This window comes from Mus musculus, chromosome X (assembly GCF_000001635.26).
Source record: "Mus musculus strain C57BL/6J chromosome X, GRCm38.p6 C57BL/6J".
Taxonomy (NCBI): domain Eukaryota; kingdom Metazoa; phylum Chordata; class Mammalia; order Rodentia; family Muridae; genus Mus; species Mus musculus.
Genome location: NC_000086.7, coordinates 37,023,447 through 37,080,950, shown reverse-complemented (window position 1 = coordinate 37,080,950; position 57,504 = coordinate 37,023,447). Strand labels below are relative to the sequence as shown.

Sequence of the window (57,504 nt, the reverse complement as noted above, 5' to 3'; positions counted from 1 at the left end):
TCTGGCCTCTCAAGGTACCTACAAATCCCGTACGCACAGACACAATTTAAAGATGAGCATTTATAGCCAGCTGTGTGGTAGCACACTCTTACCCCAGCATTCCAGGGGAAGATGTATAGTTCTTTGACTTTAATGATTTCTAGGACAGCTGGGGCTACATAGATTCTGTCTCAAAAAATATATACACATTTTTTTTTTTTTAAAGATTTATTTATTTATTATATGTAAGTACACTGTAGCTGTCTTCAGACACTCCAGAAGAGGGAGTCAGATCTTGTTACGGATGGTTGTTAGCCACCATGTGGTTGCTGGGATTTGAACTCTGGACCTTCGGAAGAGCAGTCGGGTGCTCTAACCCACTGAGCCATCTCACCAGCCCCATATACACATTTTTAAATTGTTTAAAGAGCAAGTTGGGACAGCATCAGAACCTGTTTAAGTGACTGCCAAGATGACAGTAAAGGTATATCAACTTTCTCATGGGACCTTGAGTGGATGACAGAAATGGAAGATATATGATGGTGTGAGATCCTTTGACCTGCTGGAGACGGGTGGTTGAGTAATTGGATTTGAAATGAGCTGGAAGCCTCAGTGGACTGTGCAGACTGGAGCCCCATGGGGGGAGTAACTGGCCTGGAACTCTGTAGACCAGGGTACCTGAAGCTCATAAAAGACCTGCCTCTGTTTTCTGAGCGCTGGAAGAGTGTCACTTGACCCAACCAGCTGTAGACTAGTTAGGGTATAGGCAGAATAAACACTTGGGGGGTTTGGTTCCCTCCCCCAGCAGTACGTAACATGCTGAATACCCAGGATGGTAGGGAGGGGGCTGTGATCGGAGCCACCTCAAGAAACAGGAGATGCTGCATGGATTCCAGCTCCAGCTCTGAAACAGTTGTTGCAATTTGGCGTAGGGACGGAAATGAAAATCCCCTGGGTGTGATGCTTCACACCTGCAACCCTACCGCTCCGAGCCTGAGGTGGACTTGTTAGCGGTTCAAGGCCAGCCTGGGCTACAGAATGAACAAGTTGGTTAAATTTTTTACAAGTCTATATAAAGGAACAATTTTTAAAAAACATTTAAACTTTTTTTTTCCTGTGTACGTGTCTGTGCATGTATGAATACTAAGTGTGATGGCCGAGTGCACTCAGAAGGAGTGTCGGATCCCTGGAACTGGAGTGAAAAGCCGCTGTGAGCTGCCTGGGGTGGGTCCTGGGAACTGAGTCCAGATAGACTCTCTGTAAGAGCACCAAGAACTGTTAACCACGGAGTCACTCCAGCCCCTATATTTATTTTATTTACTTATTTATTTTTGTTTTTTTGAGACAGGGTTTCTCTGTATAGCCCTGGCTGTCCTGGAACTCACTCTGTAGACCAGGCTGGCCTCGAACTTAGAAATTCACCTGCCTTTGCCTCCCAAGTGCTGGGATTAAAGGCGTGCGCCACCACCGCCTGGCCCCTATATTTATTTTTAATTATGTTTATGCATGTGTCTGGATACGTGCATATGCCTGAGGATAGCAGAAGTCTATTGGTGGGTCCTCTTGCTGGAGTCCCAGGTGTTTGTGCGCTGCTGGCCCGTGCTGGGAGCAGAACGTTAGTCCTCTGCAAGAGCAGAGTGTAGTCTTTAACTGCTGAGCCAGTCTTCAACTCCAGTCCCTACACAAGGCCAATGGTAACAGATAATTCTCCTATTTTACAGATGACGACAAAAGTTTCTTCTTGCTCCTGGCAGCTGTTTTATTGAGACAGTTTCATGTGTCCCAGGGTGGCCTAGAACTCACTATATAGCTAAAAGCAGCCTTGAACTCCTGATATTCCTGCCTTCACCTTTCAAGTGCTGGGAATACAGGTGTGTGGCTCCATGACCAGTTCCTAACTACCCACTTTTTAACTGCTTGGATCATGCTACGTAGCTGTTAGCAGGGTTTAAAATAAGAACCCTGTTGACCAGGGAATAATGTTGTAAATTCTTGGAGATACTGGTTGGAGTATTATTCATACTCCTATGACATTCTTTTCAGGAATGGTTCTCTAAAAAACATCAACCCCCTAGCTACACAAAGCTTTAGTGCGTGAGCAGAGAGCCAGCCCCAAAGTGTGATCTGCAAGGGTCCCACAGTCAAGACTGCAGGGCTCCAGCCGGGCGTGGTGGCACATGCCTTTAATGCCAGCACTCCGGGAGGCAGAGGCAGGCAGATTTCTGAGTTCAAGGCCAGCCTGGTCTACAGAGTGAGTTCCAGGACAGCCAGGGCTACACAGTGAAACCCTGTCTCAAAACAAAACAAAACAAAACAAAACAAAACAGAACAAAACAAAAAAGACTGCATGGCTTTGTGTGTTTTGGATAAACGAAGATGAAATGATCAAGAAAACTACTCTTGCTATGGTCTGGCAGTTAGCCCAGGAGGAGGGATCTTGTCCCTGGGGATATTTGACATTGTCTGGGGACCCTTCTGGTTGTAACGAGGAAGGGAGGTGCCATTAACAGTGGATGGCTTTTAAACATACTACAGCTTGCAGGCGTTAGTCCTCAACAGAATTATCCCGCAAACACCAAATCCCAACAATGCCTGTGCCGAGAAAGCCTGGTCCCATAGCACTACCCTGCCTGCCAGTGAGCCAGTGAGCTCTGACAGGCACAACTCAGCACACCATCCCCTGCTTCTTTCACAGATGCCCTGTTTGCTGAGTTGGATTCAGCAGTGTGGGTCTGCCCCTCACAGTACAAGATGCTGTGCCTTCCCTCAACTGGGAATGCTCCTCCTCCTCCTCCTCCTCCTCCTCCTCCTCCTCTTCCTCCTCCTCCTCCTCACTTGCTAAGTCCAGACTGTTCAAGTGGCAGCTTACTTTCTATGTTCACAGAGACCTTCTCCCTGAAGTTCGCATCTCCTCCTCCCAGTCCAGTTAGGCTTACCTCTTCAACCAGCCTCCGGGTTTACATCACAGTTGTGATTATAAACCTGCATGTGTGTTTGATTCATTGATTTCAGCCTTTTTTTTAAACCAGATTATGATCTCTGCAGGATAGACACAAGGGGGTGGCTTGCATACTGCTGTTTGTTCTCACATAGCAGCAACTAGTAGAAGCAGCTATGAGTTATCCTCCCCAGTAACACAATGCAAGACCACCGTGCCTGGTTGGAGTGTTCATGAATAGTGTAGCTGTGAACATAATTAAACGTATCTTTTGTTCAACAAGTACACATATTTCATTATATGTGACCTCGTCTTTATTTTTATATTTCCTAGTCTATATATAGACATGATGTCATTGTGTTTTTTGTTGTTGTTTGGTTTTTTTGTTTTTTTTTTGGGTGGGGGGGTTCTGGCTGTCCTGAAACTCACTCTGTAGATCAGGCTGACCTCAAACTCAGAAATCTGCCTGCCTCTGCCTCCTAAGTGCTGGGATTAAAGGTGTGCGCCACCACTGCCCAGCTCTTATTTTTTTAAAGATTTATTATTACACATAAGTACATTGTAGCTGACTTCAGACACACCAGAAGAGGGCATCAGATCTCATTACATATGGTTGTGAGTCATCATGTTGTTGCTGGGATTTGAACTTGGGATCTCTGGGAAAACAAAAAAACAAAAAAAAATGATATATGGAGGAAGGGGGATGGATGTAGGAACCCAAGGAAAGGGTTATATGTAGATGTCTTTGAGGCATGACATGGCCATTGTATTCTTTTGCTTTTGTTTTGTGACAAGGTGTCTATTGGTCCTTGTTGGTATCAGGACCTCTGAAACCCATAACATCACATAGGCAGAACCCGCAGATCTGTTGCCAAGGCAACAACCACCATATTCCCAGAATCCACTTGGCTCACCTGTGATTACATCATTATCCATATATAAAGAAAGCTCCCCCCTCCTTTTCTTTCCCCTCCCCCCTTGTCTTTCCACTGCCACCTTGCCCCTCTCTCTCCCAATAAACCTCACGTGGAACTGTTTGGCCTGGTGTGTCCCTTCTGAAGCTGAGCGACGTTTAAGATCATAACGGTCCCATTGTCTTAGAGCTTGATATAGAGATCAAGTTGGCCTTGAACTCACAGAGAGTCTCCTGGCTTCGCCTCCTGAGTGTTAGAATTAAAGACTCAGATGTCCACGCCCTGCCCATTGTACTCGAAATGGAAGTAGCTGTGATTGCTTGCTAAAGTAAGAGCAGCAGAAGATCGGGCCTAGCAACATTCCTTCACAGAATGGGAGGAGCTCATGAGGCCCAGAAAGTTTGCTGGGAGAAGGAGAGATTTTCCTCAGTGATCCTGTAAGGAACACTAATTAAACCCATTGGGTCATCTATTTAAAAAAAAACAAAACTAACAAAAAGACATGTAAAAGAGGAAAGGGGGGTCAGCATGGGCTAGCAAGGAATGAGAGGGGAATGAGCATATGATCAAAATATGTTATACACACATGAAAATGCCAGAATGATATCCATTATTATATACTTTTTTTTGATTTTTTGAGACAGGGTTTCTCTGTATAACCCTGGCTGTCCTGGAACTCACTCTGTAGACCAGGGTGGCCTCAAACTCAGAAATCTGCCCGCCTCTGCCTCCCAAGTGCTGGGATTAAAGGCATGTGCCACCACTGCCCGGCTATTATATACACTTAATATATACTGCTGGAACCTTTGAAATGGGGGTGGAAGAGATGGCTCATGGCTTAGAGGACAGGACATCCTGCTCTTTCAGAGGACCTAAGTTCAGTTCCCTAAGTTCAGTTCCAGTGGATCTTCCATGTGTAACGTGTGTAAACTCAAGCAGACACACGCATGCGCACAAGTAAAAACAAAATAAAATAAACCTTTAAGGAAAAAGTTGGCTTCCAGAAGAAGCAGATGCAAGCCTTTAAAGCCACTGAAAAATCAAGCAGGGTGCCCTGTCCCCCCCTCTTAAAATTCTTTTTATTACTTTAAATATCAAAGAAAACCCTAAAATCTAGAAGCATATTTTTTTTAAGGATTTATTTATTTTATGTATATGAGTACACTCTATATGTAGGTTGTGAGCCTTCATGTGGTTTTTGGGAATTGAATTTTTAAGACCTCTGCTCACTCTGATCAATCCCGCTCACTCAGGCCCAAAGATTTATTTATTATTATACATAAGTATGCTGTAGCTGTCTTCAGACACACCAGACGTGGGCATCAGATCTCATTACAGATGGTTGTGAGCCACCATGTGGTTGCTGGGATTTGAACTCAGGACCTCTGGAAGAGTAGTCAGTGCTCGTAACCACTGAGCCATCTTACCAGCCCCACCCCCTCTCTCTTTAGGCTTGATTCTTTCTGCACAGCTGCTTCACTGTCCTTCCTCCTGGCAGAGAATCAGAAATGGATTGAAATCACCAAATCTCAACAGCCAGATTTTGAGAGGAAAAACCCCATTGGCCCAAGTTGGGTCTCATTTCAAGTTGGGTGAAGAGCCAATCCAGAATGTCTCAAGGACCAGGTCTGTATGATCTTGCCTGTAAATAGGCTGGCTTGGGCTGAGCAGGCCTGGGCAAGGGCCTCTGTTACAAGAGACTTGTGTGCTGGCCATGAATCGCCTGGAGAGACGCCTTCCCTCTCTGGTCCTTTGTCATTGGCTGTTTGCTTCTTTCGTTCTCTTTCTGCTTTCTACAGTCATTTATGTTGACATTTGTTTTAAGTCTGGGTATTTTAGAGACCCCAAGGATGCTGACATGTGGGAAAGATGCCATATAGAATAAAAATGGAATAAATTCTGATACAAATCAGTTTATAGATTGTGGGATTTAAAGAAAACATGCTCTCTATGAATTTTTTGCTACATTTATTTATTTCATCATGGTGTATGTGTGCACTCATGCATGTGTGTAATATGTGATATGCCAGGACACACAAATGGAAGTCAGAGGAATTTTTTCTCTAGCATACGGACACCAGTGATGGAAATATTGCCAGGCTTGGCAGCAAGTGCTTTTACCTGTCACGCCATCTTTGATTTGGACTAGTGAGGAGTCAAAACTGAACCTGACATGGAGACACATACCTGCAATTCCAGCACTTGGGAAGTAGAGGCCAGAGGAAGAGGGTGAAGAGTTTAAGGCCAGTCCTAGGTACATTACAAAATCCATAAAAACAGAAAACCAAAAATGAAAAGGGGGCGAACAGTGGAATTAAATGTTACCTCTGTTTAGAGGCGCAGAATGAGTCTCAAGTTGTCATTCGGGGCTGCTACCGCCAGAGGGAGCCTTTGCAACGCTTTTCTGCATTGGCCTGATTTCCTGGTTCTCAGAGACTTGTATTTTAATGGAGTCTAAACAAGGTAGGGAGATGACTGACTGGGTAAAGCACTTGCCGAAGCCACATGAAGGCCAGATGTGTGTAGAGGTTACCCTCTAATTCCAGCACACGGGAGGTAACAAAACCAGGGCATCCCCAGAACAACCTCGCTAGCTAGATTAGCCCAGTTTTGGTAAACTTTGTGCTCAAGTGAGAGTCCTTGCCTCAATAAAGAGGAGAACAGGGCTGGAGAGATGGCTCAGTGGTTAAGAGCACTCACTGCTCTTCCAAAGGTCCTGAGTTCAATTCCCAGAACCCATATGGCAATTCATAACTGTGTGATGCTGTCTCCTGGTGTGCAGATGTACATGCAGAAAAGTACCCGTATCTATATAAATATGGAAATAAACATATATTTATTTTTATTATATTTATCTATATACATATGTAAATAAACCTTTAAAATATTTAAATATTTAAAATATTGAATAAAATTAAGAATAATACAGGGAAAATACTGGGAGAACAATTAAGAAAGACACAAGACACAGCCTCTGGCCTCCCCATTCTAAGGCACACATACATGTGGACTTCATATGTGCACATCCACCCCACACATACACAGACAAAAAGAATAAAGCAGTCTTAGGATCGTAGAGGAATATGGATGTAGGATATATGGGCATCCCATCTCCTCTTCTTCCTCCTCTTCCTTCTTTTGATGGGATGCAGGACCATTGTGTATATAAGGACTCTACTACTGAGCCACACTCTTCCTAGTGTCTGTATCTCCTGCTCCCAGGAGTCACCTTAAATGAAACCAACCTCTCTGGCTCTGGCTCTGGTTCTGGTTCTGGTTCTGCTCCTCTCCCCACTTTCTCTCTCATGCTTTTTCTCTCTGCCTCCTTCCCTCTCTAAATCCTGTGTGTGTGTGTGTGTGTGTGTGTGTGTGTGTGTGTGTGTGTGTGTGTGTGTCTGGCCTTGAACTCCTTGTCTTCCTGCCTTCACCTCCAAGTGCTAGGATTTCAAGTAGCCACTATTCCTAGCTAAAACTGAGTTCTTTTGGTCAGTTTTAACAACTTCTATAAGTAAAACATATTGAGATTGGGGATGTAGCTCTGTTGGTAAAATGCTTGCCTAGCGTGCATGAGATGGTGGGTTGCATTTTCAGCACTGCATAAACTGGGCATCGTGGTACACATCTCTAATCCCAACACTTTCGAGGCAAACACAGAGGGATCAGGAATTCAAGGCTACCCTGGGCTGTGTAGTAAGTTCAAGGCGAACTTGAATTACATGAGACCTTAACCACAGCAACAACTCATACACACACACACACACATTCATGGGGAGGGGTTGTGGTGGTACACACCTTTAATCCCAGGATTTGAAAGACAGAGACAGGCAGATCTTTTGAGGTCAGCCTGGTCAGTGGGTTCCAGGCTAGCCAGAGACATACAGTGAGACTCTGTTTAATATGTGTGTGTTTAATAGATATAGATCTAAGAAAAAACACTGGGCATGGCTTTGTCCACCTCTAATCCTTAGGAGATGGAGGCAGAAGGGCCAGGAGTTCAAAGCCATCCTCAGGTATATATTGAAACCAGCCTGGGCTACATGAGCTCCTGACTCAAAATAATAAACCAATGCCTGGCCAATCAATAGATGTTAGTAGTTGGTCTTTAGAAGTTCCTACAAAGGGGTAACCAATCATTTTCTGATTGAACTTGAGGCTGATTCCACAGGGGGAATTGATGGCAAATAGCATAAAAAGCCCATAGCTGGGCAAGCCATTGGCCCCAGCAGGGGACCTAACTACTATTGCCTTGCTAAATGGGCATTGTATCAAACACATAAACATTTATGTGTATATCCATATCCAATGCTGCTCTAAGCCTTGGTCAGGGGAGTTACAGGGGAGTCTGTAACAGGTAATACAGAGTCGCAACTGATCAAAGTAACCAAGTGCTCCGTCCTAAATATACTAAAGCTCTGGGAACATTGTGGGGAAAGGCAAGAAAGAACGTCGGAAGAGTGCTGTGAAACACCCATGAACTCACAGCAGCAATAGATCTCTGCACAAAATCTATACTACAGGGGGCCCATCATGGGTAGAGGAGGGGTTTGTAGGATTCCATCCCCTCCCTGAGGCTTTTGGGCAGGTAACAGGTACTGGATAAGTAGGATAGCTACTGATAAATTGCCCTGCTTGAGTAAATAATCCACTCATGCTATGCCGGCAAGTGTAATGAAATGCAGCAGGACACACACACACACACACACACACACACACACACACACATACACACACACACAGAGGAGTAGTGAATGTAAGAGGGAGACTTCCGGGGAAGACTAGGTTCAGTGGGAGGGGGAAAGGCATAGAGGAGACAGTTGTATGAAATTTTGAAAAAAAAACAAACAAAACAAATGACAAGCCAGGCGTGGTGGCGCACTCCTTTAATCCCAGCACTCGGGAGGCAGAGGCAGGTGGATTTCTGAGTTTGAGGTCAGCCTGGTCTACAAAGTGAGTTCCAGGACAGCCAGGGCTACACAGAGAAACCCTGTCTCGAAAAACAAAACAAAAAAACAAATGAATCTTTTTGTTTGTTCTTTTGGGACAGGGTCTCTCTGTGTAGCTCTGACTGTCCTGGAACTCACTCTGTAGAGCAGGCTGGCCTCAAACTCACAGAGATTCTCCTGCCTCTGCCTCCCAAGTGCTGGGATAAAGGGTGTGCACTACCACTGCCCAGCAGCAAACGCATCCATCTTTAAAAAGACTTCCCACAATGTCCATTTTCTTCTTTCTTTTTCCAGTTCTTCCCTTGCTGTGAATGGGCTTTCCTGGAAAGAAGCTGTGATTGGTTAGAGCTACGGTGGTGTGGAGAGGTTGGAATGTTGCAGGTCCAGAACCTAATTATACTCTCTATCTTGGGCCAGCTTTAGCTGCCTAAATAGCCTTTCCTTTCCCACCTCTGTATCAGACCTAACAGAGAAAGACCTTTTGGAATGTAGTAATGCCGCAGGCTTCCCCCATCTCCAAAGCTGAGAGTGCCATCAAATAGCATCGGAGGCTTGGAGCAGAGGGCTCCTTCATCTTGCTGCAACTGCTTCTCTGAGGTTTCCACCAATGCATTTTATTTTATTTTAAAGATTTATTTATTATTATAAATAAGTACACTGTAGCTGTCTTCAGACACACCAGAAGAGGGAGTCAGATCTCATTACGGGTGGTTGTGAGCCACCATGTGATTGCTGGGATTTGAACTCAGGACCTTCGGAAGAGCAGTCAGTGCTCATACCTGCTGAGCCATCTCACCAGCCCCCACCAACGCATTTTAAAAATGCCTTGATTTATAACTCTGTTTTGTTACTAAAACTGCCTCCACACTGGGCATTATGACATCCCTGGGAAAGCCTAAAATGTGTATTCCAGAGTCTTCACCCCTGAAATTATCTCCATAATAAACAGTGTCCTTCATTCCTTTGAGCTGTTTCTTTCAACAATATTCTTGTCCTTCATTTTCTCCCTCCCTTTAATGTTTTGGGGTTTTGTTTGTTTGTTTTGTCTTTTTGAGGATGGTTTCACTATGAAACCCTGGCTGGCCTTGAGCTCACAGAGATCTGCCTGCCTCTGCTTCCCGAGTGCTGGAATTAAAGGCACGCACCACCATACTTAGCCTTTACTTTCTTAGGGAATTTTACTGTTTGTGTGTGTGTGTGTGTGTGCGCGCGCGCGTGCTCATGTGGGAGCATGTGATGTATGTGTGCACACAGCAGCCTGTTGGATGTCTTACTCTACCACCGTGTGTCATATTCCCTTAGGACAGTCTCTCGCTGAAGCCTGAAGCTAGGCTGATAGCCAACACCCCAGCTATCCTCCTGTCTTTTCCTATCTCCGTGCTAGAGTTACAGGTACATGTATGAATACCCGTGCTTCTCCTTTTTCCTTGGGTGTTGGGTTCTGAACTCAGGCCTTCTTGTTGGAATATCAAGAGCTCTTACTAATGGCTTATCTCTACAACTCAGCTTCTCCTTATATCTTTATTTAATACTTATATATAATATATCATATTTCTATTTCATTGAAAAAACGTACATTGTGCCCCACTAAGTTAGTCTTGCAGCTTGAAAAGCATAGACATGCATGTATTAGCATATATGCCTATTAGTCTAGCATCAGGGCAATGGAGGCAAGAGGGTCAGGAATTCAAGGGGATCAGGAATTCAAGGCCATTCTTGACTATAGACTTAGTTCAAGGCCAGCCTGCACTATGAGCCCTTGTCTCAGAAACCAAACCAAACCAAACCAAAAGCAAAACCAAAATAACAACAACAACAACAAAAAAGGAAAACTCAGACCTGCTTAAGGAGATTAGTTCATAAATATTTATGGAATTTTAAGTATCATGATAGCGAATACAGAGGCCAAGGGGACTATCTAGAATTAGTACACTATCATCATGCCCACCATCACCACTACTATTATCATCAACCAGACAGGTCTCTCCCCCCACAGCACAGACTGGATGAAACTCAATATGTAGTCCAGGCTGGCCTGGAACTCAGCAATTTTCTTTCCTCTATGTTGGGATTACAGATTTGAGTCAGCTAAACTTCACATATTTTAAATTTTATAGTGTGGGGGTGGTAGATTGGCAGACTCTGAAACAGATTATGTCCCTAGTATGTAGTTACATAGTTTAGCTTCCAGAGTGACATCCGTGCATGTTTGTAATATTTATATCGGTATAGTTCAAATTTAATTTAGAACTCTCAGACTGGAAATGCTTTATACAAACAAACCCTTTGTGCTTGAAGAGATAGCAGTTTGCTTGCATTTTGAAGGCCGCTAGAGACAGTGTCTGCTGCTGCTATCTGTCTGTTGCCTGTACAGGTCAAGGAAGGAAAACTGCTGTGTTGCTCTACCTCTGTGCAACAAACCACAAGAGCTCAGAGCAAAGATTATTGTGGTCATTTTTTTGTGTGTGGGCAAAGAACTCAGGTTGACCTAGACTGTGTGCTTTGGTTTGGGGCAGTGGGGCTACCCAGCCTGCAGGATTTACTTCCATGATGGTTTCTTCACACATATACAGTGGGCTGGATTTTCATAGCCTTTGTTTGTTTGTTTGTTTGTTTGTTTGTTTACATGGCCTCTGATCTGCCTAGGTTTCTTTCGGTGGCTTCAGTTTCTTGTCCCCGGGCTGACCACAGAGCACTTTGCTGTTCAGGTAGCAACTGACTTGATTAAGTGACTTAATAGCCAGGGACCAAAAGTAGCCTGTTTCAGGAGACTTGGGCCTTGAATCTAGAACTAGTGTCCTGGCTAGTCTTATGCCAAGTTGACACACAAACTACAGTTATCTGAAAACAGGGAACCCTAATTGAGAAAATGCCTCCATAAGACCTGATTGTAAGACATTCCCTTAATTAGTGAATGATAGGGGAGGGCTCAGCCCATTGTGAGTGGTGCTATCCCTGGACTGGTGGTCCTGAGTTCTCTAAGAAAGCAGGCTGAGCAAGCCAGTAATCAACACTTCTCCATGCTTCCAGGCTCCTGCCACATTTGAGTTCCTGTCCTGACTTCCTTCAATGATGAACAGCAATGTGGAAGTATAACTCTAATGAACCTTTTCCTCCCCGACTTACTTTTTGGTTATGGTGTTTTGTTGCAGCAATAGAAACCCCAAGTAAGACAACTTGTAACTGCTTTATGGGCCTGGAAACCACAGGACACACAAGGCCCTCTGTTTAACTTGATTTGGGGCATTGGGAAATTGGTTTTTGACAGGAAGAAACTTTGAGGCAGGGTCTTGTGTAAGCCATTCTGGCCTTGAACTCAGTATATAGTCAAGGGCGACCTTAACCTTGTGATGCTCCAGCCTCGACCTCCCGAGTTCTGGAATTACAGGCGTGCACCACATCATAAAATAAGCTGGGGATGTAGTCTGCTTCATAGAATCTTTGCCCCGAGTTCCATCCCCAGCACCACATACACTGGGTCTGGAGGCACATGTTTGTAATCCCAACACTCTGGAAGTGGAGGCACGAGGATCAGAAGTTCAAGGCTATTCTCAGCTACGTCATGAATTTCAGGTTAACCTGGGATAGCTGAGATTCTGCCTCAAAAAAAAAAGAGTAAAAGGAAAACCAGAAAACCATCAAAGAAGGAAGGAAAAGACACGGGAAGTGGGGGAGAGAGAAAAGAAAGGAAATATAAAAGAAAATTGAGCCTGGGTCCAGCTATGCTTCGCCTACCACAATCAGCAACAGCTTTGGGACTTTCTTTTTTTTTAAGATTTATTCACTTATCATATGTAAATACACTGTAGCTGTCTTCAGACACACCAGAAGAGGGCATCAGATCTCATTATGGATGGTTGTGAGCCACCATGTGGTTGCTGGGATTTGAACTCAGGACCTTTGGAAGAGCAGTCAATGTGCTTAACAACTTAGCCATCTCTCCAGCCCCCAACTTTGGGACTTTCAAGTTCTTCATTTGGTATTTTTTTTTTTTTTTGAGACAGGGTCTCACTATATGGTCTCAGTGGCCTCTGACCTGTAGACCTCCTGTCTTTGCCTCCCCTGTCCTCGGATTATAGTTCCACACTGCTGTGCCTGGCTAGCTTTCTTCTGTTTGAAGTGAGAAAATTATCATTGATGCCTAAGCTCTAAGAATCATGAACCTGGAGACCACATTTGGGACTCTGAAGGTACACTTAATATTGTGTTTTTTAGAAACAGGGATCCTAGCCAGGCATTGGAGACTAATGCAGGAGAGTCCTAAATTTGGGACCAGTCTGGGTTACAGACTGAAAGAAGAGGAGGGGACAGAAGGGGAGGGAAAAGAAAGGATCCTTCTATGCGGTTTTTCAGAGGGCTCAGATATATGAGAGAGGAAGGCAAATAACTCACCACAAAGCAACTATGTAATTGAATCAGAAAGCCGGTGGATCTAAACTTAAGATCAGCTACCCCATACTCCTATTTTCTTTTTCCGAACCCACCACAGATGACAAAGCAGAGGCTCATTTGGACTGGCACAGACAGACCATATTTTCATAGGCTCCTCATCTGTAGGATCAGAGGAGGTTGAAGATGGAACACAGTCTACCTCCTGTTCCGGCAGAGGAAACAGACCGTGAGAAGGACCAGTTAAGGGAAGCTTAGGAGACTTTAGGGAACTGAAAGTCACTCAGTGGATCCAGACTGCAGAAAAGGGATGGATTGGGGGGATGCCAGAGGAAGTAATGAAGAGGGGTGAGAGTCTGGGGAAATATCCAGGGCTAGGTCATGGGGAGCTTAGGTTCTATCTACAGCCAAGAACAATATTTAAGGGTATGAAATCCTGCAGTGGCCCATCGATTTTGGCTTTCAGAAATCCTTGAGGGAGGGAGGTTAAATAGATAGAGGTAGATATCCTTACTACTCCAATTTCATGCTATAGCAGTATCACATTGTATACTTGTATCACAGTCTGACACTCTGAGCAGTCAGGTGAGGAGCTGTGTGTATCATCCCAGCACTCAGGAGACTGAGACAAGAGTTTGAAGCTAGCCTGGGATACATAGTGAGATTCTGTCTCTCTCTCTTTTTTTTTAAAGATTTATTTATTCATTACATGTAAGTACACTGTAGCTGTCCCCAGACACTCCAGAAGAGGGGGTCAGATCTCCTTATGGATGGTTGTGAGCCACCATGTGGTTGCTGGGATTTGAACTCTGGACCTTTGGAAGAGCAGTCGGGTGCTCTTACCCACTGAGCCATCTCACCAGCCCCAAGATTCTGTCTTAAAAGGAGATAATAATATACCCTACACATTGGCACAATTATTGTGTGTCTCTTAACATTTTGGGGTTTGGGGGAGATAGCAAGATGGCTCAGCAGACAGAGGGCTTGCTGTGCATGGCTGATGGCCTGGAATCCACACAAAGGTACAGGTCAAGAACTGGTTCCAGAAAGTTGTCCTCTGACCTCTGACCTCTGACCTCTGACCCCACACTCAAGTCATAGCACACGTAGCACATACCATCACATATCATGTACATATATACACAGAAGCACAGACACTAATACTCATTTAAGCATTTTCTCATTTATTTACTGGGGGTGGGGTGGGGTGGAGGGTCCATGCAGTCCCTGAGTACAGCATGGCCCCTGAGTGTCTGAAGAGAGTTAGCACATACTGCTTCTCTTCCTCCACCGGGTGGATCCTAAAGATGAAATAAATATTGTGTTGTGCAGCATTAAAAAATCAATAAAAATTAAAAATGAGCAAAAAAAAAAAAAAAGATGCAACTCGGGTTGCAGGCTTGGTGGAAAGAGCCTTTGTCTGCAGAAACATTGTGTTCCTCTCCCTCTCCCTCTCCCTTCTCACACAATTCTGCATTTATTTATTTATTTATTTATTTATTTATGTCATATAATATATTTTGACCTTATTGTTTCCCCTCTTCCAACTCCTTCTAGATTATACCCACCCAACTTTCTTTTTTTTTAATTTTTTTTTCATTAAATTATTTTTTTATTAGGTATTTAGCTCATTTACATTTCCAATGCTATACCAAAAGTCCCCCATACCCACCCACCCCCTCTCCCCTACCCACCCACTCCCCCTTTTTGGCCCTGGCGTTCCCCTGTTCTGGGGCATATAAAGTTTGCGTGTCCAATGGGCCTCTCTTTCCAGTGATGGCCGACTAGGCCATCTTTTGATACATATGCAGCTAGAGTCAAGAGCTCCGGGGTACTGGTTAGTTCATAATGTTGATCCACCTATAGGGTTGCAGATCCCTTTAGCTCCTTGGGTACTTTCTCTAGCTCCTCCATTGGGAGCCCTGTGATCCATCCATTAGCTGACTGTGAGCATCCACTTCTGTGTTTGCTAGGCCCCGGCATAGTCTCGCAAGAGACAGCTATATCAGGGTCCTTTCAGCAAAATCTTCCTAGTGTATGCAATGGTGTCAGCGTTTGGATGCTGATTATGGGGTGGATCCCTGGATATGGCAGTCTCTACATGGTCCATCCTTTCATCTCAGCTCCAAACTTTGTCTCTGTAACTCCTTCCAAGGGTGTTTTGTTCCCACTTCTAAGGAGGGGCATAGTGTCCACACTTCATTCTTAATTTTTCTTGAGTTTCATGTGTTTAGGAGATTGTATCTTATATCTTGGGTATCCTAGGTTTTGGGCTAATATCCACTTATCAGTGAGTACATATCGTGTGAGTTCCTTTGTGAATGTGTAACCTCACTCAGGATGATGCCCTCCAGGTCCATCCATTTGGCTAGGAATTTCATAAATTCGTTCTTTTTAATAGCTGAGTAGTACTCCATTGTGTAGATGTACCACATTTTCTGTATCCATTCCTCTGTTGAGGGGCATCTGGGTTCTTTCCAGCTTCTGGCTATTATAAATAAGGCTGCTATGAACATAGTGGAGCATGTGTCTTTCTTACTAGTTGGAGAGGTATTGCGGGATCCTCCGGTAGTACTATGTCCAATTTTCTGAGGAACCGCCAGACGGATTTCCAGAGTGGTTGTACAAGCCTGCAATCCCACCAACAATGGAGGAGTGTTCCTCTTTCTCCACATCCTCGCCAGCATCTGCTGTCACCTGAATTTATGATCTTAGCCATTCTGACTGGTGTGAGGTGGAATCTCAGGGTTGTTTTGATTTGCATTTCCCTGATGATTAAGGATGTTGAACATTTTTTCAGGTGCTTCTCTGCCATTCGGTATTCCTCAGGTGAGAATTCTTTGTTCAGTTCTGAGCCCCATTTTTTAATGGGGTTATTTGCTTTTCTGAAGTCCACCTTCTTGAGTTCTTTATATATGTTGGATATTAGTCCCCTATCTGATTTAGGATAGGTAAAGATCCTTTCCCACTCTGTTGCCCACCCAACTTTCAATCAAAAACAAAAAAATGAAAATCAAAACAAAGACCCAATAGACAAACAAACAAGAACCAAAAGGCACACCTGAACACACACACACCATTGAGTTTGTTTTGTGTTGGGCAACTACACCTAAGCCTGAATGGAGGGCCTGTCCTGTAGTGTGGTTGACACCCAGTGTCAGTACATTGAAGACAACTGATTTTCTCTCTCAACAGGTATCTATAGCAAATAGCTCCTTGGTTGGGGGTGGGACTTCCTGTCCACTTCCTCCTCTCAGTGCTGGGGTTTTGTCTGGTTTGAACCCGTACAGATCTTGTGTTTGGGGGTCACAGTCTCTGTGAGTTCATATGTGTATCAGCCCTGGAGAAGGAGGGGGTGAGGGAGGGAGAGAGAGAAGGAGGGAGGAGGGAGGGACGGGAATAAAAGGAGAGAGGGAGCGAGGGAGGGAGGGAGACAGAGAGACAGAGAGACACAGAGAGAGAGAGAGAATTTGTTTTGAGAGAAGGCCCTGAGACTTGGAATAATCTTCCTTCTTACGTCCCGAGTGCCATAATTACAGGTATTAGCTACCATGATTGACTAAAAACAAAAACTGAAATAATTAAATAAATGTAGGAGAAGGAGACAAAGAGGAAATTGTGAAGGTCACTGTGTGGACCACTGAGAACGTCATGGGTGGGGCTGAGGCGGGTAGGCGTGGAGTGGTGAGTCACCACAGCCTGTGGTTCAGACCCTACTGCTGACGATTTGGGGGCAGAGGTAGTGGAGATGGATGAGATGAACAGACTTGTGACTGACTGCAGGGGAGGAGGTGACGAAGATGACCATGACGAAGCTCAGGTATCTGGTTTGTACAACAGAGTAAAGGTTTGTGTCACTAGGACGTGACACAAGGTAAAGAATTTGAGCATTGGAAGAACAGGCTGGGAGATCAGTTTTTTTCTACTAAGTTAGATATGGTTACAAGACACCCAAGAGACAATATCTGGCAGAGAGTCGAGTGTGGACACATGCAAACAGAGACAGACAGGCTGTGGACTTTGGGAAGGGGGTTATTTTAACTTGGAACTCATTTGCATCATGGCTTGAGAAGGAGAAGCTGGAAGACACAGGAGTCAGTGGATCTCAGGTCCTAAGGGATGGACGGGCATGAGTCAGATGTTGGACGAAGGGCTTGAAGTACTTCAAGCTAGACTGCTTAAAGCTTGCTTGTCTCACTGTCTGCTTCAGGCTCAGCGTCCTCGACTGTAGAACAGGGGAATTAGGAAGGTCTGCCTCATAGATTTGTTCTCCTGATTAGAGGCAAGAATGCAAAAGCAATATTCATGTTTTCACCGGTATGTGGACATCTTGCATAGATGGTAGTGCGTGAGATTATTGTGTTCCAAGCAAAATGTTAAGTTACTAACACCTCCTGTTAGGACAAAAGGAGGGCAGGGTGAACAAGAAGAGGAACACTCTATTTAGTTTCTACTCGTTTTCTACTCTTCTTTCTTTTTCATTTTCTTTTTCTTTTTCCTTTTCCTTTTCCTTTTTCTTTTTCTTTTTCTTTTTTTTTCTTTTTTTGGTTTTTCAAGACAGAGTTTTTCTGTGTAGCCCTGGTTGTCCTGGAACTCCCTCTGGACACCAGGCTGGCCTCGAACTCAGAGATACACCTCCCCCTGCCTCCAAAACGTTGGGATTAAAGGCATGTACCACCAATAGCCAGTTTTAAGCTTTGTATCCTAATTAAAGTAAAAATAAAATCATCAGCGTAGCCCCTATTTCTGAAGTTTAATACTGAACTTTATATAACTTTTTTTAGTTTTTAAGTAGATGCTATTTTAAAAAGCCCTTTTATTGGTATTATTTTTACTTATGCACAGCTGTGTATATGCATTTGAGTAGATGCACGTGAGTGCTCTTAGAGGCCAGAATCATTGGAGCACCTGTAGCTGAAGTTACAGACACTTGTGAGCCACCAATGATAGTGTGTGTGCTAGGACCTAAACTCAGGTCCACAGGAAGAACAGCAAGCACTCTTAAACCACAGCGACATCGATCGCTTCAATCCCTATATTTAGAGCAGCTTTACTTTAAAAAGTGAGAAGATATCACAGGAAAAGTCGTGGTTTATTCCATTTTCCTGGTATGTATGTATGTATGTGTGTGTATGTGTGTATGTATGTATGTATGTATGTATGTATGTATATTTGGTTTTTCGAGACAGGGTTTCTCTGTATAGTCTTGGCTGTCCTGGAACTCACTTTGTAGACCAAGCTGGCCTCAAATTCACAGAGATCTGTCTGCCTCTGCCTTCTGAGTGCTGGGATTAAAGGTGTGTGTCACCACTGCCCAGCTCCTGGATTTTTTTTTAAATGAGGTTTTACAGTGTACCTCAGGCTAGACTAGAACTCACCATGTAGTTTAGGGTGACCTCAAACTTTTGGCAGTCCTCCTGTGTCATCCTTTTAAACGCTGGAATTGCAGATGTGAGCCACTGTATACTCGAATTTTGCATTAAAGACTTTTTCACTTTGGCATTTCGGGATCCCGTACGTAAGGTCATGATGCATTCAGCTATCACATTGCCTTAGAGTCCTCTTATGTGTGAGTGTCTCTCACTCCCCCTGTCTTTGCTGACCTGGAAAATTTCCTACGTCAAGCATCTGTACAATGTTCCTCCACTGGAACTCTTTAGCTATTTTTCTTACAATTAGACTGGGCTTGTGTGTCTAGGTAAGGAAAGTCACAGAGGTAGAGCGACATTTTTCTTGAATGCAGTCTAGGGAACATACCATCAACATGACGAATCACCGTCTACGTTGACCTAGATCACCTGGCTGGGGTGGGCTGTCAAGTTTCTCCAGTGTAGAGTTCCTTCTCCTTTCGCCTTGGATTCTGGAAAACCTCTTAGATGTAGCCTTCATTTAAGGAGTAGGGCAGGGTGTGGTGGTGAATGCTTGTAATTCTAGCACTAGAAAGGCTGAGGCAGGAGGATGGACAGCTTGAAGCCAGCCAGAGCTTTGGTGAGCCTCGGTTAAGACAGAGAAATACAGACAGACAGGCGCACACACACACACACACACACACACACAGAGAGAGAGAGAGAGAGAGACAGAGACAGAGACAGAGAAAGATAGGAAGGCAGAGAGACAGAAAGACAGATAAGGAGTAGGGAGTTACAATCTTTTTTAAAAATTTTTTTACTAGATATTTTCTTCATTTACATTTCCAATGCTATCCCAAAAGTCCCCCATACCCTCCCACCCACTCCCCTACCCACCCACTCCCACTTTTTGGCCCTGGCGTTCCCCTGTACAGGGGCATATAAAGTTTGCGTGTCCAATGGGCCTCTCTTTGCTGTGATGGCTGACTAGGCCATCTTTTGATACATATGCAGCTAGAGTCAAGAGCTCCAGGGTACTGGTTAGTTCATATTGTTGTTCCACCTATAGGGTTGCAGTTCCCTTTAGCTCTTGGGTACTTTCTCTATGCTCCATGAAATGAAATGTGCGTGTGTGTGATACAGTCGGGGCCTTGTGACCTGAAAGAATTCAAATTTGGCCACTGAGCTGCAGTGTTGGAATATGTAGTGTTTACACGTATGTTCCAGATGTGGCTTGTGTGTGGCCCCAGCCTAGAATTGACAATGCTCAAGCCTCAGCCTCAGCCTCTGCCGCGGCTACAGGTCTCAGCATACTTCATGTTTTTCTTTTAATATACTTATGTTGTTTTCCTCTTATGTGTGCATTTTTGTCTGCATGGATGTCTGTGCAGGATATTCATGGCCTGGTACCCTCAGAGCTACCAGGTGAAAGGACATTGGATTTGAGAAACTGCAATTGCAAAAGGTTGTCATTGGACTTGGGTCCTCTGTAACAGCAGTAAATGCTCTTAACCATGCATCCGTCTAGCCCTCCAGCCCTACTTTCTTGTATTTATTCAGCCAGAGATCAACCAGAGAAGCAGAACTCAGAGGTGATGAATAGGAAGAGGCTTTCTTCCAGCAACTGGCGTTAGCACACCCAAGCCTTCTCAAGGCATTGAGTAAGCAGTAGGACTTGTCTGCAGGAAAGACAGCCTGAGCCCTGGAACCTGCCCCCAAGGGTTCACTGGACTTGACTAGGGCTGCCTTCTACAGATCAAAATTCTTTCTTCAGAGACACCTCCATCCTGCTCTTAAAGATGCCCCAATGATTAAATCAGTCCTCAGGTCACCTCAGAGACTCTTCCTTGTACAGAGTGAGGTCACCATAGAACAACCTACAATAAAGCACAAGTTGGTGTTTGTTGAACATCTGGGCCCTAGAACCCAGGCAAATTCACATACCAAAAGGACAGTTATGTCTTCAAGGCACGTTCTAAACGAAGGATTCCTCATTGGTTAACCAGGGTTCATTAATGTATGGTTTATAGATTGCTTGAGGGCCCTGTTGTGAAGCTAAGTTTTTACTTTTTGAATTATTTTTCAGTGTTCCTTATTCTTCAGCACAAATTCAAAAATTAGAACAGTGCAGTGAAGCTTGGCATGACTCTTGAGCAAGGAGGACATGAAAATGTCTGAACTGATTCATACATTATGAACATGCAGACAAACTCTTCTTTGTGTGTGGTGGTTGAACTCAGAGCCTCTTGAATGCCAGTCAAGACCAAAGGGACAGACTGACATCTGCAGTCATGGGCTACTAGCTCTTTAGGACACGTGATAAATTGCTCTGTCTTTTTGACAGGTGATGCAGATCACACTAATCCTTTTGCCATGGCCCAGAGCCCACTTTGAACATCTTTAGTATACTGAGATGAGCAATGGGAAATAGTCCTTCAGACATCTGGAAAAGTCTTCACATCAAGGGACCTCATTCCTCTTGACCTAACGTTCCCCCCTCTTCCCCTATCTGAAGAGCCCTTCTCTGCTGTCAGCTGGACCTTTCTACACACTGATGCAACCAACTAGGTCAGGATGCAGAGTGCTGACGAAGATAGCTCCCTTATCAAGTCGCTTCCTGTCTTGAACAAAGTATCAAATATGGACAAGTTGACAGGGACCCACTCCATGATGGATACTTTCTCTGCTGGATGCTAGGAGGTCAAGGGCAGAGTTGGGTTGCTACTTTTCTTTCCGTAATGAACTCTGTTTGCCCAGTGCTCCTTTGTCTTCTGCTTTCCAGACTCACTGTTCTCCTTCAAGTTTAGGCTCTCTGCTATTGTTCTGTTTTACTTTTTTACTTTCTACATTTAAAATTTTTTATTTCATTTTTTAAAGCTCCCATTCATTTTACTTTCCTTAAGTTCAAGTTTCTAGTCGCTTTGCCTGAATGCATGTCTGTGAACCCAGTGCATGAAGTACCTAAGGAGATCAGACCATACATTGAGTCCCCTGGAACTGGAGTTCCGGGTGGTTGTTAGCAGTCATGTGGGTTCTGAGAGTGGAATTTGGTTCCTGTGGAAGAGAGGACAGTACTGGTTCTTAACTGTTTTGTTTTGTTTTGTTTTGGTTTTTTTGAGATAGGGTTTCTCTGTGTAGCCCTGGCTGTCCTGGAACTCACTCTGTAGACCAGGCTGGCCTAGAACTCAGAAACCCTCCTGCCTCTGCCTCCCAAGTGCTGGGATTAAAGGCATGCACCACCACTGCCCGGCAGCTCTTAACTGTTGATCCATCTCTACAGTCCAAATTAACTTTATTCCTAATGGCTATCTCAGTGTGAGTATGTGCAGCAGAGTGCAGGTGTCCTGGAGGTCACAGTCATAGCATCACTTAGATCCTGTGGGATTCCAGGCTGCTGTGTTGTGGCCATCTGACATGAATCCTGGGAACCAAACTTGTGTCTTCTGGAACAGAAAAAGGACTCTTAAATACTGGGCAATTTCTTCAAGGCTTATGATTTTATTTTTAAAATATTGATCTTGTTTTCAATTTTGATGGTGGAGGTGGTGTGTGTGTTTGTGTTTGTGGGTGTGTGTACACACACACACACACACACATACACACATGAGTGCCTATGCCCACAAAGACCAAGTGCCTGGAGCTGTAGTCACAGGTGGTTGTGAACTGTTCAGTATGGAAGCTGAGAACTGAACCTGTGTCTTCTGTAAAAGCTGTAAGTGGTCTTAGTCATTGAGCCATCTTCCCGCAGCCAGCATTTCCTAACTGTGTAGTCTCCATCTGTAAAAGCTGGGGTTACAGGCATGCACCATAATGTCCAGTGTGTGCAGTGCTGGCATGGAATGACTCCAGGACTTTCTACATGGCAGACAAACATTCTAAAACTGGGCTACGTTGCCAGCTCTCTCCGTGTTGTTGTGATTTCCATTTCCCCATGGGCTAGTGCCAATGAGCACCTTTTTACATGGTTCTCAGTTGTATATATCTCTTCCTGGTAGAAAAGTGTAGTAAAGGCCAGGCTGCGATGGCACATGTCTTTCAAATCCCAGTACTCAGGAGGTGGATCACTGAGTGTGAGGCTAGCCTTGTGTTTGGAGTTTCAGGACAACCTAGGCTACACAGAGAAACCATGTCTCAAACACACACACACACACACACACACACACACACACTCACACAAATAAATAAATAAACACAAACAATAAAAAGGAAATTGTAGTAAAGTTCTTTATTCATTTCAAAATCATGTTTGTATTTTTATTGTGGAATTAGAGAGGATTAGATATGATTGATATCATATCTATCCCACTTTTTAGCTTGTGATAGGGTGTCTCGTTATGTAGCCCAGGATGCCTGGAAGTTGAGATCCCCACTGTCTTAGTCTCCTGCATGTTAGGTCTACACACTGTCAACTCCAGGCTTGACCCCCATATATAACTTATTAGGTATATGTTTACAAATTCCTCACATTCTGTGTTTCACCCCATGAGACTGTGTTTGTGTGTTTTTTATTTGTGTGTGTGTGTTTATGTGTATGTGTGTGTGTGTGGTTGTGTGCATGCATGTATGGAGCTGAAGATATATGTTAGGTATCTTCTGCTATTGCTCTCCATTTTTGTTTGTTTGTTTGTTTGTTTGTTTGTTTATAGAGAGACAGGGCTTCTCTACATAGCCCTGACTGTTCTGGAACTCACTCTGTAGATCAGGCTAGCCTTGAACTCAGAGACCCACCTACTTCTATCTCCTGAGTGCTGAGTGCTCTAAATAAGTAAATGTAATAATTTTCAATAAAAAATTTAAATTTTGCTGATCTTCATCTTATTTTTTTTCTTTGCTAATGTGCTTCTATGTGAGACTTAAGATTTCCATTTGCAATCAGTAACTACTTTTGTTTTTAGATTTTTTTGTTTTAATTTTCAAATGATCTGAATGTATCTCTGAGTGTGGGTATGTGTACACAAGTATTGATGCTTTTAGAAGCCAGAGGTGTTAGATTATTTGTGATTGTGAGCTATCCAGTGTGGGTTTTGGGAACTGGTCTTAGATCTTCTGCAAGAGCAGGTTGAGCTCTTAACTGCTGATCCATCTCTCCCAATAAATGACTATTGAGTACCTCCACATGCCAGAATCTAGAGAGTCCATGTCTAATACAAGAAACTTGCTCCCTTTTGACAACTGAGTCTAGTCAAAGCAGCAGGGATGACTATGGTAACTGCATGAATAACTTATCCACCATGATTAAGACTGTAAGAAGAGACCCTGGGGCTAGGGATATATCTTAGTTGGTTAAGTCTTTGCCTGCCATGCCGGAGGTCATTGTTGACATCCAGATCCCCAGCATGGCATAATACCAGGTGTGGTGGTCCATGCCCATAGCCCTAGGGTGGGTAAGAGAATCAGGAGTTCAAGCTCAAACAGAAAGTGAGTTTGAGGGGAGCTGTGGAGAGCCGTGAGCAATCACCATCATGAACCTCCGCTGTGCTTAACTGGTAAACAAGTAATGTGCGCAGGTGCAAGAGTAAATTCGTGCCAAGTCACTGCCCATCCCGGGGCGTGGTGATGAGGCTCTGGGAGAGCAGCCAATCAGGTGTGGACACGCCACACTAAGGTGTATATAAGCAGCGCATTTTTGGTGCTTGGGGTCTTCCTCTTCATGTTGAAACTGGTGTAATAAAGTTGCTGCAGAAGGATCCGGTTTCTCACGCATGTGTTCTTGCTGGTGAGACAATAGGGCGTGTGAGAGGGAGCCAGCCTGGGTTGTATAAAATTATATTCTAAAAAAAGAGGAGGGCGTGAAGGTGGCAGGGTTTTGTGAAGGAATAGAAAGTGTGGAGTACTCCTACGCTGAACAGCAGAAAACACTGCCTTAAAGAGAGAACCTCTTTTTTGTTCTTGTTTTTGTTTGTTTGATTTTGTTCTGAGACAGGGTTTCTCTGTGTAGTCCTGGTTGTCCTGGAGTTTCCTCTGTAGACCAGGCTGGCTTCAAACTCACAGAAATCTACCTGCCTCTGCCTCCCGTGTCCTGGGATTAAAGGTGTATGGCACCACCACCCAGCATGAGAGAACCTTTTTAGAATATTTTTTTAAATTAGCAAACAGGAGGGCATCATTGTAGCATTTTGAACAGCGTGCTTAAGTAGAATATTCTCCTTCCTCCTCAGGTTCTTCACTCTCTTCATAGCCCTAAATTCCCTGGTAACCTGCCCCTAGTCTCTTTTTCCCACTTTCATGGATCCTTTTGCCTACCTGACATGCTTCCTCGTCCACTATTGTTGCTTCTTTTAGCAACCTTAAGAGCAAGAAGTGGGGGGAGGGGGTGGTGGTGGTGGTGGTGGTGGAGAGATGGCTCAGCGGTTAAGAGCACTGACTGCTCTTCCGAAGGTCCTGAGTTCAAATCCCAGCAACCACATGGTGGCTCACAACCATCCCTACTGAGATCTGTTGCCCTTTTTTAAAAAAGATTTATTTATTTATTTATTTATTTATTTATATCTAAGTACACTGTAGCTGTCTTCAGATGCACCAGAAGAGGGCATCAGATCCCATTACAGAACAGTCAGTGCTCTTAACCACTGAGCCGTCTCTCCAGCCCTAAGTAAATCTTTAAAAAAAAAAAAAAGTGCTAGAAGTGGGAGCCCGTAAGGAAACCGGAAGGATGATTGGGAAGAGCTGGTGAGGAGGCTGAACAAGGAAGCGAGGCCAGTGTGTCTGTTGAAATGGGACTCCAGGAGTGCATATGAACATGACTTGTCGCTCATGTTGGTTCACATGTTTAATCTAATAATCACTGGAGGATCTCTGTGAGTTCCAGGCCAGCCTGGTGTACATATTAAGTTCCAGGACAGCTTGTTTCAAACAGGAGACCCTGTTTCAAAAAAACAAAAAACAAAAAACACAGCCCCACAAAAGGAGCATGGTTCTTGAAGAACTATGTGGCTGGAACAGAGGTGGGTTGGGGCCCAAGGAAGGAAGGAATGAGAGGCCCTGGGGGAGAATGTAGGGTGAAAAGGCACCTTTTCTGGGCTTTATCCTAGTAAATAGTAACAGAGCCATAGAATGCTGTGTGAGACTAAAGAGAAGTCCAAGAAAGAGGCAACTGCCAAAGACATAAATTAAGACAAGCGTTGGATTTGGCAGTTGGGAGGCATAAAGTGTGTGTGTGAGACTTCAAAATTTATGTGTTGGAACCTAACCCAACATATATCCAATACACTGTAATAACACAAGGATGCTGGCATTAGGTGGTAGGTAGGTCTCTTGGGGGAGACAATCAAGTTATGAAAGGGGGAGGTCCGTGTCCATCAATAGGATTAATATCCTATAAAAACTATCTTCAGCCAGAAACTGGCCCCTCCGTCTTCACATGTGAAATCACATAGAAGGCATTGTAAATGAAGAATGGTAGGCTCTCAATAGACACAAAAGCAGATTGCTTGTACCCTGGTCTTTGACAGCCTAGCTTCTGGGATTGTGAGCAAAGCATTCCAGTTTTTTGTTTGTTTTGTTTTATTTTGTTGTTATTTTTGATTGCTTGATTTTTGATTTTCTGAGGCTGGTTTCACTATATAGAACCTTGGCTGCCCTGAAACTCCATATAGAAACCAGACTGCCCTTGGATTTGCAGTTAGCCTCCTATCTCTGTCTCCTGAATGCTGAGATTACAGGCAAGAGCCACTATGCTTAGCTTTGCTGTGTGTTTGGGGGGGGGGAGGGGAGGTCTCGTAGTCCAGACTGGTCTGATCCTCCTGCCTCTGACTCCCAAGTGCTGCAATTACTGACATGTACCACCATGGGCAATTTATGTGGCACTGGGGATGAACCCCAGAGCTTTTTACACACTAGGCAAACATTCTACCAACTTAGCTATGCATGTCCCGTCCCCCCCCCCCTGTCCATCATCTACCTCTTATGGTTCAATTAGGAGAAAAGATAAGGAGGCTAGAAGCACTGGACATGGTATGTTAGCTGGAGTAAGGGCATTTCCATAGATAAATAGGGCTAAGAAATGAAAGACATGTTTAGCTTTCTTCTCTTCAGCAGATTTCAGACTTGGTTTGGACTCCCATTTGGGACTTCACTGGAAACAATATCTGAAATATTTAATATTTGTTGGACATTTAATAAAAGCTGCTTTTCCAAGACTTGAACCTATGTCCTTGTGCATACAAACCAAGAACTCTACCACCTGCGTTATTTACCTAGCCTTTTAAAAAGCTGGGCATGGTAGCTCACATCTATAATCCAAGGTCTCAGAAGGCTCGGATTCAATTTCCTTGAATTAGGAAGCCACGGTTGGCTGACAAAGTGAGTTCCAAGCCAGTTTTATGCTGAAAGACAGAGACAGAGAGACTCTGCCTCAAAATAAAACAAGGCATGAATAAAATTGAGAGAGAGAGAGAGAGAGAGAGAAGAGAGAGAAGAGAGAGAGATGTGGTTTGTGTATCTGTAATTCCAACACTTGTGGGTAGAGGCAGGAAGGTCAGTTTAAGGCTAGCCTTGGCTATACGAGGCTCTCTTTCAAAATAAACAACTCCCCGAGGACTATAGCAGCAGGAAATGTATATCTCCATAGTGCAGCATGCGCTTTATGCAAGAGACCCTAGCACCAAACAAAAATAAATAAAAATAAACAAGTCAAAGTCCACAGGTTATGGAGAGCATCAGCAGAGCCACCAATATCCCTTTTGGGGAACATCTATTTCTATTTCTCTGGCACATGTGGAAAATGACCAGTAATAAACGTGAAGCCTGTTTCTCTCCTCTCTTTCTTTTGAGGCATGCTCTCATGCAGTCTAGCGTGGCATTGAACTCATTCTTCAGTCAAGGATGGCCTTGAACTTGTACACACACACACACACACACTTGTCCACTGCTAGGATTGCAGACATGTACTACCATGTAGGTCTGTGCAGCAGTAGGAATCAACCCAGAACCTCATGCATGTTGAGGCGATCCTCTCACAACTGAGTTACATTTTTAAAAAAGATTTATTTATTTATTATATGCAAGTACACTGTAGCCGTCTTCAGACACTCCATAAAAGGACGTCAGATCTCATTACAGATTGCTGTGAGCCAGCCCCCTGCATTTTCAACCCTAAGGCGAACCCATTTTAAAACTGAGAGAATGCGTCTCAGCCCTAAGACTCCTCCTGAACTACCCCAGCCTATCAGATGGTGCCACCACGTGTCCTGCTGAGCCCTTTGCACTGGCTTCCTGTAGCACGCTTTCTACTCCCCGTGGGTTTCTAGTGTGCTAACCAATTGTTGGCAGAGGCTTTGGGATCTGAACACCTCTCTCGGAGAATGGACTGTCCCTGTTTTGCTGACGAGGAAACTGCAGCATTCAGAGAGGTGGGCCTTCTTCTACTCAAGATCACTCACTGAGTGTCAGGATTTGAACTCAGTGCAGGCTGGGCCCTTTCTACTCCATCAGCGGGACTGAATTTTCCTCCAGAGGCCACCTGTCTGTCCATCTAGGAAAAAGAGGAGGGGGTAGGAGGTGGAAAACCTTCAGCCTGCTCCAATCTGAGGAGTTCCACGTTGCCAGCTCTGCGCACCGGGCTTCTGAGTAAGCCTCACTGGAGTGCGGGTGTAGAGAACAGCAGTCCTCAGTCTGTGGGTCACCACCCCTTTTAAAGTCAAACGACCCTTTCACAGGGGTCGCATATCAGATATCAGATATTAACATTACCATTCACAACAGTAGCAAAACTACAGTTATACAGTAGCAATGAAAATAAATCTATGATGGGGGGGGGGAGGTCACCACAACATGAAGAACTGTATTAAGGGCCACAACCTTAAAAAGGTTGACAAGCACCGGTGTAGAGGGAAAGAAAAGGCTCAAGGCACCGCCTCACGGGGCTCTTCCCTAGCCGAAGCATTGCTCAAGGGACACTTTGCTTGAGAGCCCTCTGCTTTCCGTTCGCCCCAGCACAGCCATCCAACCTCCATGTGACCCCAGAGTGATTCCCTTAAATCTTATCCTCTTAGAGACCTTTGCATGACTCCCAAGAATCTTTTGGCCAAATTCATCAATATGTCTCTTTTAGCACCGCCTAGGAGGCCCGTTGTGATCCGGAGTCCCATCTGCGTTTCCAGCCTTATCATTAACCACTCCCCAGCTCCCATCCTGCCAAACTGACTGGCAGTTCCTGGCACTTGCTACATTCACTGGCCAACTCCCACTCATCCCCCCAGCCTCCCATACCTTCCCACCTTCCTCCCCAGAAAGCCCTTGCTGCTCTTGTGCCTGCATATCAAGTCAGTCCCTCCCCCTCCCCACCCACTTCCCAACTCTCGCTTACCTGACCCATTCTTGCTTTTAAAGGTCTTTCTGGCCTGCCTTGCCCAGCGCTTGAGTTTAATTTTGCATCATTTTTCCTAACTCTGTTTCTCAGAGAACTTACTCTTTTTCTTGGTGTGAGCATACCAGGGTTGCCTCCAAGAGCATACCAGAAATGCCAATGGCTTGATGCTAGGCACAGAGCAGTTTCAGCCTTTGCAGCCAATCCTCAATTTTACATGGAGGCGACAGGCTAGGCCAGATCACAGTGATGAGAAAAAGTCTGTGGGAATGAATAGCTAATCACAGGATTGGCTGTGGCAAGTCACTCTGAAGTCCCCCAGCTGCCTTCAGTTGCTTCTTGGAAAGAGCAGCGTGTTCATCTCGGGTCCTCAAATCTCCTAATCGTTTAGATGCGTAAACTTCTTACTTTGGACAGCTAGCATAGGTGCCTAAAGTAAGACTCAGTACATGCCAATCTTACCTTACAAGCCAGTAGACATGTGGCAGGAAGGCTCACGAGAGCCAGCCCTCACAAAGCCCAACTCACCTTGGCAACTGGAAATGGGGAGGTGTGGACTGGGAACCACAATCTAATATAAATTAGCCAGTTTACATCTAAAAACGGGCATAGGGATAGAGGGACTAAGGACACAAGCTAGTGACACTTGATGGGATCTAGGAACTGTTCCCCCTGATCCTTCAACCATTCATGAACAGTTTATTTATAAGCAAAAGGAAATGACAGGTTACACTGTACCAATATATCTAAGGTGTAGTTCCTAGAGACACTGGGTAGGCTAAAACAGCAGTAGGAGGGGGTTGGGTCATCCTGTGGATAAGAAGAAACGTCAGGGTCATTACAGGAAAGTAGGGCAGCTCCTAGCACAGGAGGGACAAAGAGGCTCATGAGGCAGGGGTGGGGAGTCCTGGATGTATGGGCTCAGGGGAAGGTTTATGGGCTGTTCTGTAATGACTTAGTTTGCCCCTGGTGTTCAAAGACTGGGCTGAGGGGCTGGGAGTCTATTGAAATGCTCTGAAAGCATCCAGGGATCCAGCAGTTTTTCAAAGCACTGTTCCATAAAGCAGCACAACTCTCTAGTCACCATCTATCCACCCCCCTCTACACACACACACACACACACACACACACACACACACACACACTTCAGCTGAATCAACTCTCCTGTGCTCTGCTTCATTCACACTGTTTCTGAATGGGAGCAATTTTCCAAAACTACAACTTTCATATTACACTTAACTCAAAAAACCAAAAAGAACCATGGATGAGAGCCAGGCACGCTTGAATGAGGAAAGCCCTGTCTCTACTGAGTGGGCGTGTCTCTTTGGAGACCACAAGGCAGCTCAATTGCTGATGCACAATGAACTATCGAAAATATAAGTCTGATGGCTTTCCCTTTTCATTAATTACCCTTGGGCCTCCCTCCAGGACAACTCTTCTAGGATGAGACATGCACTTAAAGCCAGATGTGGATGCCAGGGCTGAGGGAGCAGGGGGGCGGGGGGGGGGGGACTGTGTATCTCTGCTCAGAGCCAGGGTGAATGGCATTCCTTTGGTGCAGGGCTTCTGACCATTTTCCCAGAGAATGAAGCCCAGAGCCCGCCACAGAGCACTAGCTTCAAGGAATTGATTGCTACCCTCTTTCCTGCAAATGGAAGTAGGTCCCCTTTACCCCATGGTTAATGAGAAAAAAAAAGACACTCAAAGACAGCTTTGTTATGTGGGGTGAAAATCCCCTTTAATGTACTTAAGAACTCATTCATGATATATTAGACTCTATGAGACTGCTCAGGCCTGGCCAGTCTCAGGAGCAGGTTGCCAGAGGCTAACTCTACCAGCACATGGGGATATTTTAGCAGCAGACCCAGGCCGGCAGGTATTAGGCATTTGCTCTGCATCAATAGTTTACAGTCTTAATTTTTTTTTAATGTTTTCAATCTACCCGGAAAAGTCCACTAGAAGCTTAATTTAGCCCTCCTTCTCTTCCAAGGAGGATCACGAGCCCCGTTCCAAATGTCCCAAGTCCCACAGTATTGGAGCTGGGTACCAGGGCCAGCCTGGTTCTTTGGTCTCTTTCTCTATTGATGTGACAGTTAGCTAGCTACAGGAGACCTGGGACAGGACTAGGGCCCCAGATGTGGTCAGTGTACCCACTGCATCAGAGGAGCATCTGCTTGGGTGGGGTCAGGAACAACCTAAGAATGAGTTCTCTAGTCCATGTCATCTTCAACGATTCTGGGTGAAGGGGAACAGATAGCGCCGAAGGCAACGGCCTTGTCCTTCCTGGGTGCTTGATGCCTTCTTCTCTTTGACGGGCTGAGACGCCTCTTTGTAGTGTACTCCCGTGGACTTGATGCACGATGCACTTGGGGTGCGTTTCAGCCACCGAGAGGTGGTGGTAGTAGTGGTGGTAGTGCGGCTGCTGTTGTTGTTAGCGTTTTCGCGCTTCCTGTCGCGTTCAATCTCCCACTCTTCTGCCCCGGACAGCTCCCGGAGGTTCAGAGATGCATCGGGCCGCAGATAGTGACAAGGTCGATTGCCACTGTGATCTCGACGCGAGGGGTCAGCACCCAGGGCTCCCACCAGCACCTTGATGACCATATCATGGCCTTGCAGAGCCGCCAGGTGGAGTGGCGTGAGGCCACCGCTGCCAGGGGCGCTCACATCAAACGGCAGTCCCCGGCGCCTGGCAAAATCGTGCAATAGAATGAGTTCCTCGTGGCGCCCGTGCTTGGCCAGCCAGTGCAGGACGCTGTAGCCTGTGATAGGGTCCTCCCGCATCAGCAAGCTGGGCTCAGCCTCCAGCATCTCCAGCAGCACTTCAAAACGGCACTCGGCAGCCGCCAGAATCCACGCGTGCTCCCGCGGCTCAAGGCACACTCGGCTGCTGCCCTGTCCGCTGGAGCGGCGGGACCCAGGCACAGCGGGCTCCAAGTGCTCCTCCGACAGCCACCCGGCGGGAGCCGCCCCCTGCAGCCCCAGCAGCTCCCGCAACTCCCCACGCCGGCGCGCCCAGCTTGCCCCGCTCACGGTCAGGGCGCTGTGGAAGATTCGCTCCTGGGACAGGTTGGCACTGTCCCTGACGGCTTGTACTTTGTACCTGCCAAGGCAATGGTTGTCCTTGATCTGCGGGTCGCTGGGCGCCTCCGACTCGGCCGGCCTGTTCGAGGCTTTGGGCAGCGGGTTCCCGTCTTCTAGGGCCTGGGCCATGATCTTCCAGGTCCCGCCTGGGTGGCTCCGGGGTCTAGCGTTCGTTGGCCTTCCAAGGGCCCCACAGGGAGAGGAACTGGAGCTGGCGGTGGGGAAGGAAGCGTCTTGAGCAACTGGACTCCGAGGGAGGGAGCGAAGAAGGGGAGGAGAAGGACCGGTGGGAGGGAACAAGCCAGGAGAGGTTGCCTTTGTGGGCGGTGGGGGGCGTGGAGGGCTGGGCCGTCCAGTTGCGTCCCCTGCACCGGCCAGGCGTCTACATTCTGGGGACCAGTTCACCAGGAGCGCGGCGACCTCAGGACGCGACCCGCTCTACTCCAAGAGGCCAGGTGAGCAGTAGCCCGGCTTCCCGCACCTGACTGGCGAACTAGGGAGAGTGTGGGGCGGGGTACGTGCTGCTCTGGTCACTCCGGTTCTCAGCATCCCTGCAGCTGCTGGGGTGAAGAGGTCCCAGGTCGCCTCTTCGTCTGTGGATTGATCTGGGCTTCCCGTGACAGTCTTCAGGAGCGCGATCTTGGAGCATCAGGGGCGATCGCTCCCCCACCCTCTCTTCTTTCACCCTTTTCGCATCAGGAATCTTTTTGCACTTTGTCCCTATGCTCCTTCTCCCTAAGGCTTCAGGGAGGCAGCCTAGCCCCTCTGACTCAGGCTCGTCTATCCTGCTCTTTCTGTAACCTTGACCTTCTGCACAGCAGCAGCAGCAGCAGCAGACGCAGGAGCGCTGTCGGGGATTCCTGCTGAGAAACTTGAAACCAGGGATATGGTCAGAGAGGTATTCCCCAGAGCACAACCGCAGATCTCTGCCTGATTCTGCCTTCTTCCTTCATTACTTCTCTGGGTGGGTTTGAAAAAGCATCTGCAGGTGAGTCGGACCCAGCGCCGCAGACACACAGCTTCATTCATCTCTGATATTTCCTTAAGAAACTTGCTGATGTTAGTAAACGCATAGCTTCTAGTTTTTAGAAAAAGGTCCATAGTTTATCTTTTTATTCCAGCATTAGACTATTCTTAGTCTTTCCGTTTATCAACGGATGATTTTACTGTTTGCTTAATTTTTGTTTATATCTTTGAGACAGGCTGGCCGGGAACTACAGGTGAATCCCCCTGCCTCCGATCCCAAGAGACAACAGTTCTTATATTTTGGAAGCGGGGTCTTATGCGGCCAAGGCTGGCCTGGAACTCAATATGTAGCCAATAATGTTGGATTTCTGATCTTTCTCTGTCTTCCTCTCATGTGTTGGGAATGCAGAGGTGCCCATCCCTTGAGACAGTCGTTCTTACCCCCTCTCCTCACAGTGTTAAGGCACTCACTCTGCCTGCAAGCTAGAGGGAGCTACACCTTTTGAACCTGGGAGGGACACAGTCATGATTCAGGATGTGTTTAGAATATGATGTTGAGAGAAGTAGAGGCGGAAGCCAGAGTATTGAAGCAGTCCAGATCAGGATGGGTGGCGACTGAGGCCAAGCCAGCCCTCTCATCTGGGACTTACTGTGGCACCAGCCATGGACTGTGTCAGACGGTGACTTTTCCTCCTTGCTGTTCAAATATTTAGGGCCAGCTCTAAATATCTTGAGTGTTCTTTTGTGACAGTATATGAATTTTAACCTAATTTAAAAATATTTACTCTGTGCTAGACATTGCCAGATGCCTGATATGTGTTACTTCTTAGTTCTTCCCCCCATGGTCTTAGGGGCGAATAATGATTTCTACTTTCAGTTTGCAGAGAACTTAGACCACTTGCCCAAGGTCACCCAGCAGGAAGTAGCAGAGTAAGTGTGTGTGACACGGTAGCCTTTGTTCTGGCACAAAGAGACTGCCATTCAAGCCAGGTTTATCTGCTGCAAAGCACTCACACAAGCACCAAATTGCAGCCAAATGGCTGAGCCAGACCTAGGTGAAGCTTGCTCTTATCTCTCACTTGTCCTTCTCTGCCTAGGCCACCCTCTTTTCTCTCTTTTAAGTTAATTAGTTGATTTTCGGTGCTTTTTATATAACCCAGCTTGGCTTTGATCTCCTGATCCTCCTGCCTCCACCTTCCAAGTGGTGGAATTACATGCCTCTGTCACCATGCCTGGCTGTGTTTTGGTTTTGAGATAGGATTGTTTCACCTAGTTCCAGCTACCCTGTAACTCACTGTATAGTGCTGACTGACAGGTCTGGCACTCCCAGCAATCCCCCTGCCCCAGCCTCCCCTTTCCTTCACACTGTGTCTGGTAAAGTTCTTCAAGTTTTAAGATCAGCCTCAGCATCCATCTTATCCAACTAGCCTCCACTGCTCCAGCCCAGAATGGTCCTCTTCTTTCCCGAACCCTGTTTCTATGACCTCTTATATTTCCCTTCTTTCTCAGACAGGTCAATTGAACTCTGAACTGTTTGATGACTGTACCAAACTATCTTTGTGCGTACTCTGTATTTGCAGAAGAAATAAATAGCTGCTACTTTGCTCTAGTTTGGCAGCCGAGGAAAGTGTGATTTTTGTGTGTATGACTGTGTGAGTTTATGTTGGAAGGGTCCATGCCATCTTGTATTGTATTGCTTGCATCACACCAAATCTGCAGGACTTAGCAACTCATTGATTTGCTCAATTTGTAAAAAGAAAGAAAAACAGTGATTAAGTTGATTTTTCCTTGAGCCAAATGGCCAAAGCTACCCCTTTGCTACTGTGGACTACTTAAAGACCAGGCCATCACCCAGGCCCAGGCCCAAAGTGGACTTCTAAGTTCTCAGGCTTTCATTTTCAAAATGAACTCCGATTGACAAGCAGCTATTTTGTTGCTCTGGAAACTCCCCTCCATAACCCCAAATCTGTAAACACCAAACCACATGCAGGCACACGCACATCCTTCCAGAATATGTGAACAGCTGCAGCAATATTTTCTTTAAATCAAAATGCCAGCATGGAGAATGCTGGATGGAAGGACGCTGGGACTATTAATTGTCCTTGTCACTAGGCAAGCAGTTAGCTCCCCTTCCTATCAGCATTAATAATATCACTAGTTCCAGCTCAAAGATGGCAAAGTCAGGCACCTGCCCAGCAGAACACACCCTTGCCACAGTGCTCTTGTTGAATTCTATTTCCAGATACTGAAGCCGTGTTGCCTCTCTAGTAACTTGTTTCATCTTTGCTTAGAGAGTACTCTCTTCCCTAGATCACCAGCTGCACACCCTGATTCCCACAACCACACACACACACACACACACACACACACACACACCCCTCTATTTTAGCAGCAAGGGAATTGGGTAGAAGGAATGAGAAACAGAAGGGATACTATCAACTTGCTTAAGACTATTAGTTATGTGAAGCAACTGCCAGCCTTCATCTTACTTGCACATCCAGGATGGAACCTAGGCCTCACTCAAGTTAGACAAGGGCTCTACCACTAAGCCACATCCCTAGTGCTCACCTGTTCCAACCCTGGGAAATGATTGGCCCAGAGTTAGAAAGTAGTAGCTATGCGTATCACCATACCACCAATACCACACCAAAAGGTGACTGTGAGATGGGTAATTTGTGCTTCTGCTGCTGAAATACTGTATTTGTCAGGGTTCTCTAGAGTCACAGAGCTTATGGAATGTCTCTCTATATTAAGGAAATTTGTTGTAATGACTTACAGTCTGCAGTCCAACTAACCCAACAATGAACAGCTCTGAATGAGAAGTCCAAAAATCTAGTGGTTGCTCACTCCCACAAAGCTAAGTGTTTCAGGTGGTCTTCTCTCTAAACTGGGGTCCTGAAGATTCAGGTGCTGGTATGTAAGTGCAAGCAGCAGCAGAAGAGAGAACCTTCCTTCTTCCAATGTCCTTATGTAGGCCTCCAGCAGAAGGTGTGAGCTCAGATTAAAGATGTGCACCACCACTCTTGGACTTGGAACTTGCTCTGTCCCGGGCTGGCCTTGAACTCAGAGTTCTGTTTGCCTCTCTCCTGAGATTAAAGACATGTATTATCTTGCCTTTGCCTAAGCTTTTCATGGCCACTGTCTCAAGATCTAGATCGACAGCATCACTCCGTGTCAAAAATCTATGTCTTCCAGCCTCAGGGTCTGGATCACAGATTCCTCCATTTCTGGATTGCAGTTCATCCCATCGTAGTTAAGTTGACAATCAGGAATAGCCATCACACATACCTTTAATGCCTCCGTGGTTTTAGCTGTGAATCCTGTACTATAATGAAGAGGAGTTATTTAGAGAGGCTCTAACTATGCTGTCTAGCTAGCTATGTTGTCTAGGTCGGCTTTGACTTCAAGATCCTTCTGCTTTATCCCACTGAGTTTTGCGATTATGGTGTAGGCCATAATACCTTGCCTAAAAGAAGTCTGTTTGTTGTTGTTTTGAGAAAGAGCCTCAAACTATGTAGCCTGGGTTGTCTTCAAACTTGTTGATTCTTTGTGACTCAGCCTCTCCAGTTCTGAGATTAGGAGCTTGTATCAGTGACTCTAGATAATTTACACACAGTGTCTCAGGGACACTGGTCCTAGAGTAAAGACAGAGACATGTGTAGCCTAGGATGTTAGTGGAATTTGGCAGTGGACTTTATAGGTTCTGAAAAATTGATTAGTGCCCAACAGGCAATACGAAGATGTGTAGAATATGGTAAGTAAATCTCGAAGACTCCCATAGTGTCTGTCAAAGGGGGAATAGAGAACATTCTAGAGACTACAGATGTAGGGTTTCCCTTCCCCAAAAGACCTATGCCAATGCCAAAAGATTTGGGGGCGGGGTGGGAGATGGCAAGGTTTCACTAATGTTGTCCTGTGTGGTCTGGAACTCATAGATTTGCCTGCCTCTGCTTCCCAAGTGCTGGGATTAAAATGTGCACCATGAAACCCAGATATAACGTCATATGATTTTTAGTGAGATAAAAAAACCTGTTTTTCTACATTATGTGGGTATGAGTGCATGGTGGTTCAAATAGAAATGTCTTCTGTAGGCTCACATGTTTGACTACTCAGTCCCCAGTTGGTGCAACTGCTTGGGAAGGATACGGAGGTGTGGCTTTGTTGGAGGAGCTGTTCCACCAGGGGTGGGCATTGAGGTTTTTATGCTACTCCTCCTCTCACCACTGTATTTCAAGATGTACACTCTCAGATGTTCCCGCTGTCACACCTTTGCTTCAGCACCATGGACTCTAACCCACCAGAATCATGCCCCAATGAAACCCTTTCTTTTATAAGTTGCATTGGCCATGGTGTTTTGTCACAGCAATAGAACTGGAGCTATGCAGAGTGTCCCAGAATAGATGTTTGAGGGGGGTAGGGTGGGGTGTGTGGGGGGGTGTTGGTCTCTCTCTCTCTGTACAATGTCAGTTGAGAAATCATTAAAATGTTAATTTTTGTTTTATTTATTGTGTGTATGTATGATTTGTGTGTGTGTGTGTGTGTGCGCACGCACATGCACGGTCAAGTACATGAAAGAGTGTGCATGCTGCGGTGCCGGTATATAGATCAAAGAGCAATGTCGTGGAGTTGGTTCTATCCTTCCATCTTTCTGTGGTTCTGGGGATTGAACTCAGCTCATCTGTTTTGCATCATCTAGGGTAGCGAGCACCTTTGCCCACTGAGCCACTTAGCCAACCAGGGATCTCATTTCCAATATTTTTCCTTCTAGACTATGAACAAGCCATGCTTTGTACTTTCCCAGTACTTTGAGATCACCTTCCTCTATTCTTTCATACACGCACACACAAGTTTAAGTCTTAGTTGTGAGCTGGAGCTGCTCGGAGTACAGGGTGATATTATCAAGTGTACTGAAATCACATTTCCATACTGCTCAAAGTGACCCGGCGGTGGCCAGAAAGCAGAAAGAAGCCTTTCGGCTTCAGTAGAAACTGAGCAGGAAACCTGCCTTAACACTAGGGCTTGAACAACCTGACTGGGGCCCAACAGTCGAGCTTCGGGTCTGAAGTGTGAGGAGAAAAAATATTCCACATTGCATTGAAGTCCTGCAGGAAAACGCTGGAAGTATTACCATGTGCGGACACACGGGGGCGCTCTAGCAAACCAATGACTGAGAAAACCTGAAAGGCAGCATTTTAGCCTGGGTAAAGAGCTTTTCAGGTAGGGGGGAAATCAGACTTCTGGCAAGCCCGGCAGGGGCTGCTCACCCTTGGCTTTTAGGTAGCAGCAAGGAAGGATGTACTGGCGCCAGACTTATGGCAATACCTATAGATGTCATTCTGAAGAAGAGAACCATCTGGAGGGAGGGTGAGGTTTAGATTGACTAAACCATCTAGTCAATAGTGGTTTGTCACTTTACTCAAGAGCTAGGAGTTAACTCAGTGGTAGAACGCTTGTCTGGCATGTGTAAGGCCTTGCATTATAACCCTATCACTGAAAAATGACTTTCTGTAATATTTAAGGCTTGGAATAGTACTGTCTTAGAATTTTTTTAAAACATGGTTTTCTCTTTTTCTTCTTTCTTTCACGTGTGTGTGTGTGTGTGTGTGTGTGTGTGTGTGTGTGTGTGTGTGCGTGTTTAGGGCTGGAAGTTGAATGCAGGTCCTCACAGCCACCAGGCAGGCGAGTTCTACTACTGAGCTACGTTCTTGGCCCTGTCTGCTCAGTTTTAGACAAGAAATTGTCGTGTTATCTAGCTGTTCTTGAATTCCAGGACTCAAGTGATTTTCCCACCTCAGGCCCCACCCTCAATTATATATATATATATCTCCAAGAGAGTTTAACTGTGTGGCCTTGGCTGTTCTAGAACTGGTTCTGTAGTTCAGGCTGGACTCATACTCAGAGATCCACTTGCCTCTGCCTCCCAAATGCTGTGATTAAAGGTATATGCCACCACTTGGTAGGAAAAAATAATTTTATATGCAATTGTGTTTTGCCTGCATGTATGTATGTGTAGCACATGCATTCAGTGCTCATGGGGTCCAGAAGAAGGCATCAGATTCCCTGGAACTAAAATTGCAGGCAAATATGAGCCAATGTGGATGCTGGGAACTGTACCCAGGTCCTCTGCAAAAGCAGCAGGTGCCTTTCTTAATTGCTGAATCATCTCCCCAGTCTGGGGCCTGGCCCTTTTGTATTTTTAATGATCTCTTTAACGTAGGCAACAAGCCAATGATGTTTGTTTAGAAGGCAAGGACTGAGGGAGGCCAAGTGATCTGCCCAAAGCTGCCTGGCTCAAAAGCCACAGAACATTGTGGATGTGCTCGCGGATGCCTCTGAGTACAGCACTTAGGAGGTAGAGGATCCTTGTTTTCAAAAGCCCACTTCAGGCCCAGGCCCAGTGTCTCTGCCTCTCTGCCTGCTGATTGGGATGTAGCTCTAAGCATTGTTCCCACCATGATGATAATGGACTAAACCTCTGAAACTGTAAGCCAGGCCCCAATTAAATGCTTTTATGAGAGTTGTGGTCATAGTATCTCTTCACAGCAATAGAGCAGTGATTTCAGCCCCAAGTTTGATTATTTCCTGCCTTCTACTCTTCCTGGGAGTATTTGCTTCTTTTTGTTCTAGAGCTTTCAGGTGTGCTTTTATGTTGCTGGTATGAGATCTCTCAAATTTCTTTATGAAGGCACTTAGTGCTATGAATTTTCCTCTTAGCACTGCTTTCATTGAGTCCCATAAATTCGGGTATGTTGTGGCTTCATTTTCATTGAATTCTAGGAAATCTTTGATTGCTTTATTTCTTTCTTCCCTGACCCAGTCAGTGGTCATTGAGTAGAGCGTTGTTCAGTTTTCATGAGTTCGTAGGCTTTCTGTTGCTACAATCCACTTTAGTCTGTGGTGATCTGATAGGATGGAGGGGGTTATTTCAATTTTCTTGTATCTGCCGAGACATGCTTTGTGCCTGAGTATATTGTAAATTTTGGAGAAGGTTACATCAGGTGCTGAGAAGAAGGTATATTCTTTTGTATTTGGGTGAAATATTCTATAGATGTCTGTTAGGTCCATTTAGTTTGTAATGTCTGTTAGTGTCGTTGTTTCTCATGTTTAGTTTTTGTATATGGATGACTTTTCAAGTGGTGAGAGGTGCTTGTTGAAGTCTCCCACTATTACTGTGTGAGCTGTATGTGCGATCTAAACTTTAGCAGTGTTCCTTTTACAAATGTGGATGCCCTTGTGTTTGGGGCATAGGTTAAGAAATGGGGACTGGAAAGATGGCTCAGTGGTTAAGAGCACTAACTGCTCTTCCAGAGGTCCTGAGTTCAAATCCCAGTAACCACATGGTGGCTCACAGCCATCCATCACAAGATCTGACTCCTTCTCCTGGAGTGTTGAAGACAGATACAGTGTACTTACATTAAATAAATAAGTATTAAAAAAAAAAGAATTGAAATTTTGTCTTGGTGGACTCTTCCTTTGAGTATGAAGTGTCCTTCCTGTCTCTCCTGATTAATTTTGAAGTCTATTTTATTAGATATTAGAATGGCTACTCCAGCTTGTTTCTTAGGTAAATTTGTCCCTTACTCTGAGGTAATGGTTATTTTCATTGCTGAGGTGTGTTCCTTCTATGCAGCAGAATGCTGGATCCTGTTTTCACATCCATTCTGTTACCCTGTGCCTTTTTATTGGGGAATTGAGTTCATTGATGTTGAGAGATATTAATGACAAGTGATTGTTATTTTCTGTTGTTTTGGTGTCGATGGTGTGGTGTTAGTGTGTGTGTGTGTGTGTGTGTGTGTGTGTGTGTGTGTGTGTGCATGCACGCGCGTGCGCGAGTGCACGTGCTTTCCTTGTTTTTGCTGATATGGGACTAATTATTTCCTGTGTGTTCTTGGATGTAGTTATACATATACTCCTTGGGTTGGAGTTTTCCTCTGGTATCTTATGTAGGCCTGAATTTGTGGATAGATATTGTTCAAATTTAGTTTTGACCTGGAATATCTTGTTTTCTCCATCTATGGTGATTGAAAGTTTTGCTGGATAGTAGTCTAGGTTGTCATCTGTGGTCTCTTAGGGTCTGCAGGACATCTGCCCAGGCCCTTCTGGCATTTAGAGTCTCTGTTGAGAAGTCAGGTGTAATTCTGATAAGCCTGCCTTCATATGTTCCTTGGCCCTTTCCCCTTGCGACTATTAATATTCTTTCTTTGTTCTGTATGTTTAATACTTTGATTATTATTATATGGTGGGGGAACTTTCTTTTCTGGTCCGGTCTGTTTGATGTTATGTATGCTTCTTTTATGTTCATAGGCATCTCCTTTAGGTTAGGAAATTTTTCTTCTACGATTCTGTTGACAGTATTTTCAGAGTCCTTGAGCTGTGGCTCTTTTTCTTCTATTCCTATTATTCTTAGGTTTGGTCTTTTCATAGTGTCCCAAGTTTCCTGGTGTTTTGAGTCCAGAATTTTTATTTAAGATTTTATTTATTTTATGTATATGAGTACACTGCAGCTGTCAGACGCATCAGAAGAGGGCATTGGATCCCCTTACAGATGGTTGGGAGCCACCATGTGGTTGCTGGGGTTTGAACTCAGGACCTCTGGAAGAGCAGTCAGTGCTCGTAACCACTGAGCCATCTCTCCAGTCCAGAGTCCAGATTTTTTTAGATTTAACATTTTCTTTAACTGCTGTATCAATTTCTTCTACTGCATCTTCTACACCTAAGATTTTCTCTTCCATCTCCTGTGTTCTGTTGATGATGCTTGCATCTGTAGTTCCTGTTCTCTTCCCTAGGTTTTCCATTCCCAGGATTCCCTCAGTTTGTGCATTCTTTATTGCTTCTATTTCCATTTTTAGGTCTTGAACACTTTCATATATTTCTTTCAACTGTCTGTATTTTTTTTTTGCTTTTTTGTGTAATAGTATTCACTACCTCTTTAAGGATCTCCATCATCTTCATAAGGATGGTTTTAAGGTTGTTGCCTTGTGCTTCAGCTGTTTTGGGCATATTCAGGACTTGCTGTCATAGGATAGCTGGGCTCTAGTGGTATCACATTGCCCTTGATGTTGTTGATTGTGCTCTTATGCTGGCATCTAGGTATCTGGGTTTGAAGTGATTATAGGTGTAGTTACTGATTTCTGGGCTTGTCTTTGTTGGATGGCTGTTTTGTTCCTTGGTTTTTGTTTTCTTTCTGGTTTTCTGGTCTGTGTGGCCTGTGGTTAATTAAGTAGGGGTTCTCTGCCAGAATGAGAGGTCAGACTTCTGGCAGCCAGTGTGCCTGTTGTTGAGCAGGGGGTTTCCACCTGAGTTGGGGGCTGCAGTTCTGTAGGTTGCCATGGCTTCTGGCCCAGCAGTGCATCTCCACCTGAGTCTCTCTACTTGTTCTTTTGACTGGTGTGGCCTGCACTTAAGCAAGGGCTGGATTGGCATTTTCTATGTGACATAACCTGGTCTCAACCTTGTCATCCCCCTGAGGCCTGGGATTATTGACATGCGATACTACACTTTGATAAGTTCTTAATTTTGTACCTTGAATCATATTGTTGAGTTGTACACTTTTTAAAGATTTAAAGATGTATACAGCATTCTGCCCACGTGTATGCCTGAAAGGCAGAAGAGGGCGTCAGATCTCAATACAGATGTAAGCCACCATGTGGTTGCTGGGAACTGAACTCAGGACCTCTGGAAGAGCAGCCAGTGCTCTTAACCTCTGAGACATCTCTCCAGTCCCGCATTTTGGTTTTTAACATCTTTGTTTCTTGGGTGGGTGGGAAATCCTGGTAGAACAGCACTTCATCTGAATTTTAAAAAAAATCTGTATTTTGAGGCTTAGTGTTATAACTTTGTATTACATTTATTTGTGTGTTTGTGTGTGTGTGTTCTTTCTCCTAGTCATAACAACTTCCTGCTCGGTATTTCTATATGTAAAACAATCATTTTTGATCATAATATATCTGATCATTTATGTTTCCCTTACACCGGAGAAGTGGTGTAAACCTAAAAAGTGGTGTGTTGAGGATTTCATCAACTGAATAGAGTCTAGTGAATAAAAAAAAAATAAACATCTGGAATTTTAGAGACATTTCTCTAAGCTTCAGATAACACTTCCCATGCTGTCTTTTAGTATAATACTGATTGTTCGAGTCATCACCAACAATTTTAGATGCCACCCAGCAGTGTTTTCTGACAAAGGCATGCATTTCAGTTGTCAATGTTTCGTGGACATTATTTTGACTACTTTAACAATGATAAGCAAAATATATGTATCCCCAAAGGGCTAGTTGAATGTTTGTCTTTTGGTTACTAAGCTAAAAACTTCAGAGCTCAGTAGGGGCTGCTTAATGGTAGAGCACATACCTCCATCATTATTGACCAGACCTAGGCTCCACCTTTTAACACTAGGGGGAAAAAAAGAGGCATTTAAACAGGTATCTTTATTGGAATAAAAATCACAGTTTTCTTTCTTCCTTTGCTTTTTTTGGAGACTGGGTCTCTTTTTGTTGTTGTTTGCTCATCCTTTTTTTAAATTACATATTTTCTTTATTTACATTTCAAATGTTATCCCCTTTCCTTGTTTCCCTTCTGAAAAATCCCCTATCTCCCCCCCACTCCCCCACTCACCAACCCACCCACTCTGGTCTCCAACTCATTATATAGCTGAGAATGGCCTTAAACTCTTTTTGTAAATTGTATTTAACAAGCATCACCATCATGCTTGTCTCCCATTCGATTATGCCCTATTGGTGTATTCATCTAATCCAGAAAAAAATGGAAACTGAGCAGCCAGAAGAAACTCTCCCCACCACTGAAATACATGGTGAATTTGTTAAAGGCCCTGCAGAAGATATGGCAGAGGAGCAAGCATTAAAAGCTCTAGAAACACTGATGGAGATGTAGAATTGTATATCTTGCTTCAGTGCAAGAATACTGGGGAAGTGATTGGAAAAGGAGGCAGGAATCTTAAAGCTCTGAGTCTCCCACTGAAGGATGTGCACAATGACCTTTGATGGCCACTGTAGATAGTCCATGGCATTTCCCATGCAGGAAAGAGATAATTTTGATGGAATGCCTCCTGGTTGAGGTGACTGTCCCATGTTTCCTTCAAGAAGAGATTATATATATTATTGTGGGGAGAGGGTGTGGCGGTAGTCCCAAGATGGCGCCCAGGACTGCAGCCAAGTCTTATGACTTGCACCTGACTTCCTCATAAACCTGAAAATAAGCCACGTCCATTGTGAGAGCTGCGCAGGTGCACCATGACACAAGATCAGGCCATTTGACGAAGGCCAATAAACTGAGATTATGCGGACTGGGCTGATGGGGCGTGGTTGAGGGGCTATATAAGGGATTGCGATTGGGGGCTAGAGAGATTTTCCTGCATGCATGTTGAAAGGTTCCTGAATAAACTGCTTTGAGAAGAACGCTGTGTCGTCGCTCTTTTCTGCTGGTCGGAGACAGAAGCGACATATTATATGTGGACCTCCTTCTCCTTGGTTGAGGTGGCTGGGGCAGGAACAGAGCTTGGAATCTTCCTCTTCTTTCACCACCATCAGAGGAGATCTAATGGCTTATGGCAGAAGAGGAAGGCCTTGAGACCACTATGACAGCATGGTTGGTTCAGTGCTGATGAAATTTAGGACTGCAACAGATACAGGGAGCCCATCAGAATGGCAGATGGCTTATATGTGACAGGGTGGGTCTCGATATGTTTATTGCTATGCAGGGATTTCTTTGTGGCTCATATGGTGATTTTGGTGGAGCTATTATTATTACTACACAAATAACTACTTCCAAAGATTTGGCCAGATCTATTATTGACAAATGTGGTCAGTGGATTTAACAAATCTGTCATGAGTCATGAGCGTCAATCAAAATTGATGAGCCTTGGTCCAAAAATTGGATCCTTACCATTGCTGGAACATAGGAACACATACAAAACACATACTTTTGTGGTTTGAATGAGAATAGCCCACATAGGCTTATAAAATATTTGAATGCTTAGTCCCCAGTTGCTGAACTGTTAGGAAAATTAGGTATGTCCTTGTTGAAGTAGGTGTGTCCTTGTTGGAGGGGGTATGTCCTTGTTGAAGTAGGTGTGTCCTTGTTGGAGGGGGTATGTCCTTTTTGAAGTAGGTGTGTCCTTGTTGGAGGGGGTATGTCCTTGTTGAAGTAGGTGTGTCCTTGTTGGAGGGGGTATGTCCTTGTTGAAGTAGGTGTGTCCTTGTTGGAGGGGGTATGTCCTTGTTAGGGAGTTGTGTCCTTCTTGGAGGAAGTGTGTCTCTGAGGGTAGGTAGGCTTTAAGATTTCAAAAACCCAAGCCAGATCCAGTGTCTCTCTCTGTCTGGTGCCTGTAGATCCAGATGTAGAACATCTCCAGCATTTTGTCTGCCTGCAAGCTGCCATGCCCCTGCCATAATGAACTAAATCTCTGAAAGTTTTAGCAAATTTCCAATTAATGCTTGCCTCTATAAGAGTCACCTTGGTCATGGTGTTTCTTCACAGCAATGGAACAATGTCTAAGACACACAGTATTTCCTGCAGACCAGCATGGTGCAGTATACAGATGTTGAGAGATCCTAATTCAAGATAGTTTTTTTTTTAAGATTTTTTTAAAGATTTATTTATTTATTATTATATGTAAGTACACTGTAGCTGTCTTCAGACACACCAGAAGAGGGAGTCAGATCTTGTTACGGATGGTTGTGAGCCACCATGTGGTTGCTGGGATTTGAACTCTGGACCTTCGGAAGAGCAGTCGGGTGCTCTTACCCACTGAGCCATCTCACCAGCCCAGTTTTTTTTTTTTTAATAGTGTGAAGAAGTATTCTGAAAGGCTCTTCTAAGATTGGTGAAAAACTGAAGGAGTCCTGAATCTCCACTTCTGTTTTTGTTTAGAAAGCCAGCATCTCTCTGTGTCATAGATGTTCTGCATCTGAGGTGCAGTGAAACTGTTGCTGTTCACCAGGTGCAATGTCTTAGTATCTTGCATACAGAGGTGGGGGAAGGTTATTGAAAGTTTGGAACAGCAACAGAGTGAGTTTATTTTATTTTTTATTTTTTTGTTTATTCTTGGTGGCTTAAAAATCCCCTCATGTAATTATTGTGAACACCTTGCTTTACACTGTCACATTGGGGGCAGTGTAATAGTCCCCATGTTCCTGGCATTTGCTTAGAGTAATGTGCAGAATGTAATGCTCTATTTTTAAAGAGTTATATATTTTATGTATTCACTTATGTGTTTATTTATTTTATGCACAGCCTGCATATACACCTGCATGCCACAGGGGCGCATCAGATCACATTACAGATGGTTATGAGCCATCATTTGATTGCTGGGATTTGAACTCAGGACCTCTGGAAGAGTAGTCAGTGCTCTTAACTGCTGAGCCATCTCTCTAGCCCTGTGATGCTCTTTTGTAAGAAGCATTTTATGATTTTTAAAATAAAATAGCGAATATAAAAATTGTATATTATTATTGTGTGTGCATGCATACACATGAACATGGCTATGCTGTGGCATAAAAATCAGCATGCAGACAGATAATGGTGGTCCATGCCTTTAATCCCAACACTCAGGTGGCAGAGGTAGAACTCTGAATTCTCCGACTGCCTAGTCTACAGAGCAAGTTCCAGGACAGTCAGGGCTACACAGTGAAACCCTATCTTGGATTAAAAAATCAGCAGGCTTAATGGCAGCTCCCTCTGCTGAGCCATTATCCCTGGCCCCTGGCTTCAAACTCTTGGTCCTCCTGCTTCCCCCTGAACAACTGGATCATAGCAGTGTGGCACCATAGTGAGCTGACTTCTTATCAGAGCCAGTTTGTTCATTACTTTTGCTTTGTAATGGGGCCACTGAAGAGCTAAGACAGGCATAGGAGCCACTGCTTTTCTGTCATTTTCCTCTTGACCACTTTCACTGTGTTCTTCATAGCATCTCATGTAGGCTGTGCTTTTCTGGTAGGAACCTTTTCAAGACACCTTTCCTTTGCGGAAGGACTGGCTTAGGTAAAAGTGGATTCGGTAAAACCAGAATATAATTTGTGAATTCACAGACCCAATACAGAAATATCCCAATACCTTTGGGATATGCTAAAAACAAAATGAAAGAGAATGGGCTTCCAACTTTGACGTAGTCACTTCTGCTCTCCCTTCACTCTGTTCAGCAATGGCCATCTTACAAAGGGACTGAGGGAGGGAACCTTTGGCAAGCCAGGTTTTGCGTACATTTAATTTATATTATATGATTTACTTCATGTATCTATGTATATGCATCTATCTGTGTTAGAGTATGTGCATATGTGTGCCAAGGTGCCCATGGAGATCAGAGGAGGATACTGGATCCCTTAGAGCTGGAGTTACAGGTGGTTGTAAGCCACCTAACATGGATGCTAAGAACCACAAACTCAGGTCCTCTGGAAGAGTATCAAGTGCTCTTAACTGCTAAGCCATCTCTCCAGCCTTGATTGATTGATTGATTGATTGATTGATTGACTGATGCTACCAAACCCATTTAAGTGGATTTCCTAATATTTTCTTCCCATGCCTCAATGAATCCTTTCTTGTATAGTCCACTTTGGAGACAATTGGTTGACTACATTGAGGCCATTTTCCCAGATAATATGAATAGACACGGGGGCACATGCCTGTAATCTCAATAATTGAGTTTGAACCAGCCTGCCTAGGGTATACATCTATCCTCTTATCTCAAGCAACAAAACAAGAACAGATAAGGTGACTGGTTGCCAGTGAAGAAAAGAAGTCAGGAACAAGTGTTAGGGTATAAGGGTGTGATGGGGCCATGTTCACAGCTTTTGTCTGACCTCAGCACTTCAGCTCCTTCTGGTTAATTCAGCCACATGTTTCTGGCTTTTGACACTAGGGTAGAGAAACAATTTTTGATTGCATTGTCTCATCAGGAATTGCTTTCCCTCTGGGTAGAGTATGACAGAATAGAGGTTGGGATTAGAGCAAGGTTGGGCAATGCTTTGTGAGTGACCCAGTGCTAAGCATTCAGTCCCCTCGTGTGTTCAGGAGACAGCTACTAGTAGAGCCTCTGGGAAGTGGCCTACCCAACAGACAGACCCAAAATACAATGTCTCCAAAGCAACATAAAGAGCAGCCTGCCATCCCTGCTCCACAAGCAGTATCACTAGCATAAGTTAGCTGTGTGCCAGGCAGGGTGTTGCATCCTCACAGCAGCTTTTTAAGAGCAGTGTTGTCAGGCTTGGAGAGAGGATGGTTCAGAGGTCCAGAGAAATGTACTACTCTTGCAGACAATCCAAATTCTGTTCCCAGCACCCTCATTGGGCGACCTCCAACTCCCTGTAACTCCAGCTCCAGGAAATACAATATCTTCTTCTGACCTCCACAGGTGAACATACAGAAGCACGCGCACACACACACTCATGCGCACACGTGCGCGCGTGCGCGCACACACACACACACACACACTCACTCACACACACACACACGACTACAAATAAAATTAATCTTAACAAGGACAATTTTGTATATTAGTCTCATATAATAGACACAGAACTGAGGTTTAGAGAGAGTAAGTAACTTGTCCAAGGCCACTGATAGCAAGAGGCAGGTGATCCATCTCCTAACAGATCTGCCTGGGGCCGAGAATAGACAGAATCGCCTTTCTTAGGGAAATGGACTCCAGACACATCAAAAATGGTACAGACTATGGATTAGTGTTTGACTAATGAGATAAGAAAGGAAACTAGTGAGTCCCCATCTGTTTGTGGTGATCAGAGAATCCATGCCCCCCACCCCTGTCAGGACCACTCCATGAGTTTGAAGTACCTGGAAACCAAATTAAGATGGAAAGACAGTGGGCTGCCCAAGGACTCAGGGGTGAGGAGTGCAGCTTCACAAGTGTGACAGAGCTAGTCTGGGCTAGCCTTTGGTGACTGTAGTCTGGGCCAGCCTTTGGTAAATGTCTTGTACCTTTTCCCAAGGTCTATGCTGAGTGACAGTTGAATTGCTACGTGACTGCAATTTGTTTTGAAATTTCTTACCAAATTTTAAGGATTTGTTTTTCATTTATTTATTTATTTATTTATTTATTTATTTATTTTCTATGAGTACACTGTAGCTGTCTTCAGACACACCATAAAAGGGTGTTGGATCCCATTACAGATGGTTGTGAGCCACCATGTGGTGGCTGGGAATTGAACCCAGGAAGAACAGTCAGTGTTCTTAACTGCTGAGCCATCTCTCCAGCCCTTTGTTTTTCTTTGCTAACTTTCCTAAAAACTGGAAAAAGTTCAATCCTTGGGACCTACGTGGTAGACGGAGAGAAACAGATCCCGCAAGTTGTCCTCTGACTTCCATACATACACTCTGGAACACAGCCCCTTTACAAATGTAATTTTTAAAAGGCAATTACAATGTTGGGTATTGTATGACATACTTTTAAAGAAAAGAAATATATAATATTGTGTGTGTGTGTGTGTCTGTTGAGTTCTAGCTCCCTACAGGAAATAACATGCCCTGGCCCCAGGTTCCAAGCTAGTCTTATCTGCCAACTCCTAACTGGAGCATGAAGCTCAACCTACCTACAGTATTTCCTGGCTTTTGTTTCATCCTTTTAGTGAGTTGTGTTGCTGTTTCTGAGATAGAGTCTCTGTCTCTCTGTCTCTGTCTCTGTCTCTCTCTCTTTCTCTCTCATTCTAGTCAATTGTGGCCTGGAACTCACTATGTAGGCCCCACTGGGCTAGCCTCAAACTCATGGCAATCCTCCTGCCTCAGCTGAGATCACAGACGTGAGCTGCTACTTGTGGCTTTAAAAAATATATTTATTTACTCACTTTATATCCCAATATCAGTGTCCCTTTCCTCCCAGTACCCCTTCACACAGTTCCCCCATCTGGCTTGTGGCTTTTAAAATTATTTTCGAAAAGTATCTGTTGCTGACAGTGGAACTTTAGGAGGTAAAGCAAGAGCTTTGTACACAGTTAGCGAAGCACTGATCTCAACAGTAGCCCTGGCCTGGCACTTTGAGAGCAAGAGTGGTCAATGCCATGTAAGGGAAGTAGCCAGCTGCCTGAGAGTGGTTCCCCAACGAGTTTGGAAGTAATTTGATCACCCATAAGTTGAACCTGAAGAGGGTTTGTGAAAGGCAGGGAGGTCTGACCTTATTCCTCTTGAAAGATTTCTAAGAACAGAGTGCTTGACTTTCAATGACAAAAGATTGAAGAGCCAGTCTAGCCTGCACTTCAAGGGCTTCTCCGGCAGTGCTCTCTCCATCTGGCCACCATTAACCGAGAGCATAGGTGTACTGCTCTCCGGGGCGGTGCCCTCAGTGTGGGGCGGACATCATCATCTCTATGTTTACACACAATGCAGCTGATGGCTACATGACAGGACAGACAGTACATTTCTAGAAAATGGAATTTGAGCTTTAGGGAGCTAAGGGTCTGCACAGGTACCCAGACTCCAACATCTCCCTCCTATCTTCTGCCATGCACCCCAGCCCTGCTTCTCCCCGCAGCTCTGCTTGACCAATCTTAACCTAACCTCGTTTCTCCTCACAATACCCCAGAGTCAGAAAGCTCAGCCTTGCACTTTACCATTTCCTAATCTTGATTGGGTCTCAAATGACTTATGTCTCAATCCCACATCTAGGTTAGTGTCCCAAAATGAGCACAGGGGAAAAGGCAAAGGTTGAGCAACCAGAACTGGAGTGGATAGGGGACTAGGACTTAGAGACCATGGGGACTGCCATTTTGAAGTCATGGACAGTCCATAGTAAGGATGGAGAAGCAGAGTGCCAGAGGGCTGGCTTGGAGCTGCGGTTCTCTCTTTGGGCTAGAGCCTGGCACAGGGCAGAACCATTAACTAAGGGTTATTTGATTAGCAAACATAGCTCCAGAGTGGAATGCAGAAGAGAAGATGTCTTCTTTCTTAGGCTGGTATTCCAAGCCCCTTAAGGCCTGCCTTTATTATACTGATGAAAACTAATGCCAGGACTGCCAAGATGGCTCAGTGGGGAAAGGTGCTTGCCACCAAGCCTGAAGACCTCAGTATAATCCCCAAGCCTACATGGTTGGAGGAGAGAACCAACTGGCACTAGCTGTCCTCTGATTGCCACGTGTGCATCATAATGTTCGGGTGTATACCTGTGCTTAAACACAAAATACATAATAACCTAATAAAAACATTTTTTAAAAGTTTGCACCTGGTGAGCTCCTCCAATCTGCCAGCCACTGCTCCAACTTTAAATCTTCAAACAGACCTTACCAATTGGTTCCATTATCAGCCCCCCCCCCCATTTTCCAGGTACAGAAACTGAGGCACAGAGTAGTTAGGGGACTTGCCTGAGACTGTGTAACTAGTACGTAGCAAGGCAGTGTGACCGTAGCTCAGGCTTGACTCAGCGTTTACACTCTGAAGTAGCTGCCTTGTGCTCCGGACCTTCAGTGCATTGATTCATGGGGTGGTTCTGATGATGGGCATCTCAGATGCAGAGGAACTCAATATGAGAGGATTCTGCTCACCCACAGCTTTCCTGATGGCACAGGTGCTATCCAGGCCTTGGGGTTCTGGATGCTCATCTGGGAGATCACAGCTCCCTCATGTGGCACAAACCCTAGGAGATGAACCAGGCTGTTCTAACTGCCTGGAGGCTGCCAGCTGGTGCTTTTTTATGTAGCTCTGACTGTTCTGGAACTTACTATATAGTCCAGGCTAGCCTCTTACTCACACAGATAACCTGTCTCTACCCCTAAGTGTGACACCACCCCTGGCTGATGGCACTCTGCATGTGTGTAGATTGAGTTTGCTGAAACCATTCTGACTTCACTTGTGAAGGACCTGGTGAAATATCCACGTGAAGCATTGCCGGTTGTGTTTTGTTATCATCTAAAGATCAAGAAATAGGGTCCATGTTGTTATTGGCACTGAGTCCGCAACTGTCATCTGTGCCTTCTGTGGTCTTAGAAAGCTGTATCTGGAGCTAGAAAGATGGCCCAGTGGTTAAGAGCACTTCCTGTTCTTCCAGAGGATTCCAGTTCTGTTCCAAGCACCCACAGCAGGTGGCTCACAACCTCCTCTAACTCCAGCTCCAGGGTTGTCTCTTTTTATAGCCTGCAGAGGCATGTGTGTGTGTGTGTGTGTGTGTGTGTGTGTGTGTATCTGTGTGTGTGTCTGTGTGCGCGTGCGACAAGCGGTGTGCATGTGCAAACACACACACACACACACACACACACACACACAAGTAAAATAGAATAAAGTAAAGTAAAATAAAATAAAATAAAATGAAGGTTGGAGAGATGGCTCAGTAGTTAAGAGCACACAGTTCTCTCTCTAAGACCTCTCTTCTGGGTGCTCTAAGACCCAGAAGCCTGCAGTTGTCCCCACCTGTCATGAGGTGGTTCCAACTCTTTTGCAAGTTCAGCTCCTCCCCAAGGAATCTTGCCCAGCTCGGACACACATTCTGGATGCCAGCTGGCATCATCAGGACTTCTGTTCCTAGGGCCCCCTGGCAGCCAGTTTGGCAAGAGTAGTCTGGGAAGAATAGTCACTTGATTTGTTTCCTGTCTGCCAGACGCTTGGAGCTGCTGGAAAAGCATGCAGATGCAATAACTAGACATGGTTTCACTCACCCAGATCTGGGGCGGGGGAGATGCACCCCTTCCAGAACAGACAGGGCCTGTGTGCCTGATCTAGAGAGCTGGGCAGGTTTCACATTTGTCTACACATTTCAAAGTCTAATTAAATGTGTTTCTTTTTTTTCTGAGCTCACATAACACTTGTTTCCCAGGAGTCCTAGAAGATTGTTGCAAAAGAACAAGACAGATCCAAACATACATGCAAGTTATTCATATGTATGAGTGAAAAATGAGTACGCCCACAGATGGATGAGACTTTGATCTCCAAGCTGTAGGGATTCTAAGCCATTGTCTGGGGTGGAGGATCAGGAGACCTGTACTTCATTCATCTGGTCAGGCTTCATCTGAAGGAGTCCTGAGCTCAAGGATTGCAGTTCATCTGGAGGCGGGACAGAAAGGAAAAGGCCGCATGGTAAGAAATGACAGAAAGCACCGGATGTCTTTAAGTGAAGGAGAAGATGTGTTGCAAGCATGGCAGCTGCCTTTACAGAACGGAATGACTGGCCCCTGGAAAGATGACCAGGGTAGATAGGTGGGGGCAAAGTGGGAGGACTGCAGTGACCATGGGCTTTGGACTCAGGACTCTGATTTCATGGCTCTGACACTTACTAGGTCTCTTCCCTTTGCTCAATCACCCTGTCTCCCCTAGCTCCAGTTCCCCCACTGGCATGGTGGGTAAGAATGGCTTCTTCACTGTGATGTTGTGAGGATCCTGTGAAAGGATGCCTGTAAAAGAATGTTTGGGATCTGCAAAGACAGTTAGCAATTGGTATTACTTAAGTTTCAGAGCCTGGTCCAGTGAGTGATGCTGATCAAGAGGTAGATTTGGACTTGCACCATTAAGAAGAGCTACCTAACCTGATAGGGGTCATATCAATCGGGTTTTTAACTCTGTGACAAAATGTCTGTCATAGAAAACTCACAGGAGAAAGTTTTGGATGAAAATATTTGGGTTTCCAGTCTTGGATGCTATCAGTAGTCGGAGTACAGGCTGGGTGTTTCCAGGTTCTTGGTGTTCTGGTTTGCTTTCCATTGCTTTGATAAAGAAACTTAGAAAGGAAAGGGCTGATTGCTTCTTACAAGTCTCAGGTCACAATCCATCACTGAAGGAAGTCAGGGCTGGGACCTAGAGGCAAGAACTGAAGCAGAGACCATAGAAGTACTTATCTTACTGGCTGGGCTGGCACTCCATGGCTTGCTCAGCCTACTTTCTTATATACCCCAGGACCACCTGCCCAAGGGTGGCAATACCACACTGAGTAGGAGCCTCATACACCAATCATTAATCAAGAGTGAAGATGCTCAAGGGTTGTGAGCATTGCTTGGAGCTTCCTTTATAGGGTTCATGGGCAGGAGGAGCTGGCTAGTAAGAGTCACAGTCTTGGTGATTCTCTATTCTGGTTGGTAGATTTCTCTATTGAGCTTGTCCCTTGCCATAAAGCATCTGATTTTAATATATACATACCCTTATGCATGGGCACAGATGGTAAACAGGGGATTCCCCATAAAAGTTCACTTGAGGGCATAGTTCAGCCTTATTGCACATGCACTGAAAACCAGTTCAGGCCATATCAACTTTTCACTCTTTGTATCCAGACATATTGGGGGATATATTTGAACAGAAATTATGTTTGATTGTTGCTAGGGAAGGAGAAACATGTTCTGTTGTTCAGAGAGTGTGCACATGTAGGCTGGAGCAAGTATACTTGTAGTTGCTAGGTGAATTGTTTGGAGATGAGTGTATATGCATCATATAGACAGGTAAAGGAACTAGACCATCAAGTACATTATTAAAAGTGAGGGTGCGCATAACCCAAAACAAGTAGAGTCCTTGGCTGCTAAGCTATTCCCTATGCTTGTCTGCCTCACAGAGGATTCAGTTTATGGTCTCTTGGCCTCATGGATTTGTGCCTAAAGTGAGACAAAACATTCATGGTAAAGTCAGGCATGGTGGCTCTTGCTTATGAGCCCAGAATTTTGGAGGTAAAGTCAGGAAATTCTGAAGTTTAAGGTCATACTTGGCCCATGGTCACTACAGTCCTCCCACTCTGTCCCCACCTATCCACCCTGGTCATCTTTCCATGGGCCAGTTATTCTGTTTTGTGTATAAGTATGTATACACGTGTGTGGGGGTTCCCACAGAAGACAGAAGAGGGTGTTAGATCCCCTGGAACTACCTAATATAGGAGCTAGGGATTAAATGATAGCCCTCTGCAAGAGTAGCAAACACTCAGTCACCAAGCCAGCTCCCTAACCCGTATTTTATTTTGTTTTTCTTTACTTGTGTATTCCTGTGAAGGCCAGAGGAAGACCTTGGATCTGATAGTGTTAGAGCTACAGGAGGTTGAGTCTCCTGATGTGGGTGTTAGGAACCAAATGCTGGTCCTCTGAAAGAGCAGCAAATGTACTTAGCTGCTGAGCCATCTCTTCAGTCCCCAGGGCTATTTTATGTCCAACCTATAGCATAAGTTTTCTGAAGCAAGTGGCTGCTATGGAAACGGTAGGTTCATCTCCCTGGAGATATTCAAGTAGCTGCTGGACTAGAATTTTCTTGGAAGCTTCAGGGAGGAATTCCTGTACACAGAAGATTGTTGGAACACGTATGAAGGATTTGTTTTGTTGCTATGACAAACATGTGACAGAAGCAGCTCAAAAAACGGCTAAGTTGTCTCACAGTTTGATGGTACAGGCCTCCATGACAGGAAAGGCAAGACAACAGGAGCTTGTGGCAGCTGGTCACATTGTGCCCACAGTCAGGAATCTGAAAGAAGAGTGCTGGCGGTGTTCGGTCCCTTTCTCTTTTTATTCAGTCCAGGGGCCAAGAGTTGTTGAACAAAATGAGGGTGTGTGTCCCCATCTCAGCTAACCTAATCTAGATCCTCCATTATAACATGCCCAGAGAGGCTTGGCTCCTAGGTGATTCTAGACTCTGTCAAGTTGATAATATGAACCATCACAGAGGGTCACTTCTAAGGGCTCCTGTAACCCTTAGGGTAGAAGATTCTACACTGTGTTTCTGTAAATTCTGCAAATAAATTGTGCACCCACTATTTCTGTCTTTGACCTACACAAAGACCTTATTTTTTTTTAAAATAGTTATCTGATTTTTAAAAAAATTATTTATGTGCATGTGTGCATCTGTAAGACTACACCACATGTGTGTGGATGCCCATGGAAGCCAGAAGAGGGTATCAAAACCCCCTAGATCTGGAACTACAGGAAGTTGTGAGCCATCTGTTATGGGTTCTGGGAACTGATCTCAGATCTAGAAGAGCAAGCCCATGTTCTTAACCACTGAGCCATCTCCCCAGCCCCAAAGTTGTTCTTTCATGGTTTTAGAATTTTATACACCCACTTCTGTCTCAGTTCGGGTTTTACTGCTGTGAACAGACACCATGACCAAGGCAAGTCTTATAAAGGACAACATTTAATTGGAGCTGGCTTATAGGGCCAGAGGTTCAGTCCATTATCATCAAGGCATGGCACCAGCATGGCATCATCCAGGCAGGCATGGTGCAGGCAGAGCTGAAAGTTCTCCATCTTCTTCTGAGGGCTGCTAGCAGAATACTGACTTCCAGGCAGCTAGGATGAGATCTTAAAGCACATGCCTACAGTGACACACCTACTCCACAGGGCCACACCTTCTAATAGTGCCACTCCCAGGGCTGAGCATATACACACCATCACAACATGTGTTTTGATCAAACCTATCTTCCTAATCCCATCCCCCAATTCTTTCCTACTCACCCCAAGTGTTTTTAAATGACATGTCTCCAATCAGCTCACGGTCATAGTATTGTAGTTTCTTTAGATCTTAGCTTGCCCTCCTACCCATTCCTGCCACTCAGCCCCACTAGTCTCCATCAGAAGCTTTAGCTGCCACCCTGACAGAGGTTCAAGCAGACAGCTGCTGTGCTTGGCCATGCTCCACCCTCTGCGTTTGTCTACTCTGCCAGCACCTGGACAGACAGTCCTAATTCTTTTCAGGGCAGCCCTTGCCAGTGGATGCTGTCTCTCCCGGCACCACTGTCTTTAGAATTTTCTCCCAGTAGGAGAAACAGCTAGGCAAGCTCTACCTCTTTTCTCCTTCCTTCTAAGATTCCAACGGCAAACTAAAGTTCCATTCCACAAAATTTCTCTTTAGGAACCAATGGGTCTATTTGGCTCACTCATAGAACGTGGGTGAGGGGTTATGGACAAGAGCATGAGGGTGAGCCTAAAACAGCCTCGCTGGAAGGTCTGCACCCAGCAGGGATGATGACTCCCCCCATGGCTGCTTACAGAGAGCTTCCTGCTCCTAGTCCAATTCAGCCTATATCCTTTAGCACCTCCCTGAGACTCCCCCGCCCCCAAGGCCACATGCATACAGCTGGTTGGACACTCAAGTGAGGGGCCCATGACCTCAAGTCCGGCTGTGATGTTCTTTTGCAAACACATATAGCTGGTCTTCTGAAGATGGCAGCAGTTTGGCTCAGAGAATGGTGCGGGGATAACAACCTCTGTTCTCTGGGGCATCAGCCGGCAGCTTGTCCACCCCAGTGTCCCGTGGAATCCCTCATGGAATACTTGGCTCCAAGTGGGGTTTCTCCAAGAGCATAGCTGGCTGCCAGCTGGCCAGCTCTGCAGTCACTATGGAAGGGAGCTGCCAAGGACTTGCCTTGACCACTAGTGCTGAAGCACAGCCCCTGCTCCCCAGGGGAGACCCCGATTTCCTCCTCTCCTTGGGTGTTAAAATATGGCTGGAATGGGTGGCTGTGGTGCAGTGGGGCGGGACCTTGAATTTGGAGTCCAGGGTCGCCATTCATCAACTGTGGGAGCATCCATTTTCCTGTCTGAAAACTAGACAATGAAGATGACCCCTCTCTTGCTTCAGAAGCTACCTGAGAACATCCGTTTGGTTAGGTGGACAGCAGCTGGTACAGGGTGGCAGCATTTCAGCTAAGTTCCAAATTGCAGATTTAATTTTTCGGGAACAGATAACAGTCACTATTAATTCGCTGAAGTGTTCAAGTTCACTCAAAGGAATG

At 45.1% G+C, this 57,504-nt stretch overlaps 1 protein-coding gene and 1 non-coding gene across 2 annotated transcripts; one reads left to right on the top strand and one right to left on the bottom strand.

The window, feature by feature from the left end:
• The first annotated feature begins 20,596 nt into the window (after positions 1-20,596).
• Gm26099 lies at positions 20,597-20,705 on the top strand. The gene has a single exon (XR_003953162.1). It is a non-coding gene; the product is annotated as a U6 spliceosomal RNA (small nuclear RNA).
• Positions 20,706-30,532: 9,827 nt separating this feature from the next.
• Sowahd (sosondowah ankyrin repeat domain family member D) lies at positions 30,533-32,106 on the bottom strand. The gene has a single exon (NM_173779.4). The coding sequence runs from the start codon at positions 32,025-32,027 to the stop codon at positions 31,044-31,046; it is 984 nt and encodes a 327-aa protein (NP_776140.1). The 5' UTR covers positions 32,028-32,106; the 3' UTR covers positions 30,533-31,043.
• Between the last annotated feature and the right edge of the window lie 25,398 nt (positions 32,107-57,504).

Bases quoted from the DNA above. Each gene is read 5' to 3' on its own strand.
- Sowahd (NM_173779.4), bottom strand. From the start codon at position 32,027: ATGGCCCAGGCCCTAGAAGACGGGAACCCGCTGCCCAAAGCCTCGAAC.